Source organism: Gobio gobio (assembly GCF_949357685.1).
Source record: "Gobio gobio genome assembly, chromosome: 24".
NCBI classification, from domain to species: Eukaryota; Metazoa; Chordata; class Actinopteri; order Cypriniformes; family Gobionidae; genus Gobio; species Gobio gobio.
This window is the reverse complement of record NC_137120.1, coordinates 29,017,199-29,076,328: the sequence shown is the minus strand read 5'-3', so window position 1 is coordinate 29,076,328 and position 59,130 is coordinate 29,017,199. Positions and strand designations below refer to the sequence as shown.

The 59,130-nt window shown below is 38.1% G+C and overlaps 2 protein-coding genes across 5 annotated transcripts; both read right to left on the bottom strand.

The window, feature by feature from the left end:
- Positions 1-17,090: 17,090 nt before the first annotated feature.
- LOC307121114 (complement factor H-related protein 2-like) lies at positions 17,091-32,418 on the bottom strand. The gene is made up of 6 exons (XM_079808550.1): positions 32,278-32,418; positions 26,875-27,027; positions 22,988-23,179; positions 22,690-22,881; positions 17,823-18,008; positions 17,091-17,641 (listed from the first exon to the last, which is right to left on the bottom strand). The coding sequence occupies exons 1-6, from the start codon at positions 32,336-32,338 to the stop codon at positions 17,451-17,453; spliced, it is 975 nt and encodes a 324-aa protein (XP_079664676.1). The 5' UTR covers positions 32,339-32,418; the 3' UTR covers positions 17,091-17,450.
- Positions 32,419-42,815: 10,397 nt separating this feature from the next.
- Positions 42,816-48,805, bottom strand: LOC307121113 (complement factor H-related protein 1-like). Of its 4 annotated transcripts, none has more exons than XM_079808546.1 (8): positions 48,544-48,751; positions 47,887-48,063; positions 47,065-47,259; positions 46,815-46,985; positions 46,556-46,732; positions 44,989-45,165; positions 43,274-43,459; positions 42,816-43,095 (listed from the first exon to the last, which is right to left on the bottom strand). In XM_079808546.1, exons 1-8 carry the CDS (start codon positions 48,611-48,613, stop codon positions 42,902-42,904), a joined length of 1,347 nt encoding a protein of 448 aa, XP_079664672.1. In that variant the 5' UTR covers positions 48,614-48,751; the 3' UTR covers positions 42,816-42,901. The 4 variants fall into 4 exon arrangements, with proteins under 4 accessions (XP_079664672.1, XP_079664674.1, XP_079664673.1 ...); XM_079808547.1 differs by having other exon boundaries at positions 42,820-43,095; positions 46,556-46,717; positions 48,544-48,635; XM_079808548.1 differs by lacking the exon at positions 47,887-48,063 and having other exon boundaries at positions 48,544-48,805.
- Positions 48,806-59,130: the final 10,325 nt, after the last annotated feature.

The window sequence follows — 59,130 nt, the reverse complement described above, 5'->3', positions numbered from 1 at the left end:
TAGTGATGGCCGATTTCACAACACTGCTTCATGAAGCTTCGGAGCGTTATGAATCAGTGTGTTGAATCATGATTCGGATCGCGTGTCAAACCGCCAAACTGTTGAAGTCACATGAATTTGGCGCTTCGAACCGCTGATATGATACACTGATTCATTACGCTCCGAAGCTTCATGAGGCAGTGTTTTGAAATTGGATCACTATATAAGTCGTTATATCGTTTTTTTGGCGCATCAAAAATATTATCTTTGCTTTATAATATTAATATTGAACCACTGTACTCACATGGACTGATTTAAATATGTTTTTAGTACATTAATGGATCAACAAAAATCTTAATTTGTGTTCCAAAGATGAACGGAGGTCTTACAGGTGTGGAACGGCATGAGGGTGAGTAATAAATTATATTATTTTCATTTTTGGGTGAACTAACCCTTTAATATACATACCTACCCCTACCCTAAACCTACCCTTAAAACGATGTTAATATTTAAAAAAATAAATATTAAATATTGATGTGCGCATACACAGTAAGCCATGGTAGGAAAATCTGATGGGTAGGATAAAAATGTCATGACACCTGCAGCCAGTAGTGATGTTCGGTTCTTGAACGAATCTTCCTTTTGAGCCTGTTCTCAGCAAGTAACCGGTTGAGCCGGTTCATTAATCGAACCGAGTCGAGCGTTAGTTCTGGGTTGATGACGCAAGACGTAAAAGCTGAAGTAGCATGTCCAACTCAAAAAAAGAACCGAATGAGCCTGTACAGCTAGCTCTTGAAGTTTGCCCATAGACAGTAAAAGAAATGGACACAGCGACCCCATAGACTTCACGGAGAAAAAGTGAAGTCAAGTAGAAGCGCTCACTTCCTGATGGCTGAGCATACTGCACAGCCTCAGACTGAGCTTGACGACGTAGATGTGACGTGAGCAATCTGTCTGACAGTGGCAAGTCTTCTAGTAGTTGTGCAAAGTGAAATTTGAATCACGTTTTTGAAATATTTTGTCTCGTTGCTTTTGGCTCTCTATGGGCTTCTCCACATGCTTCTCCCTTAACTTTATTGGACTTTATGCCTCCACTTCCCCCCAATTGCCTCATAGACAGTAAAAGATTGCCTGTGAAATTCTCCTTGGGTCTATACGGTAATTTATCTGCTGTGCGCCGAGAGTCGCATGGTTATGCCGCAATCGTTAGCCAATTTTTTTTACAAAAACGGCTTCTACGGGTCGATAGTGTAAACTACAAGGAGCCTTTTAAACATTGTCTTGTTTCTTTAGAAATAAACAATGGTCAAATGGAGTCTTTAAACGCCCCAGATGCAAAGTTATTCGCTGTCAAAGTGACACCAAAATTAATGGGAGTCAATGGGATGCTAACAGCAGGTGATGGCTTGGTTAGCAATGGCTGCCCCTGTGGAAGGTACGCTTTCCGGGTGCTGGATTACCCCCTTGAGTTTGCCGAGGATTACCAAGGATTCTGAGTGAGTTGACGACGCAAGCCTGAGGCACGTACTGGATATATGCTTATTAGGACTACTGTTATTAAAGGGGCTATATGCAACTTTTCCCCCAAAATAAACGTAACAATAGCCTTTTTATTTTACCATTTATGACTCAAACATCTCCTGATGAGCATACTGACACCTTGTCCGCTCACAGTGGGTGCACCTATAAGCCTGTATCCTATTTTTCCTATTTTCTGGCGGGTCATCTTTTCCCGCGCTGTCTGCGGATGTGACGTCACCACCGCTGCGAGAGCGAGCAGAAAATGAGAGCAGTTCTGTTTTTTGGCCACAGGTGTCAGTCGCGAGTTTAAATTTCAGAAAAACGCATATAGCCCCTTTAAATAACATTTTATTACAATTTATTAAAACCTACAAAAACCTTTCTGTTGAGAGATTTAAATACATTTTCTGTAGTTTATTGTGCATACAGATTATATTTTAAGTTGTTAAGTGAAATTTATAAAAGTTTATATGACTGGTTTATTCTCTCTATAGGCTACTTTAGACATATAACGAATCCGCGTTTATGCATGTCTGCAATGTGTGCTGTATGTGCAAAACTTTCAGGAATTTTATCAGATATCTAGGCTACTTATTGGTCAAATTATTGAATCCGACATAAAAGATCCATGAAGTTGACCACACAAACACAATTAACCTAAATGAAGGAAAGGCAATAATCAGCTAAATGCACTAATGCAGCCAACTTTATTGTTTCAATATGCATTGATATAGCCTAGATGCCAGCCGAACTTAGCCCCGCCCACAACATTGGAGCTCGGGTAGTTCGGTCTGGACTTGATCCGTAGAGGAGTAATTATGTCTTAATTAAGACCAATGAAATTGTCAGGGCGGGCTTTAGACGATGATGGACAGATGATAAACAGTAATTTAATCATCAACGTCACCAAAGAGCGCTTGGGTTGAATTTGTTCTAATCCTAAATGGAGAACTTGTTCTTATATGCATTCACCTTTACTATTTCTCTCAGAAATGATGATTGTGTTGGTAAGTACTCTTTGTATCCTTAAATTCTTTTTTTACAACACCGGCAAAGATCGTTTACACTCATCTTACTTCTTCCAGCATGCATACAGGGTTGCTAAGTTTTTACAACAAAACCCGCCCAATTGCTACTCAAAACTAGCCAAAAACAAGCCCAATAGTTTTCCGGGGGGGGTTCTCCGGGAAAAAAATGGCATTTGGGGGGGGGGTAAAATATGTGTTATTTTGGCAGGGCTGCCTGCTAAAAGATTTGATAAAAGATAACATTTGCATTCCTGGGTCTGTATATCACATAATTGGGGTTGCTTCAACCCGCGGACTTGGCAACACAGTGCAGTTGTGTATTTGACAACTAACGTTATGCGTCGCTCCATTGCTCTGATTGGTTGTAGGTCTCTATCTTCTCCTTTAGTGCTTTTTATTGGCAGTTTGCAAACGAGGTGCATTACCACCATCTTCTGGACTGAGGTATGAACTCAAAATAAATAAATAAATAAATCCTATTTGCAAGCTGAGTTTCTTTCAGAAATATCATAACATCCTTAATTATAGATTCTGAGCCAGGCATACTCAATATATTTTTAATAATTCAATTCATTTTCACTCTCTAGTTCTTTCCTTTTTCAGAATACTTTTTACATGTCAAGAGTACATGTTTTACATTTTCACTTCTCCACAATGAATGCATAATCCAGTCTGATGTTTTCCTATTCAATTTAAGCAGCTATTTAATCTTGTGCCCTATTCTCAACATTGTAATCATAGTTTCCTCCTGCCGTCCCAGATTACTGTGCTTTTTAACTATATCACTTCTTTCTGAATGTTGTATAAATGTCTTCCTTTCTCCTCCTGATCCCATATATCCTGCCACATTTTATTAATAAAATCTTTAATGATAACTTTAATCTCCGATTTGCTAAGTGGAACTTGTATGTTTATATGCTCTGCCTTCAGGTCTTCTTTTGCCAACGTATCAACCTTCTCATTTCCATCAATACCCACATGTGCCGGAACCCAAATAAACTGTACATACATTTTTGGTTGATTTAATCTAAAAATCAATTGATTTATTTAATTCAAAAGATCTTGTCTACATATAGATTTTCCAGTCTGAATATTTGATAAAGAAGACATGGAATCTGAGCAGATGACTACCTTATGTGGTTTAACTTCCTCTACCCATTGCAGTGCTAAAATAATGGCCATTATTTCAACTGAAAAAACTGAGAGGTGGTCTGATGTTCTTTTTTGGATGTTAACATTATATTTTGGGATGAATACAGCTGCACCTGTTTTGCCGGTTATTGGATCTTTGGGTGCATTTGTGTATATTTGTATTGAGTCATCATACCTAATTTCTATATACTGTTGGATACTTTGATATATGCCTCTATATTTTACAATTTCTTTTGTTTCCATATTTATTATCGGAAAACAGAATAACCATGGTGGGATAGCAGTCTTACTTATTGTTCTGCAATGTGCCATAGTGTCTATTCTCATATCTTTTGCCTCTTTCCCCCCAATCCATCCAAAGCTACAAATATTAGTATGGCCATATCTCAACACTCTTAAAGTACCTTTTTTTGTAGGGTGTGTCATTTCATGCGCCTGCAGATTTGTCCAGTATGCCATTGTTAATTTGAGCCGCCTGATCTTTAATGGCATCTCTCCTACTTCTACTTGTAAAGAGGCAACAGGTGATGTTCTGAAAGCTCCACAACACAGACGTAGAGCCTTAGCCTGCACCCTATCCAAACCAGTGAGTGTGGTTTTGGCGGCAGAATTATACGCTATGCACCCATAATCAAAAATGGATCGAATTAAGGCAATATATACTCTTTTCATAGATGAACCTGACGCACCCCAACTATATCCTGATAAACACTTTAGTATCTTTATACCTCTCACATTTATCTATAATTTTTTTGAACATGGACTTTAAAAGTAAACCATATTCATAAATATCTTATTACCTTCTCTTGCTTGAGTGACTGTCCATACAGTTTAATATCTAGTCTAAGATTGACATGTTTTTTTAGAGAAACATATATATTGAGTCTTTTAAACGAAAGCCCCATTCATATGACCACTTTTCAACTTGATCTATTGCTTTCTGCATCCCTGTCTCCAGTACACCAATGTAACGACCCCTCACCCACAATGCCCCATCATCTGCATATAATGCTTTACTTATTCTCTGTTCAACTCCAGAAAAAAACACATCAATCATAATATTAAATAATATTGGGCTACATACACTCCCCTGTGGAGTATTTTCTATTGAATAAATGTTTGATGATTCCACTCCTATCCTAACTTCAATAGTCCTTTCTCTTAAAGGTCCCATGGCATGAAATTTTCATTTTATGAGGTATTTCAACATTAATATGAGTTCCCCTAGCCTGAATATTGTCCCCAAGTGGATAGAAATGTTGATCGGGGTAAAACCGAGTTCTGGCTGTCTCTCTCTGCCTTTGAGAAAATGACAGGCCCGACTAGCCAATCCTGAAGGCTCCTGGTTTGACGTCCAAGCAGGCACGGTTTCCTCCCTTTCCCCCGCCCAGAGAATCTGGCACGCCCATGCAAACACTCGAGAGATCATTAACGTTACTTGTGAACGAGTGAACACTGGCAGTTTCTCAGTGTTTGGATGTACAAATGAAAACAGAAGTCTTTCTTCAGTTCCTTCTGATCTGTGATCAGTGATTTCTGATGTGTAGCTAATTATTTATTATTTGTGGACACGCAGCGGCTTCTCTCTCTCCCGACAGAACGGTGTTTTCGTGTTTTCTATCTTGAGAGTCAGTGTTTTTGTACGTCCTCGTCGCGTCTATCTGTTCTTAAATGTGCATACAGTCTTTTCTGTTTAACATCAGCAGTCACATCTTTAGAGATAAACTTCACACACGCCGAAGCTCGGCCTCCAACATCCCCGACCCCCAGTACTGCATCTGGCCCACAGCGGAGGCACCAAACGCGGCGTGAGATTAAGCAGAAGGAGGGTAAGCGTGAGGGTATCTGGGCTAGGCTAGCCAGCTTTCCCCACAATAAACTGGATTACATTCGATTACAGCTGTTGTGTCTTTGTTTGCGCTGTGTAAGTTACTCAATGCGCGTCAATGACGCTATTCATATGTTTGGAACATATCTAGAAATAATGCTATATTCAACACTTACTAACTCGTTCATCTCGCTGTAATGATACATTGCATGTGTTACAAAGTTGGTAGAATAATGATGAAGAGGACTCGGTGTGACTGGGACTCGTGTTTATTCAGAACTCTCAGATACAAACACAATAAACTCGCGCTGACTGACAGCGCTCTCATAACTCAGTAGTTACTATAAATAACTTTGTTAGCAATCGCTTCGTCTCCGTGATGTCCGGTTCGCGAACGAATCATTCTTTTGAATCGGTTCTTTTTAGTGAACCGAACCAGTTCACCAAATCGGACTGAATCGTTCTGAACGGTTCGCGTCTCGAGTCAGCGCTGATCCATAATTTACTAAAGTTACTAACTTTCTGACATGAGTGACAGTCCCTCCGACTAGAAATAAACTAATAACCTGAAGTATATGCTAGTAACTACAACAGTTCACCCTGAACTGAGACATGCTGAGAGAACTGATGAGAAGTGAACACAGGTCCATCCGTTTCTCTGGCAGACTCGTGCCTGCCAGTGTTGCCAACTCTCGCAAGACAAATAAGCAACCGCAGCTTCAAAAACAAGCCCAAAACAAGCCCAATATTATTATATTATTTATTATCATCAATATTATTTATAATTTAAAAAAAAATGATCAATAAATGAGCCTGCAACATATTAAACTGACACCTCTCTGAGTTTGAAAAGCAAAAACAGATGTGATTTTACAAAAATCATCAAATTGCAATAAAGGACACGCAATATCCTCCGATCAGCTGTGAACAGAAGAGGTTTGGAGAAAAGAAAAAGTGACATGAAGGCCAATTATGGTAACCCATAGTCGGAGTTAGTGCACACATATTAGGGGCAGTGAGTAGTGAACACACACACTGCAAACCTTGAAAAAGATAAGCCCTACATCTCAATGTGCATATACTATCTGCCCTAAATAGTATTGAAAATGACTGTCACATAGGATAGATAGTATGCACATTGGGACACAGGCAAGCACTAAGGGAGCGCTGCAGTATAGCCTCATATTTATAATAAAATACATTCGAACCATACCTACTGTTATTATTAGTATACTTTTTTTTTTATAATAGCCTGTAATTTAAAATACATTATTAAATTAGGTGCCTCTCTTCCCTGTTCCCTCTCCATCTCTGTACATCTCTGCTGGTGGCATTGTTTGTAAAAATGTATACATAAATTTAAGTCTACTAACTATCATTACGTGCATTTATAACGTCACATATACCTGCACGTGGAACACGATTTTTCTTCAGTGAGGGGGAGAAGGAGGCGGGATATATGAGGACGGATTACTACAGCACTTGTATCGTTGCACTGAATGGCTATTAGCTGAGAGAAGACAGTGTCAGTCAATGTTTTGGACAAAACAGCGACCATAAATGTAAAGAAACGAAGTTGCTTATTATATTTTCCTAACAAGCAACCACTCTTTTTAAAATAAGCCCAAAAAACCGCAACCCGCGACTCGTGATTTTTTAACGCGACATGCCAAAAAAAGAAGCCCAAAGTCGCGTGTTATACGCGGACTTGGCAACTATGGTGCCTGCTCGTGCCTCGTTAAACCACGCCCCCTCCGCTCATTTAAAATGCAAAGATGTCAGCCAATCACAACAGTGGGCGTTTTTACTGAAGTCTCACAGCAGACACGCCTCTTGAAGCAGGGCATTCAGCCACAGGGCAAACAGCAGTATAGAAAAAATGCCTTTTATTTCTAAATTATGACATTTTATGATGTAAAAATCATACTAATAATATAAGTACACCTCAGGAAACACTATAAAATAATAGAAAAATGCCATGCCATGGGACCTTTAAAAAATCTCTAATCCAATTGAACATCTTACCACCTATTCCCATTTTATTCAATTTAATTAAAAGTCCTTCCTTCCATAACATATCATATGCCTTTTCTATGTCAAAGAATGTTGCGAAGACATATTCTTTATTTACTTGTGCTTTTCGTATTTCATTCTCCAAACTAATTTTAGGATCCATAGTTGTTCGTCCCTTACGAAAACCGCACTGATAAGGGGAGAAAAGTCCTCCTTTTTCTAACACATGTAGGCTACTAACCTTTTAATTATGAATTTCTCCATGATTTTACAAAGATTAGACGTCAAAGCTATTGGTCTATCATTTTTCACTTCTGTTTAATCCTTACCAGGCTTTCCTACAGGAACTATTATTGCTTCCAACCAATAGGTATCCTCCCTTGTTCCCATATTTTGTTATAAAGTATTAAAATCACATTTTTGATACAACAGGCAGTTGTTCAATCTCAAAATTTTATAGCATATTTCATCTTTCCCTGGTGAGGTATTTTTGACACTTATTATAGCTCTTTTAAGTTCAAACAATGTGATCTTTGCATCAAGTGGACTCTCACTTATCTCCTTTACTCCGAATATATTTTCAACTATATTTTCAATATTTGCAAACTCTTTATTTTCCCCAATTATTTTTTCTCTCCATGATACCTCCTCTTTAGATAGGTTCTGAGAACTATGCACTTTAACAAAGGCTTTTGAAAACATTTCTGATTTCTCTTCATTAGTTATTGTTTCCATACCATGATTTTTTAAGCACAGGTAAAGAAAAATCCCTTCTAATGCCTCCCATCTCCCAGGGATAGTTCACCCAAAAATGAAAATTTGACATTTATCTGCTTACCCCGAGGGCATCCAAGATGTAGGTGACTTTGTTTCTTCAGTAGAACACAAATTAAGATTTTTAACTCCAACTGTTGCAGTGTGCCAGTCGTATAATGCATGTCAATGGGGTCAAATTCTATGAGAGTTAAAAAAAAACATGCACAGACAACTCCAAATTAAACCCTGCGGCTCGTGATGATACATTGATGTCTTGAGACATGGAACAAATCGTTTTGTGTGAGAAACCAAACAGTACTTATATAATTTTTTACCTCAAATAGAACACTATGTCCAACAGCCTTGAACGTTCATCACTTCCAGTAAGGGAGGTCAATGTACACGATATGGCATAGAGATAAGCGCGTGAGAGATCACTTCCACTTCCACTTCCGAGATACGCCATATCGTGTACATTTGACGTCACTCACCGGAAGTGATGGAGCGTTCAAGACTGGTGGACATAGTGTTGTATTTGAGGTAAAAAATTATATAAATACTATTCGGTTTCTCACAAACCATTAGTTTCGGGCCTTAAGACATCAATGTGTCGTCACGAGCCGCAGGGTTTAATTTGAAGTTGTCTGTGCATGTTTTTTTTTACTCTCATAGAATTTGACCCCATTCACATGCATTATATGACTGAGAGACTGCAACGGTTGGAGTTAAAAATCTTCAAGCACCGACCCTCCACCACCATCTGTCCCCCCTAAACAAGACTTTGCAATGAATGATATTATACAGGCTTATAGGTAATGAGCTAATGAGATATAGCTGTAAGCAATCATGGATGATGAGTCCGGGCAAAGGATTATGGGAGATGAAGTCCTTGATGGAATGACAACAGTCTGTGATGGAGTGCCCCCTGGAGCCTCTCAAGGGCACTCCAGCTGGCAGTCATGGCAGCTTGGTTTGTATTGATAAACTTATTTTAATATTTAAATGATTTATATTTGATTATGTTTTATATTAAAATATTTTGTTTGATTATTTATTTCTTCATGAGCGTACTTAATGCAGTCAACAGTGGTGCAGCTGATCAAAGGATTCTTAAAGTAGATATTTAACAGTTATCCATTATTTTGCTACATTTGAATATTTTTTTAATTGTGGCATTTTTTTGACCCTTTCCACAGCTATCAGGATCAAAACAAATGATCACATTTAATTTTCTAGGCTTTCTTTTTATGCAAACCAATAGAAATATGAGGTATGAACTGAAACATCTATGCTGCGTCCCAATTCGCCTACTTATACTATGACCTAAAAGTATGTACTCTTTTGGTGAAGAAAAAGTACATACATTTGAGTGTGTTGAAGAAGAGTATGCAAGCCCCCTCACTGGGACTCTCTCGCCCCCTCAGATCACCATGAATGTTAAAGGGATTTTAATGATAAAATATTCTATTTAAAAATAACATTTGCCAATTGCCTTTTCTTCCTAGAGTGAATATTAAGCTTAAATAGCAATATTTTAGTTAAGGAAAGTCTGTTAGGCAAAGTCGAATTTTGATTTGTCCAGTCGTTTGATTAAAGGATTAGTTCACTTTTAAATAAACTTTTGCTGATAATTTACTCACCCCCATGTCATCCAAGATGTCCATGTATTTCTTTCTACAGTCAAAAAGAAATTAATGTTTTTGATGAAAACATTCCATGGACTTCAATGGGCTTCAAACGGTTCAAGGTCCAAATGACAGTTTCAGTACAGCTTCAAAGGGCTTTAAACGATACCAGACGATGAATAAGGGTCTTATCTAGCGAAACAATCAGTTTCTGCGAGAAACCGAGCAGTATTTATGCTATTATTTTACTTATTTTACTCTTATCAGATGAACGTGATCATCTCTGAGCTCCGCCATAACTTCCGCTAAGTGAGGTCAAAATATGAGCGTGGTCATAGATATATAGATCGTAGATGCCTCATTCTACTGATCCGTGCAGGCGCTAATGAGGCATCTACGTATAAATCTATGATCACGCTCGTAAAATAATAAAAATAATAAATAATAGCATAAATACTGCTTGGTTTCTCACAGAAACTGATTGCTTTGCTAGATAAGACCCTTATTCATCGTCTGGTATCGTTTAAAGCCCTTTGAAGCTGCACTGAAACTGTCATTTGGACCTTGAACCGTTTGGCGCCCATTGAAGTCCATTATATGGAGAAAAATCCTGTAATGTTTTCATCAAAAACCTTAATTTCTTTTCGACTTAAGAAAGAAAGACATGGATATCTTGGATGACATGGGGGTGAGTAAATTATCAGCAAAAGTTTACTTAAAAGTGAACTAATCCTTTAAGCGTGCTCCCACACCCCCACCCCCACCCTAACATTACATTAAATTTCTTGTGCACCGGAAAGTACACGATCAAAGCTACGGAGTACGGACATTCAATCATTAATCTCGTTTCACCATGGACATTCGAAAATGGATTAAAAAGAGCCTCTGGCTCATCTGAGCTCCGAATAAGCAGTGTGGACACTGACAATGCAGGCCCGCTTACACCACTGGCAGTCACTCAGCCCGCCAAAAGCAAAGACTCACCGTCACTGTCCAGTGTACCAGAGGACCTCGGTAAAGACAAGCCAGTCCAGGTTCGTCTCAAGCAGTTTCCAAAGAAACAGCAACATAAAAATTACTGTCAGCTGTCATTTTCGCAAAATTGGTACAATGATAAGGAATGGCTAGAATATTCGGAGCAAGCAGATTCTGCATTTTGTTTTCCCAGTCGGAAATTTGGCGGGAGTGACTGGAAGCATGCAACAAATAAAGCGAAAGGATTTTACAGACATGCTAACTGTAAAGAGCATCTGGCATGCATGGCTCTTTGGAAAGAGCAGCAATTGCGATGTTCCAAAGGAAAATAGATTTCAACCATCGTTAATTCAGATCAGCTTTCTCGAAAATGCCTTTATGTGTCTGCAATTATAGACATTATTGAATTCCTGGTCTCAAACTAACTGCCATTGAGGGGTACCACTGATTCAGTTGATGACAGAAATCACGCGGGCAGTGGACTCTTCCTGTCTCTTTTTGATTACACGCTGAGGAAAAACAGAGCTATCGCAGGCCTTCAGTACAATTCCAAAAAAATGCAACGTACACATCACACGATGTTCAAAATGATTTACTTGAAATGATGAGTACAATCGTGACAGAGCACATTGTTAAAGATATTGGGAGTCATGGTTTACAATTAAAGTGGATGGAATCAAGGACCTGATGGACAATGAGAATTTCGCTGTTGTTCTTCGATACGTTGACCAGAACTGCACAGTGAAATAGGGGTTGTTGTCAATATTGACAACAGACAAGTGTGATGCCCTGTCACTAACGTTGTGCTTGAAGAGCTGTCAAATGTTGGTCTCAATACAAATAAAATACAAAGTCAATGTTATGACGGGGCCAGCGTTATGTCTGGAAGGTAAGGAGGCATGCAGAAACATATTCAAAACAAATGAAACGGAGAAGTGCCCTACATTCATTGTTTTAATCAATTGCATTTGGTTATAGTGCATGCAGTTTCAGAGCGCTGTTGGAGATTTTTTTGCCATTTGCAATGCCCTTTACAATTTCGGAGAAAGCCCACTGTAGCAGCACAGTATAAGGGAGAGAAGCTTAAAAGGCTGCTGGATCAACGATAGACCGGACCTTGAGACTGTATCCATGGTGTTGAAATCGCACGACACGCTTGTGGATTTTCTGAATGAAATTGCAACCACAAGAAAAGGTGCTGTTGTAAAAATTTAAGCTGTTGGACTTCACAAGGCCATCACAAAACTGACTTTCAAATTTTTTGACTGTGTGATGTACAAAGTTTTGGGCCTGATGGATCCACCGAATAGGATGCTGCAAGCTGAACAAATGGATATAATGACGGCAATTCAGCTCATTCGCAGCGCTTCTTTCATTGAAAGTCTACGATCAGATGCAGAGTTTGCAAGACTGTGGGCTGAAATTATAGGTGCAGATGATGCGGTTTCTGCCCCTACAAAATGACAGCGACAGGCCAGCAAGTCTCTGCAAGACTACATTGTGAATGAAAGTGTTGGTCAGCGTGAAGTGAACATTTAGTGTGGCGTCCACAAGCAGACAGAGGAAAAGGGGTTCAAATTAGGATATTCGACTACGCCACCCAGGGAATTTCACCCAGAGAATATGACCAGTGCACAGGTTCCCTACTACAGACAAGGAGAATGGAGACACAGGTATTTGATACAAAAGTACAAAAATTTATTATGATTCATCCAAAATAAAATCTGATGCACAATCACTCAATTGCAGTGTTAAAAGGACAGAAGCTGCGGCCTCGTTCAAGGAGTAGCCGGCAAAAGACAGACACGCTCCTTCCACACGCACTGCACGCTCACATCACACGGGCCCCAGTGAAAATGATCAGTCACGGCACACGGTGTAAACACCACCAAAAGCAAGGAAGGAGGAGTCAATTGCCTACGCAAGGCAGCCGCAGCTCCTAAAAATAAACACTCACAACTCTCCACACACACACAAAAGAAAAAGACATTAATTATATAAACAGACAAGTGGATGTCAATTATTAGTTTACAACCGGCCTTTGGTCGTAATACCCTTACTGGCCCAGTTCTATGAAGAAAGCAATTACCAATAAAAATATAATAAACCGAATTTAACAAAATAGTCATTGATCCCAAAATCAAGAAAACAAATGTTTGTTATGCACATACAATAAATCAAGACAATTGACTTCAGTCAAGGAAAGCTATATCAAAATTGAAAAAACATATGCATGGTTATAAACAATTCACAAATCAACAGTTAAATCAAATAAATCAGGATTTTAACAAATGATTCATAACCACAGTCAAAAACACAAAGCAAAATTATGTAAAAAAAAAATACAAATAAACAAATTAATCCCAAATAAACAAGGAAGAACTCAGACCGTATAAAGTGATAAGTCTGTGAATATAATAACTCAAGCAGCAGCATCAAAATGACCTATGACAAAACTGCGGTGACATCTCTGCACTCAATGCGATCCTCCTGAAATTCATACAAATAATTAAAAGACAATTGATGTTTCTTTTTCTTTTAACAGGGGAAAATTTAAATACTCACGTCGCTGCGGGATTAGGTACACCAAGAGAGAGTAAAGAAACATCCTTTTAATAGTTCGCGATAATCATTCATACATCACGGACTGAAAGACAGACACCCGCACAGCAGCCAGCTGATAACAAACGGGAAAATCCAAACCAACGTCTGATGGGAACTCTGTTACAGCAGCAAACCGTTGCTCACTAAATAAACAAACAATTTAGTTACTACATACACGCTGGAGATCGCACTCCGACTACAATCAATCCACTCACCTCAAACGGTCGCAGCAACACACAAAACCGCAGCGCCATGCCAGGCACGTGAACAAACAGACGAGAACCCACCACAGGTGCGCTCCAACCTAAATACGGGCGCAACTCCATGACGTCACTGCAATTATGCCTATGCGGGCAAATGGGCTTCCAGCTCATCATGCCACATTAGCATTATTCTCGGAGAAATGTCCGTGCGTTTCAACGAACGTAATAGCAAGTATATGACAGCTTTGGATGCACTGGATCCTGGAAGTGAGAACTTTTTGAATGCGGGAAACGTGCAACTACTATTGGATTTAAAGAAAACCGAAATGGTGGAGTCTCAGTTCACCGTTGCACGTCAGTCTTGGCAAACGCTGTGCACAGGCCAGGATGAGAATAGGCTTGTTTGAGATGCGCCTCGCCTCGCCTGCAGTTCAGCCGAGACTAGGCGGCTGCAGTGAGGGGAGGAGTGAAAAAAGTGCAGGCAAGCCGGACAGTTCTCTCTTCTCGTATTGGATCCGACACCTGCGAGATCAAAGGCGGATATCGCGGGATTCACACTCGTGCGCTTTGTTGCTGATAAACTGGATGTAATTTAAGTTCTGTTACTTTTATATGAAAATAAATATTATGAACAAGACTCCCAAAGTTTTTGTTATTTATTTCCTTTCGAAAGACGTGTTTATCAATCATTTTGACTTTAATTAGGCCTACATACATGTTTATATATATATATATATATATATATATATATATATATATATATATATATATATATATATATATATATATATATTATAAATATAACAATATTATAAATATAACAATCACATAACCCACAGAGAGATTGCCTTTGTTAGAGAGTTTGGGAATATTCACACATAAAAACTTGATATCAAGAGTTTTAAAATCAAACATTTAAAAAAAGAACCATACATCACGGTTGTTTAAACCAATAAGCATTAAGCTGTGTCGTCAGCAAGTCATTTCCCATCATGCTTTTGATCAGCGCAGTCGGTGGAGAGCAACTGCGCTCAACTGCAGAATCCGACACATCCGCCTTTCGCTCGCGAGAGTTTTTTGACATACATCAGCATGACATCAGAGCAAGGCGGACCGCCCTCGGACACTTTTCTAACCGGAATGCATCTCGCGCTGATCACCGCTGATCGGTTCTGCGCAGATTTTGCTCATCTCAAACAAGCCTAATGTGACGTTGATCAAACTTCTTTCAAATTACTCACGTTTTCCAAGCCATGCCAGTGGTGCTGACTGCCTTAAAACACGCGCTAACATTTGGGGCCTCGACTGCTATGTGTGAGAACTCTTTTGAGCACAAACACAGCGCATCTGATCCAGCTGGCATTTGAAAATGACCTAAGTAGAAAGTTCAGAGATTCATGGAAAGAGCTACTGCTGAGGAGGTTTCACTCATCGAAGAGAAGATTGCAGCTCTACTGAAGTAGCCTACGATTAAATATTTTTCTTTTTTATAAATATATACTATAGTAAGATTTTTCAGTGCTCTGTCATCTGCAAGTTGCTCACTAGATGCAATTTTTGTCGTTGTAGCAGCAAGATATTTTACGGCGCGATACAATTTCAGGAGGATAATAGTATTAGAGTATAGCAATGTATTTTCTATAGAGCACCGTTAACTGTTACTGAAATGTAACGTTAAAATGTAACGTTATGTAGCCTACACTATGGGAATACAAGTCTTAATTAAAGGGGTTAAACTGATCAAAAGTGACAAAGACATTTATAGTGTTACAAAAGATTATATTTTAAATAAATGCTGTTTATGTGATCGTTATATTTTAAATAAAGGCTGTTTATGTGATCATTATATTTATAAATAAATGCTGTTTATGTGTTGATATTTAATGTTGTGTCTGCTGGCTTTATTTCTTCAACAGCTCAAAGTTAATTGTCAAAAATCTGTTTTCTGTTTTCATATCTGCGTGGTGGTGTAAATGGTAAAGCGAGTGCACTTGTGTGGCAGCGACCCGGGTTCGATTCCAGTCTGTACTGTTTCCTACAATTAATATATATATATACTGTATCTGCTGCCATTGTCTCACTGATGTTCACCGGATAAGCAAGTTAATTGTATACTGCAAGGTGACTAAGGCAAATTCATAAGCTGTGCCATTATTTATAAGATTACTCTATTGTAGCCTATTTTGAAGCGCACTAATGATGCCATTAGCACACTTAAAGTTTACTCGGAATGCCATTGCAGTGTTTGTTATTAGTATAATATTAATGTAGCCTATGTTCAACACTCTCACAGTGTAATTTAATTGCAATTGTAATGTACATTTGAAGTTTATGCTGAGTGAATTCTGCATTTAAGAGTATATTTAAATTGTACTTAAGTATACTTGGAATAGTTCCACTTTAGCACAAACAAGTATATTTAATACAACTTTAGTTGAACTTTAGCACTGCTTTTGTACAATTAAAATGCATTTATTAAAATTTTTTGTGAAATGTTGTTCCAATTTAACAGACTTTAAGTATACCAATTTATAGTGTCACAAATGCATTTAGTTATACTAAAGTACATACAAATAAATTGTGCTTAAAGGAACAAACAGACTTTTTGGGACTTTAGCTTGTTCACCGTATCACCCAGAGTTAGATAAGACCATTCTCATCTCTGTGCGTGCTATAACTCTGACGCACCCACCACTAGCTTAGCTTAGCACAAAGACTGGAGGTATATGGCTCCAGCTAGCCTACTGCTCAATAAGTGACAAAATAACGACAACATTTTCCTATTTACAAGTTGTGATGTTGTGATGAATCAAGGAACTTTGATTATTACCATGGATGCAGCAGGCGCAATTATATTATGCAGCGACTGAAAATAGTCCCCAGCACGCAAGCAGGTTGTCACGTTGGTTATGTTAGCCTATTTTCAGGCACTGCATAATATAATTGCGTCTGCTGACTGCTGCACCCATGGTACGGAAGCAAATTCCTTGATTATTACACAGGAATGAGAGAATAGTTCCTAGCCATATCGGTCTAGAAAATCGCAACTTTTCATTTTCTGTCAGTCTTAGTACACGATGTAACTATACACATCACAACATGTAAATAGGAAAATGTTGGCATTATTGTGTCACTTATTGAGCAGTAGGCTAGCTGGAGCCGTTTACCTCCAGTCTTTGTGCTAAGCTGAGCTAGTGGTGGGTGCTGTGCGTCAGACAGAGTTATCGCACGCACGGAAATGAGTATGGACTTATCTAACTCTGGGGATATGGTGAATAAGCTAAAGTACCAAAAAGTCGGCGTGTTCCTTTAAGTATAATATTTTTTCACTATGGTGTCTCCAATAAATCATGATCATAGTACATATAGACATGTCAGTGGTCAAATTTGTCACAAAAGCAGGAAACCCAGAGCAATAAGAAAGTTTAATGACACATGTATTTCTTTCCCCCCATATTTGCGTGATAGTGAAAATACTTGATTATTTGCAAATTTCTCTTTGGTCTTACAGGCTTTTTGCAGTCAATTTTTGAAAAGTTTTTCATTGTACTCAATACACATATGATCACTTAGCTGGCATTAAATTAGTTAATGTCATTTTTTATACATGCACTTTTTAAACATGTTGCTTTTATAATTTATTTAGTTTTAATTGCAAGAATTCAAAATGGAGAATCTGAAATGAGAAAAGGATTTATTTGTATTTGCTCCATTTGTTTTGGTTTATTTGTACAGCTGATGCATCAGTGATGTTTTATTCTCATTGTCACACACACTCAGGCAAAATCATCACTCCATCATTACAATATTGTATTAAGGCATTGACTTTTAAATGTTTTCCCCACTGACATACAAAGGTGATTCTATCCCCATGTGGTGAGAATATCTTTTGCCGTCCACCCTTCCGCAGCTCTATACCTCTTTTATCCATTTCCTCCACTGTTACTACACAGGGCTCTGAAACAAACACATCTCACTGTCAGTGTTACAATATACTACAATCATTGATTCATCAGAACCAGATCTACAACTTCAACTACAAGATTACATCAAACTTATAAAAAAAAATAATAATAATAATACAGTGAGAAAAGCCTTTCATGTCTTTGATGTATATGGTGTAGATGTTTATACTTACTTAAACACTTAATATTTCCTCTCCATTCGCCTTGTTCACAGGTGTAGTATTTGGAGTAGGGGTGATGCGGAACCAGTGTGTATTTATCAAAGCAGATGTATTCAACTCTCTCCCCTGAATTGTATTCATTTTTTGCCCTTTCTCTTGTATCTGCAAATTCCACGTGTGGTGGTTGCACACATTTCCCTGAGGGTAAAAACAAAGTTAGGTAACGCTTAGATTACGGCCCGGAAATAAGTAATAAGTGCATAAGTAAAGCGAATTTACATAACTTTCGGTAATTATAGTGTAACTATAAAGTAAGTACGTGTAGGTATAAGGGAACAATATGTAATATTGGGGGAATAAAGGGGTAACTATCAGGAAAATTAACAAATGATTTGTACTATAAGTATTTTTTAATCAAAGGAAAATTATCTGTGTAGTTACAGGGTAAGTATGAATCTGCGAGCTGTAAATTAAAGTGGTTCTTGTTCCCGTCTTGTTTCATGTATAGTTACAGGGTAAGTGTGAATCTGCGGGCTGTAAATTAAAGTGGTGTTTGTTACCCTCTTGTTTCATGTATAGTTACAGGGTAAGTGTGAATCTGCGGGCTGTAAATTAAAGTGGTTCTTGTTCCCCTCTTGCTTCATGTAGTTACAGGGTAAGTACAATACAAATACATACACAATCTGATATCACTCGGAAACCTTTATTTAAAAAAAAAAAAACACGTTTTTTAAAACAGATTTACAACACTTATTCGTTTCTTTTGCATGGCTTCATTCTCCTCTTGTTCCTCTTCTTTTTCATCCTTGCCACAGATGAATATTAAGAAGGAATCCTATGTCTCTAGCTATTCTGTATTATGTAACTGTTACACTGAAAATACAGTGCACGCAGAAATGTCCTCAACGATAAGTGTTTGTTAGAACTCGACCTCAGTGCTGCATTTGACACTGTTGACCACACTCTAAAAAAAAAAAGGTTCTATTTGGCACCAAAAATGGTTCTTGGCTCGTAATCATAACCTTTTTTAGTGCTATATAGCACCAATTTTGGTGCTTCACTGGTTCTTCAGCGATTCTTCAGAGGTGCTATATAGCACCTTAGTCAAAGAACAGGTGAAGAATATCTGAAGCACCGCCGAAGAACCACTGAAGAACCACTGAAGAACCATTTTTGGTGCTATATAGAACCTTTTTTTTTAGAGTGTGGTAAACAGTGTCAAATGCAGCACTGAGGTCAAGTAGTACCACAATTTATGTTTTGCCTGTATCTGTATTGAGGCGAATATCATTTATTATCTTTATGAGCGCTGTCTCTGTGCTGTGATGCGGTCGGAAACCAGATTGAAAATTGTCAAAGTATCCGTTTGAGCTCAAGAATTTGTTCAGCTGACTGAAAACAACTTTTTCAATGATCTTGCCTATGAAGGGGAGATTTGAGATTGGTCTGTACACTGTAAAATCCAACAGTTGTTCTTACTAAGACTTTTTTAGTAAACTTTACTTAATGTCCAATAATTTGTTGACCTTACTTAAAACAAGTAAGTAATCTGAACTATTTGCATGCTATGCCTTCGTTACTTAGAAAACTCAAGTAAACATTACTTGACTGGTTTGAGTACCATTTTGCCAAAGCAAAAAAACAAGCGGGTGGACGGGCGGACGGGCAAAGTGTTTTTGAGGCAGGGCAATTTTTTCTAGACTTATCACTCATTTCCTCCACTTCTTCTCACCATAATTGTGATTAGTGTTCCCTTTGGTTGGACACTTGGAACTTCATTCATATTATAGTAATTAACTTCCTATTAATGCAGCAATGCAACAAGAAATTGATTTCAAAACAAGGGCAGTAATATATATACATATATATATATATACATATATATATATATATATATACATATATATATATATATATATATATATATATATATATATATATATATATATATATATATATAGATATAGAACATAACTATTTTTCATGTCAAATAATGACCTTTTAACATTTTTTTGCTAATATTTATGGCATAACCTTTTAATTGAGTTGATATAATCCCTCTATGTTTGTCACAATATCATTTGACCATGCTCGAGTGTGTCACACACACACTTCAACATTCAGCATGCAAAACACAACAATGGTAACAAGGATTATTTTTATTTATTTTTTTATTTTTTATTATTAATACAACCTTTACTATTTTACTTGCTGTCATTATTGGGGTTATACTGACAAAAGACAAATAGTAAAATAAAGGCAAAAATAGTAAAACGAAGCAATTAATTTATTCATGCCACAATGCACTCTGGGAGTACACTTCCTCAGATCCCAGATAGAATTAAGTTGACAAAACTTAAACGGTTTAAGTAAGAACAACTTAATGCAATTAAGTAATTCTTACTTAATTAAATTAAGGCAACAAGTTTGCACAATTTAATTAAGTAAACTGAACTAATTCGTTTTTACAGTGTAGTTGCTCATTATGGAGTTATCCAGATTTCTCTTTTTCAGAAGAGGCTTAACTACTGCGGTTTTAAGGGAGTTTGGAAAGGTCCCAGAAAGAAATTAGCACAACATCCGTCTGTTGTTACCATACCATTTAATGAGTTAGTTTGATCATATAATCTTAAGATATTAGGTTCAACTTATTTGGCTTGCTGTCCACTGATGAGGGGCTCGATGAAGCAGCTTCAACTCAAGCTCTGATATACCCCCACAGTGACTAAATATAGGATATGATTATATAGGGCAAGGCACCTAAGATAAAGGTGGAGTTTGGGGAGGTGGTGGGATGTTGGAACAGCTGAGACTGAGGAGAAGTAAGCAGCTGTTTATATACTCTGGCGGTTGGCTGTTGATTGGAAGATTAGATGGGCTCCCTCCTCCCTAAATTACATTTAGGAACTTCACTTACACAATTCATGTTGTTTTCACAAAAAATATGCAGTCAATTAACATATTTCTAAAATGCTTACATTTTCTTTTCACACAACCAAAATCATGGATCTGTCTGGTCTTATTTACAAATGCTTGAACATAGCATGACAGAAATGAAGACCTAATTTTCCAAACCTTGAATATATAAAGAATCAACTGCTGCAACAACAGCGGCTCAAAAGTACTGAAAAAATATATTAAAAATACATATAAACATCTCAGTTAGAGGCATAGTTGCCAAACAACTCCAAGAAGCAGAGAGAAAAAAAAGAGGAATAGTTGCTGGAGTGAGATGAGTAGATGGTTGAGGACAAGCAAGAAGGAGAGTAAGAATGTGTATCTCTATGTTTTTTCCCCTTACACATGAGAAACCTATGAAAGCTTATTTCTGCAATGGAATAGAAAATAAACAAGGTAATTGTGACTTTTTCTCTCCAAATTCTGACTTTTTTCCTCCCAATTCCTTTTTATATCTCGCAATTGCAAAAATTGTGAGATGAAAAAGTCACAATTACCTTTTTAATCTGTGGTGGAAAAAATGCTTCCATAGTAAACAAAGGCCATGTATGTTGGATTTGTTGTTTCATCATGGCAGCAAGTTCATGTTCTGCATGGGGGACCCATTTGACCAAGTCTCGCGTAGCCAGACAGACTTTATCGCAACTCATCACAGGAACGCGCAAAGAGTGATGGCCGAACTCAGTGTTTTGGCTGAATAATACGGTTTCTTTCTTGCCAAAGCTTATAGTATTCCTCCTGAACACTTTCCATATATGGCGCGTGTCTCACTGTATCATTGCGTGATACTTTTGTTTATTTCTTGTAATGTTTTAGCCTGGTCGCTATTCACTGCCATTATATGAAGGAGCACATTCAGGACTATTTTTTTAAATTTCTGCTTTTGAGGTCCGAAAAAGATAGAAGGGCATTAGAACAACAGCAGGGTGAGTAAAAGATGGCTTTATTTTCATTTCAGGGTGAACTATCCCTTTAAACAATTACAAGAACTATATGTTAGTTTTAAGGCTGAGTACACTTTAGAAAGAGCTTTAAAATATAGACCTTCTTGAATTATTGACTAAACAACCCCCTCCATAACCACGCCCCCAACAAAGCCCCGCCCCCTCTGTTGAGTACCGCCACTTTATTTTTTCCACTTCAAGCACTGTGTAAAAAAAAAAAATGAATTATCAAACACAATGGATTTCATATTGTCTGCAGGTAGAACTGAAACATGACAAGTAATGCAGTTTTCATAATGCCATCAATTGCATTTTGACAGTGATTGCGCCATGATTGACTATATGTTCATGTTGGATAGAAAACTAGTGCTCGAGTTTTGACAGAATGATTTAATTTTGAATTAAGTTTTGCCGTGTTTTGATATAGTTAGTAAGTAGAAAAATGTTTTTAGCATTTTACAATGTAGAGTTTGTATTTATTTATCAAAGTGTGGTTTTGGCCAGAAAGTTTTGTAAATTGTGTGATAAAAGTGTTTTGCTGTGTCAAGAGTTTAGAAAAAGTACATTACGTATTGGTAAACGCTTTTTAGCAATTGTAAAAAAAAAAAAAAAAAACCTGTAATGTAATGCACATTATTAATGTGAGAATTTGTGGTTTTCTAAAATGCTTTAAAATGCTTTTTTACTTTGAAGAGATATGGTGTGCAGATGTTTAATATATTATTGTAACTAAATCTAAATTTGCATCTAAAGTTGCGTTTATCCATGTAAAACTCACTGCCATGGTGCTAGTGCATAGCTATGCTTTGCTAGGTTATTCTGGGTGGTTGCTAGGATATTGCTTCTTGGCCCAAGACAAGAGAGACTTGTGTGCCGATCAATTACGTACCAAAGTTGAGCATTTACTTTAATATGATCAATAGTGATGCTTGCAAACACTGCTAATAAAACTCGACTAGAAAACCTGTGAACCTTACCTCCTACACATTTAGGGAATGGAACGTTCCATTCTCCATTTGACCTGCATGTGATTTTGCTCTGTCCTTGTAATTCTGATCCACTCCCAACACATGAAAGAGTTATTGTGTCTCCAGGTCTGATTGAAACCTCAGGCCCCGGGTGTCTGTCTGATCTCATGTTTGCTGGCAGGTTTACGACACACATTACCTCTAAAGAACAGAAAGATCTGATCAACCAATCATCCTCCATGTGAACAACAAATCAATCTTTGAACTATCTTTGTCCAATCTGAAGCTTTACCGTCCATGGCTTTACCTTCACATTTAGGAAAAGGGCGGCTCCATTCTCCATTTGATTGACAGATGATTTCACTCTGTCCTTTTAATATCAGCCCCCGTCCTTTGCATGAAAATATTAACTTGTGTCCAGGTTTGACGGAACCCTCAATATCAGGGAATCGCTCAACTGTTAAGTCTTCCACTGTTGTGGTTAGAGGACATGTTACCTCTAGAGAAAGCAGACATTTGATCACATATTTATCCACACAGAACCCAGATAGCATGGTGACATTGACACAATGTTGAGTTTTGATCAAAACCATCATTTTGGTTGAGATTGAAATGTCAATGTTTAAAGTATGTTGGATCAGCGTTGAAACTGTGATGGAAGTCAGCAGCACACATGGGTGAAGACAATGACATTGAACTAACAGTGATTTGTAGTTGATGCCTGCAAGATCATGCAGGTGTGTATCTCTACAGAACATTAGTAGGTGTTTCCCAATCAGTGGGGCATTTTCAAACCACAATGGGCATTTTCAACCACTTTACCCGATTTGCTCTAATCCACTAGGGGGTTTAAGGGTGGGCCTTCATGGTTTTAGCAAGTATGTTGAATTTTTTTTTTAAAACATCCATTGTAGTTTGAAATTGGCCACTGATTGGTAAACGCCCATTTTAGATTTGCATGTGCACTTCTCAGTAGTTTAACTGAAGCTTCCTCATTAGAAAACACAGGTGCATCCTATACAGGGGGGGTATTCCAGAAAGCAGGTTGTTACACACATGTTTAAGTGTGTATGTTTAAAAGTAAAGGCCCTTTCACACCGGGCGCGTAACGAAAAAGCTAATATTTTGTGTGCGAATAGTTCACGTCAAAACCATTCACATCAACCGCGACACAAATTTTGCGACGTCTGTGACGTTTCAGAGCTCCAACATTCGATGACAGCTGAGAAAACATGGACACTTGATCATCCAGTGGAGACAAGCTTTTCATTTTATTTAAAAGACCGAAAAGAAGGTTTTGGGTGCACCCAGTCTTGAACAGAAAGTCTGAAGGGCAATATGCTAAACTTGTACAGGAGCTAAAACTTTATCATGGCCGGTTCTGCACTTACTTTCGAATGTCCGTGGGACAATTTGAGGAGTTCCTCGAGAAACAGTAGCACCGCATCTGATGAGACAAACCATATACGCTGTGTCCACCAAAGCATTTTTTTCACGCGGATGAACGCCCAGAGGGTAACGAGGCGCTGAGTTAGAAACAGAACGCGTTTTTCAGGTTTGAAAAGGTGAGACGCACTGCACTGCCTTTTTTGGTTGACATTTTTTAATTTAGAAAATAGCAGTGCGCTGTGGTTTTATTAATGTTCCTAGGCAACCCCCGAATCAGCTGTACTGTCAGTCTAATCAGGATAACCATCACAACAACGGAAGGCCCGCCTCTCCATTCATTGGATTGCACAATGGGGCAAAAACGTGATGACGTCGGACGCTTTTCTGCTCAGGGTTAATTTTTTTCAACTTCATGCGCTCAGAGTGCTCTTTCAAAAACGCGAGGCACCCGGGGGCGCGTAAGCAGCACGCATAACGCTCTCTGCCAACAGAAATCTATTCAAAAAAGGCGCCTCTCACTGCAAAAACGCATTCGGCCTGATCGGGGCCTTTTTTCAGTTCAGTTTTGCAGTTGGCCTGAAGATATTGTTGATATTGTTGCCCTTGACTGCTCTAGCTGCTTCTATTGCCCTCATTTGTAAGTCGCTTTGGATAAAAGCGTCTGCTAAATGACTAAATGTAAATGTAAATGTTTTTTCACGCTCAAGCATTGAACGCTCTGCGTTTTTTACTGGTCACCGAGAGTTGAAGAATGTTCAACTTTGAGTAAAACGCTGCGCTCCTCACTGTCACTTTTCAGGAGGGAGGAGCGGGACAAATACAACACCGACCAACCGCCACATTCTGCTTGTACAACGTCAACAGATGAAAGTATAATATGAAGTATAATAACGGAACAAAATAATTTAAAAGAGCCAGAGCAAATACTTTACATTGTACCGGCATTTTTATATATAATCAATACAGAAACAAACTATCTGTGAAATGAGATACACTAGTAACACTTCCGCGGATATTCCGTATCATAACAAGCAAAGCATCTCAACTGAAAAAACCCCCCGCTGCGCTGCCAAACCGCTGTGTTTTCAAGGTGTTTTCAGCAGATCTGTATAAAAACCTTTGGTGGACACGTGGCTTTAGTGGGAGACTCCCACTAAAGCCCACTGGGAGTGAAGGCAGATGAAGATGGACAATAAAAAAATTAACATAACCTGCTCCTGAGTTTGATTCAGAGGTGTTCAGTGCATGCATGACCTATTTATGAGGCTCAAATGGGCGTGAAAGATTGCGCACAAAATTATGTATAATTGCAAGTTACAGTTACAACATTATATTATGCAATATACACCAATCAGGCATAACAATATGACCAATATATTGTGTTGGTCTCCCTTTTGCTGCCAAAACAGCCCTGACCCGTCGAGACATGGACTCCTGAAGGTGTGCTGTGGTATCTGGCACCAAGATGTTAGCAGCAGATCCTTTAAGTCTTGTTTTAAGTCTTGTCGTGGATAAGTTGTGAGGTGGGCCTCCATGGATCAGACCTGTTTGTTCAGCACATCCCACAGATGCTCGATCGGATTGAGATCTGGGGAATTTGGAGGCCAAGTCAACACTTCAAACTCGTTGTTGTGCTCCTCAAACCATTCCCGAACCATTTTTGCTTTGTGGCAGGGCGCATTATCCTGCTGAAAGATGCCGCAGCCACCAGGGAATACTGTTTCCATGGGTTCATGGTCTGCAACAATGCTTAGATAGGTGGTACGTGTCGCGATGAAGAGATAATCAGTAATATTATAAAGCACTATTATAACAAGGTAATATTTAAATGTTTATTTAATTCTAATAAATTTATTATTTATTTTATTGTCAGACATATATCTGCATTCAAATGTTTTCTTTCTCCCTTTTTTCAACAGGCCGTTTTCTATGATAGGGAAGAGCGGGGCACAACCTAACGCTTTTTGACTTTCTCAGTTTGTGTAAATCCACTTGGGGTTCAGAGTATTTATTGTTTCCCACATTAATTGCACACATGTCTAGTACAATGATGTGGTTTTGTTTCATTAATACAGTGTATACTTTTTTCTTGATTTACCCTGAAAGAATGGAAGTGAAATGTGACAACATGCCCCATAGGTGGGGAACATTGTAACATGACAGCTTAAAATGTTTTCTGATATAATCAAAAAAATATCCAAGACAAACTAAAATATTTTGTCAACAAAATACAATTATTAACTTTTTAAAATAAAATAATGGCATTTTTAATCATTAAAAATATAAGCATTTTTGAGTTTGACTACAAACACATAGCTAAATACATATATACAGCATAGTTCAAAACATAATAATAATTAATAATTTCTGAACATTAACTCTCAGTCATTATTCACCCTTTTCTCATGGTTTCTCAAAAGAATTCCTAAAAGTATACAATATAATGGCATATTTGTAATAGGGGCTGATTGTAACGCAGTGTTACAACACACCCCATCTGCGCAAATGGGATTTAAATCGCGGCTCGTGTCTTCTGCTGGTTAGATCAGCATTAGGAGGCCTAATTCCGAGCTCGAAGCCCTCCCCCCAGACAGCACGCCAAATACGCATTGAATTACTCTCTATAAATGATATGCAAGTGCGAACTCGTGAAACAACTGAAGAAGGAAGTAATATGGCACGCTTTTTTTCTTAGCTTCTGTTTCCATGGTGACTCATTAAATTGGTGCTTTGAATAAAGTGCAGAAATCTGTGATCATTCGGTGACAATACAGACAAACAAAAAAATTAAACAATGGAATGAACCTTTGCACTTTGGAAGAGAGTCGCTCCTTTCGCCCGTCTCTGTGCAGTGAATGTCACTACTTCTGTCTATCTTTTTTTCAATGGATACACACTCAAAGTGAATAACATCACCATTTCCTTCCTCTGTGTTGCCTGATGCAGTCACACCTCCATCTGTGCAAGAGTGTTAAAAGGATATTATACATTTCATACATTAGAATAAAAAGCATAAATCACATTTACCCTTTCTTTCTTGCAAGTCTACAATACTGTTGTATACTCCAAAAACAAACTGCGACCCCTCTGTGTAACATTTCAGTCACATAAAATTATGTGGTCATCATATTGTCAATTCTTTCACTTGCACATGGTCAGAGATACTTTCCTTACTGTACTTAAGCAGGGTTGCCAACTCTCACGCATTTGGCGTGACACTCACGCTTTCAGGCTCAGTCTCACGCTCTCACGCTACCCAACTGAATCTCACGCCAAATTGCCAAACCTGATTTTGATATTAAACAATGTCTAAGTTTTTACATTTTTTAAAGTTTTAATGCGAAATTCAAACAATAAATAGCGTTTTGGCGCTAATATGGCATAACAGTTAAAGCCAGAGGCGTTGAAAAACGGAGTTGCGGCATGCTCTCTCGTCTCCCGGTGGCGCGCGCAGTCACGTGCTTCACGGAGCGCTCAATACTTCTAGCGCTGTGTCAATACATTTTAATGGCTTGATACACCACAGCTCCACTTAACAGGTGTTTGCAGCAAGTTTTGGTAAACAGTACAGCATAGTGTGCATTGATTATTACATCAGCATACAGGATCGTTTTATAATGGAGAGTAATGGAGATGCAACAATGTTAACATTAATGTTAATGTTTTTTATTGTATTTAGCCCTCAGGTATTCCATACTAATTGGTCACACTCATACTCATTGATGGTCAAATGTGACCATACACCTTAACTATTTTTCAATTAAATAAATATTCTATATTTTAGTTCAATAATATTTATTGAATATTTTGAGGAGATCTTTTGGTACTAAATACTATTTGTGCAATAATTATTGTCAATTAATGACCACTTAAAATATTTTTCTTCTAATATTTGTATTATTTATATTACAATTAGTATAGTAATAAGATTAAATTAGAGAATTATTATTCAAAGAGGCAAATTAGAGTCATTTTGTGGCTCGAAAAATAATAATTTCCATTTGTAATGCCATTACCCAGTAGGTGCCTTTATGGCTCTTTAATCAATTTACATGTATCTAATCTAGTTGCTCAAAAAAGTATTGCAGTTATGCATTTTGCATTTTAATAAATATTTAGATATGATGAAACACTAGATTTCTTTAAATGCGAAATTTTAAAATGTTAATAATGTACATATCCTTATTTCCTTATATGTACAGTAGGCTATGAATCTATACTGAAATCGAAATCAATATACCGTAGTATACCGTCAGCCCCCCCACCCCCTCGAGGAAGGGAAATCTCACTCCAACCTGATCTTAAAAGTTGGCAACCCTGACTTAAGTATTTATTTTTCTGACAAATTTTTACTTTCCTCACATTTTTACAGAAATATCAAATACCTTCTACTACTTATATTTTCAAACCAGGCTCGTTACTTTAGTTTTAATCTGTATTTTGGTGGCATCTCTAATATACCATGAATCGGTTAGTCTTGACTGGCAAGCGGTATGATTCGGCTTGTGCGACTCCACTCCTCCGCCAAAAGGTTTCTTTCAATCAGTAATCAATGCGAGATAGGATGGAATGGAAGCGGCCAGATGGAGCAGAGAGGCAAAACTTCAAGTGCAGGTCAGTTTCATCAGTAAATAGCAGGGGTGTACCCTCACGATTCGATACACATCACAATACTGAACTCACAATCCTCACAATATTGTTGCTATACTCCAAGATATGGTAAAATTTACTGTTGATTAAAAGGCTAAATATGGTATTATGGCAAAATACTGTATGCTAAAGGACATTATTATTATATACTGTAAAATTACAGTAGTAATTTAGCAGACAATTATTCAAGTTTAGAGGGAGCTAGGGCAGACAACAACACAACCCTTACGAAAAGTAGCCATGTTTTTCTACATATGAAACCATAGTTACTATAGTTAAACCATGGTATTGCAACACTAACCATAGTTTATACTTTAGCCAGCATACTGCCCCTCCCCCCAACCCCAACATTCATGAACAATTTTTCTGGAATAAGGATTCATGGTCAATTCTACTTGTTGATAGCTTGTCAAATGTGTTTGAAGCATTAACGTTACTGCATGTTAGGGATGGGTGATATCATATGACAATACATATTGTAGATTCGTAGTGATGATATAAATTGTGAATCGATGGAACTCTTTCTAAATCGTTTACATAGATATATCTGTGAAGCTTTTAGTGGGTAGGAATAATTGGAATGTTGGAGTGGAAAAAGAAGCAAGGGTGAATTCGTTTTTGGGTGTGATGTGATTTGTGTTATAACCGCCGTGAAAGGAAATTCAAATTCACACTTGCACGTCGGCAGGCAGTTTTTTTGTGCGCACACTCCGAGATGGAATGGAACGCTGACAAAGGCCTACATTTTTGACTTAAAGGCCTTTTTAACGCAGCAAGCGGTGGAATCAGCACAGTTGCTGCTTTCTATTTAGCTTTGTGCAGTTCAAGCCACTGTTGCCAACAAATTTTCAGGGGAAGTTGCTAAAGGCAGAACCAGTTGTTGCTAAAAGTTGCTAAATGACATTGTGTGGTCATTGTGCTATGATGTCATTATGTAATTGCAAGCCCACATATGACGTGCAAGAAAAAAAAAAGCAAATTGTGCGCAAAATTTACTAATTTGTTCCCTCGATTTATAAATCGTGTGCATGATTTAGCCAACTAGTTTATTCCTGCATGTCATATGCAGGGCTCCGTAAATATGCTACCTAAATGATCTTCCAGTTTTTACAGCGGTTTCCACATTTCCACAGCGATCTTAAGGAATTATGAATTAACTACTCTGCCTATTGAGCTAGCTTGTATGGGTGTTGTTTGGATTAGAGTCACTTTCCAGAAGTTAGCAAAAGTTGCCAAAAAAATTGGCAAACAAAAATTGGCAATACTGGTTGAAGGCTTGTTTATATTTTTTTCGCAATTGGCAAGGCTCTACGCTGCGAACCTGCTTACTGCACGCGCTCCTCAGTAAAATAATGCTTGCCGTTGTATAATTTTGTGAAACTACAGAGGGCGACTGAGTAATTTTTCTCCAAACCATCAAAAAGCAGCGATAAGAGGAAGTTGTTTGCCGAATAATTTGTCAAAGACTCGTCTTGTGAGAAGTTTGTGAATAAATGGATTTCTTCACATATAAACTGATTAGGTTGTGGGTCATTTTGAGGACACATGTGAAAGTTTTTTAGTACACTTCTTAAACCCTAACCAAATAATCAAGTTAAACCCAGTAAACTTGAAATTGTGACTTGTTGTGACATTAGAACAAAACATATTAATGAATAGGCCCAGATAGATTTCAGCCTAGGGATACCTGCACTGAATCGCCAATTTCACATGTATTTTGTGTATTTTCAAAATACAAAATATTGTATTTGTATTTAAATACATTTTTCCACAAAGTATTTAGTATTTGTATTTAAATACATTTTTCCACACAGTATTTTGTATTTGTATTTTAAATACATTTCAATGTATTTATGCCCATCTCTGTTTGTAGTGATGACAAAATGAGGCTTCCTGAACCACTGAGACCTCGCAGCCCATTGCTTCACCAAAAGCTTAATTTCATCATTACTCACTAGTGACACCTAGCTACTGTGCAAAGAAATAGCAGACAAATCCATTAATCCTGAGCCAATGACCTGAATAGACGTTTGTCCATTGCCTAAAATAAAATATGCATCTTTCTCTTTCTGACTTTACTTGCACAAAGACAACTGCCAGACACATTGTAAATTCATTATTTATAAATTGTTTGGATAGTGACAGTATGAACAACAAAAGTGATGCTGTGTTGAGTGTAGTGCATGGTGGAGGCAACGTAATAAAGGTAACTGCAACAGAGCAGTCTGGTGTTGGACAAGTGAATAATTGTTACTAGGGTTTTTTTGTGCAGTGTGCACAATTTATTGTGCAGTTTTAGTGCCGTGTAGAGCCTAAGGTTATGAGGATATAGTGGAGCAAACTGCAGCACAGCAGTTTGGGGTGGGTGAAGGGAGGATTATAATTGATTTTTAGTGTTTTGGGGTTTAGACGATTCCTCTTTTCGGAAAAAACTACTCTCTGACACACATTTCTACTACTCCTGACACTTCTCTGAAACACCACAACAACCACAAGGTGGAGCGAGTTTCGAACATGAAGCAACACTCAGACCGAACCAATGATGTATTCCACACAAACCGAGGCCTCGTTTGTCATTGGTCACATGATTTCTACGTTAACAACACAATCCTCGAATCGGGGCTTAATCTGGAATGCCCATTTATTCTCGACACAAGCTCCGACGCCTCGGTTCAAATGTCACATCACTAGTATATGTGCACTATTGGAATTTAAATAAACTGCACTTGGGTTCTGCACAAGTGACAACCTCCCCCAGTTTCTCTTGGAGCCAATATGGAAGTGACTTAAACTGCAATACATCAACTGGCCGCTAGGCACAGGCTCCAGAAGGGAGCAGACTCTCATTGAGCCCCATGTTAAAATACCCAACTTTACAAAAGAAAAAAAAAAAACATGTTTACAGCCTGGTACAAATTGTGGTTTTGGTCTATATGGCTAATTTTGCCCTTCATGACAACTGTGAGGATTAAATTTGTTTTAAAACTCATTCTTTTACATTATATAAAGCCTTAAAGTTCTGCATAATTAAGGGCGTGGCCACTTTGAGTGACAGGTGGATAGCCATTTATCTGCTGTTAGTCATCACGTCACCTCAGCTCCGCCCACGTCCCGCCACTTTACCCATTTTCTGTTAGCCGGGAGTGACGCGCGATGATGCTGCTAAGATGGCAACGGCCAGCTCGACCCTACTTTACGCTTCAAAACTGCTCTTCAGAATCCTATGGGTGACATCACGGACACTATACGTCCATAGTCTATGGCTCAGTGAACGAACTGATTAAATAATTGTAATATTAATTTTGCTACAGCCAATTAAAAAACTAATCAAAATATTTATAAGTAATTATAATTTGTTATAATTAATTATACATATTTCCCTTTTGAGCTTTGCTACACGTAACTGTCATTTATATAAAATGCTGAAGTACATGCAAAACTAGTCAACACTCTCTAAAGCTATAGTTTGGGAAGTGCTTATAATATAACATTTATATTCAAGTCAATAAAATCCTAATGAAAAAGACATTCAAATAAATACATAAAAAAATCACTTGCCTTGACAATTTAAGGAAAACAACCCAAAGACGAAGCTGAGGAGTTTTACAGGAACTCTCATTTTGAACTCAATTCACGAGTGCCTTTTTTGGTCTGTCTCTGATAAAGTCACACCAGACACACCAAAAGACAAGTTACTTTAGAGAAGTGAAACTTCTTGAGTCATATTTATGCAGCATATGAACAGGAAGCAGAGGGAAGGTTCCAAAATAATTGCATTTGTTTACCTCTAAACTTTGTAGCTTAATCCAGTTAATGTTTTTCATAGGTTCATGTTTAAATTAAAAAAAATAAAGTGCATTGATGTGGTGAATGATTCTGTCCCATAGAGCAGTGGTTTTTAAAGCCTGGGTCGTGACCCTTGGGTGGGTTGTGAGGCTTAAAAAAAACGGTTGTCATGATTTCAGGAAAATTGAGTTACATTAAAAATACAATTATTTTCAGAAAAATATGTCTATAGGTCTATATAAAAGTAATACATATGCAACATATTTTTTGCTTTCTATTAACAGATTAAACAAACTAAAGAAAAGCGGTGTGACCGTGTGCTGCTGGGTTTGGTTCATTTTTGTGAGGTGCGAAAATAAAGAAAATCTTGTTTTCTTTATTTTACAAAAGCACAATGTTCTTTTTTATTGTAAGTGTACACATATAAAAGTAAAGACTTTGCAGGTTTGAATTATGTCCTATACTCTTTGAATTACACCCCACAAGGGCTGCAGTTTTGGAGATGGCTAGACGACTGGGTCAGAGCATCACAATTCGGCCCTTGTCAAACTTGCTTAAATCCTTTTGCTTGCCCATTTTTCCTTTGAGGACAAAATTATCACTTGCTACCTAATATATCTCACCCACTAACTGGTGCCATGATGAAGTGATGAATAATCAGTGTTATTCACTTCACCTCTCATAATGTTATGCCTGATCGGTGTATTATATAGTATATGTAATATATAGAATAGTAATAGGCCAATATATTTCCTACAATAGAAAAGAGAATAAAAAGCATAATTTACCCTTTCTTGCAAGTATACAACTCTTTGGGCTCAGTGCAGGGGCTAGCCACGGCAGGGCAATGCACCTCGGCAGCTCTGGAAACTCCTCCAGGATGACCGCGGGCTGCTCAGGAATAACCTCCGAAGTTCAGAAGGAAGCCCGGTGCTCCTCCCAAACACGCAAGACCACCACCACATAAAACCCCAGCACAGCCCTCCTGGCCATGTTAGGACTCGGGACCACCGGACCTTGGACCACCAGACTTGAAACACGAAATGTCACTGGGGTCTGGATGGATCCAGGACGGGACTAGACTCTGGAATGGCGGCTATGACGGGACGAGGCTCTGGAATGGCGGCCATGATGGGCCGAGGCTCTGGAATGGCAGCCATGACGGGACTGCAACGTTCATCCTCTACGACTCCCACAGTGAATGCAGAGCCGCTTACCTGAAGGGCATAATCAAGCAACTCACTCAGGGACCCTCGAGTTTGGTTTGTAACGGTTTATTGAGTCCATGGCAAAAAAAGTCAATCTACATAAAGTCCAGGAGGTTGGTGATGTTTAAAATGTTCAGAAAGTCTCTGATGTGGTCCTCGAGTGAGTGAGTTCCTTGACGTAGACGGATGAGACATACTGTTGGATCCATGCTTGGCGAAGTCTTCTGTTACGTACTGCTCTGAGACACGAAGGTTGGGAATCCAAACGCAGCTTTATTAAAGGGTAATCCACAATCGTAGTCAAAAACAGGCAAAAGGTTATACACAGGCAATCAGTCCAAACAAGGCTGGAGAGACCGGCAAAAGGGTAATCCACAGAACAGGCAAGAAATCCAAAACCAAGGGACAAGAAATCAGGGAAAACGCTCAGAAATGCAGTGTGAACAAAACAAGACTTCACAGTGAATGACAGAGTAAACATGGTATATATAGGCAGATGTAATGAGGTAACGAGACACCGGTGTAAACAGTGAGTGCTAATGAGTCCAGGCAAAGGATTATGGGTAATGTAGTCTATGATGATATGGCAATAGTCTGACGTGGAGTGCCCTCTGGTAGACTACACGGGCACTCTCACTGGTGATTGTGACAACAACACTGTTGCTCCAAAAACAAACTCCCACCCCTCTGTAAGTTTAAAACATCATTTGCTGTGTCCCCTGGGTGACTGCATTTTCTCTCTACAGAAATCTAACAAGTTTTACTCTGCATAATGACAATGATTTTATAATAAAAAAACTAATTATGTGGTCATCATATTGACAACTTTCTGGTCATCTTCCATCTTCCTTTTTCACACTTGAATCTATAAATGCCACTAAACCTGTCGTGCAGTTAACTTGCACTTTTTCACCATCATCGTATGACACTTTCACAACTGGTTCTGTGGTTTCATGTGTAAGTTCCTCTCGAAGACATTCTCAGAAGCACAAACAAACAAAGATGTAACGGTCATGTTCAATAAATGCTGAAGTACAAGCGTTACTAGTCAGCAAAAAAATCTCTAAAACTACAGTCAAATGTTTTGGAAGTGCATATAACAAATATTCAAGTCAATAAAATCTAAATGAAAACACTTTCAGATAAATAAGAACTATGAAAAAGACTTGCCTTGACATTGCCCACAATTTAGCTCTCATTTTGAGCTCAATTCACAAGTGCCTTTTTTAGTCTGTCTCTGATACTCTTGCCTGCTGGGGTTCAACAAGTCAAAAAGAGGTCTTTTTTTATACCAGACCACTCTGTGCACAATCATATTTTTCCCCTGTAAAATCTATTATGTTTGTAATTTGGATACACCAGAAGAAAAAGTTACTTTAGAGAAGTCAAACTTATTGAGTCATATTTATGCAACATATGACAGGAAGCAAAGGGCAGGTTCCAAAACAATGTTCACCTCTGAACTCTGTAGCTTAATCCTGTTAATGTTTTTCACTGGCTCATGTTCTTTTTGAATAAAATTATAAAGTATGATTATGTATATGAATGAATCTGTCCCATAGAACATTAGAAATGAGTGAAATTGCAATAGTACAGTCATTGCAAAATATATTTGTAACTGCCATTGAAAAATGTGTCCATTAAAATTGAACATGAATCTACTGAACTGATAAAAAAAAGATGCAGAAGAAAAACTGTCCCTTATGACCTCTTATAAGATCCTCCTTATCTCACAAAAAAAATGTGTAAATGTAAAAGCTAGCTATAAATGCTTTTGGTAAATTGTTAAACGCAAATGGTTGTCATTTGATAACAGATTCTTGGCAAATAATGAATATGTTCAAAACAGGGCCTGAAACTCCTTATTTTTTTTCAAGCAATATTGAAGAAAAGAGTGTTCTCCAGTCCCCAGTCCCCGAGTTCAACCCAAAAATGGCTGCCGCCACACCAGAGCTCTCTGCCAAGAGGACCGCACCTGGAAATCAGGCCTAACCAGAACCAGCGGGGTAACACGGGCTTATAGACTTTTGGTCAGCACTAATGACATCTCCAGTCCCTGTCCTGAGTCCCGTGATGTCTCCAGCCTCCAACCAGAGTTGAGTGAGGTCTCCAGCCCCTGACTAGCATCCAGTGATGGCTCAGTCTCCTGTCCTGAGTTCAGAGAGGGCTCCATCTCCTCTCCCGAGTCCAGAGAGGACTCCGTCTTCTGTCCCAAGTTCAGAGAAGACTCCAGCCTATGAGCTCGTTTCTGAGTCTGTAACTCCTCCTAAGAAAATTTTGGGGGAGGGCTACCCGTCCATGGATTCTGTCCCAGACCTGCCGGTGTCGCCCTGGCTCCCTGACCTGCCGGCTTCGCTCTGGCCTCCTGAACTGCCTGCTCTGCCCCGGCCTCCTGAACTGCCGGTGCTACCCTGGTTTCATGAAGGTTCGGTACCGTCCAGGAGACTTCCTAACCTACCAAAGCCACCCTTGCCACCCCCTTCTCCAGGCCCTCGTCAGCCTCCTGGGTCCCCACCCTCCCACCCCTGTAGATGTATTACGGCGCGAGGACGTGCCTTCCAGGAGGGGGAGGGTACTGTCATGTTTTGACGTTTTTGGGGAATAAAGGGGTAACTACCGGGAAAATTAACAAATTATTTATACTGTAAGTATTTTTTTAATTAAAGGGTAATTATCCGTGTAGGTACAGGGTAAGTGGTGCTTGTTATTCCATGTAGTTACAGGGTAAGTGTGAATCTGTGGGCTGTAAATTAAAGTGGTGTTTGTTATCCTCTTGTTTCAAGTAGTTACAGGATAAGTGGGAATCTGTGGGCTGTAAATTAAAGTGGTGTTTGTTATCCTCTTAAGACCTGCAGTTCGCACTACGGGAGCCATTATGTAAAGGGAATTTCAGAGGCTCGTTTTAAGCTTATTGAAGAAGTTTTTGATCTATGATCTTTTTGCTTGCTATTTCTTCCCTTGAGAGAATAGGAGACATTCAAGCTCTGTCAGTGGCACCCTCGTGCTTGGAATTTGTGCCTTGTATGGTTAAGGCTTTCTTATATCCTAGACTGGGTTACATTCTTTAGGTTCCTACTAATGTTTTAGGATTAGTGATACTGCAGGCCTTTTGTCCTCCTCCCTTTCGGACGTCAGACAAGGAAACACTCAATCTGCTCTGCCCGGTTCGGGCTCTAGATGCTTATGTCCACAGAGCTGCCCTCTGGAGGAGAACTGAACAGCTGTTCGTGTGTTTTGCATCCAAGCAGAGAATGAACAAGTGGGTGGTCACTGAGGTGGCCGGTCAGCCTTCACCTTCACCTTTTGCACTCTACTAGGAGTATGTTGGCTTCTAAAACTTTGTCTGGTGGTCTTGGCCGCAATCGTTTGTGAGGTTCTATGAGCTTGACCTCTACTCCACCCCAAGAGCACAGGTGCTTGTTCCGTAAGACAATGACAGACGGGAACGAGATGCTGCCTCACCTGGCCACACTCCCTGCATGCCCATGAGCGCCTACTTCAGGCTTTTTCAGAAGCTAGTACTTGTTTGTGTTCACGGGTGCTTTATAGTTTCCGTGTCTATGACGTCAACCGCCTATGACGTTCTGTCACTCTATTGGACTGGTTACATACGTGCTTCAGGACGCAATCACGTAGAGGCGTTCCCACAGCGGTGATGCCGCGTTTCATTCCCTATTCAGAGAACTAAGGTTACATATGTAACCGAGACGTTCTCGCATGAGTTTCAGATAAAACTCGCGCAAGAACATCATGAAAGCTTCACACTTGACGTTGCTCTTTACTCATGCACGCGCTGGTGACAGCTAGTTGGAAGCGAAAAGATTAGTAAATGATGAGAGCATTTATGTGTGTAATTTTTTATTTATTTTACAGAATAGCAAAAGACATGGGATTCCTTCTTAAAATCCATCAGTGGGAATAATGAAAAAGAAGAGGAGAATAGAAGAGGAGAAGCAAAGACAAAACAAGCTTCTTTCCCACAGGACTTTAGTATTTGAAATGAAAAGTTTTTCAAAAAATGAATAAATTAATAAGAAGTGTTGTAAATCTTTTTTGAATTAAGTTTCCAAGTGATATCAGATTGTGTACGTGTGTACTTACCATGTGACTACATGAAAAGAGAGGGTAACAAACACCACTTTAATTTACAGCTCGCAGATTCACACTTACCCTGTAACTACATGAAACAAGAGGGTAACAACCTACACAGTAACCTACACAGGTGTCAGTCCTTCTATTTCATTACCATCTACATAAAAGGGGAAAACAAAGGAATAATTTTGTATTGTAATGTAAACATGGACCATGTAACAAATACTGCAGTGAATTTTGAAGAATAATATTTGCATTAAAATATGTGATTATTTGCAACTTTCTCTTTGGTCTTACAGGTTTTTGCAATACATTTTTGAAAAGTTTTTCATTGTACTCTGTACAATACACGTATGCTCACTTAGCTTTTATCATGTATTTAGTTTTAATTGCAAGACTTCAAAAACAGAGAAACTGATTTGGATTAGTTATTTTTATTTGCTTCATTTGTTTTGGCTTATTCATACAGCTGGTGCATCAGTGATGTTTTATTCTCGTTGTCAGTATTACATTTATAGTGTATTATTGAATTGATCTTGTTTGGTCTCTGATCTCCCACAATCTCTGCATTTGGGATGTTTGGTGCTGAACACATTTTTTCTGTAAACAAATATCCATCATTAATTAGAATTCATATTATATGTTAAATCATTTGCACAAACTGTAACATTATTATCAGCACATACCCCACAGTGTCCATCCGTCTCATGTGCATGTGGCCTCTGCTGCCATTTGATCATATCCGGGCTTACAATAGTACGATTTTTTTACTGCCAATTTCAATATTATGTATAACATTTACATTCAAGCTAAATTCATTTATCTATTATCATTCCGCCACCTTGACTTTGGAATCCACAACAAGAGCATGAAGGTGCTGTGCTCCCATCTTCCCTTCATCTCAATCCAACATTGAGGGAGAAGTTGTGATGGAAGGTATTAAAGTCTGTGCATTCTCTTTGGACTTTCATATGCACTGCATCTCAACTACCCCAAATCAATTAAGAACACGTTCTAATTCATCCAACAAGTACTTTTCACGTTGGGCCACAGTTAACTTAAACCCAGGTTACGAACATTAAAAAATATACTTACAATTTGATTTTCACAAAGGAATTGTGAGAAGCTACTATATCAGAATCCACGGCTTTTCCAGCTTAAATGCTTCTCCAGTTTTAATGTGTGTCTACTCATTCAGAAGGATATAGTAATACTCTGTGTTTATATTCCAATTGTTACCAAGCAAAAAGGTTTGCTAATGAAGTGACATTGAAGTCTTACCTGTTTTTTTGCCTAAAAAACAAAAAACAAAACATACAAAAAACATTGAAATGTTGTTGTTTCATTTCTTCAAATAAATACAAAAAAATCTCAATCTTATAGCATCGTTTTTTTTTTTAAATTATAATACTTTACAAAAATATAACATTTATCACTACTTAAATAATTTCGTAATATTGTTTTTTGTATGTTTAACGTAATAGTACTTATATAAAACGTACTCAAAAACAATAATGTGAACTAATGATTTTCAGTAAAGACTACTAATGTAAACTTGATTTGTACTGCATCCACTTAAGATTCAATGTTAATACAACTTAACCGGTTTAGTTTCACCCTGTGCAAAAACTAAAATGGTTTAGTTCAATGGGTTTCCACGCAAATTTACAGTAAAGTCAACTAATTCGGGTTAATGTTTTCATATGTAATATCCTCTCAAAGACATTTATAATTTCATTGTTCTTCTTGAATTCATTTAAATTCACATCAGATTCATTTATCACATAAACATCTTTATAATTTCGTTAAAAAAATGTATGTGGTAAATGAATCATAGAGCATTAGAAATGAGTGGGATTGAAGAAGATTTACAACACTTTCAAACTTTTAAACATTGCAAAATAAGACCAAGTTGTTCAAAATAGGACCAAAATCATTGTTCAAAATAGGACCAGAAAAAAAAAACTTTTATTTTTTATTTCAAGAAATGTTGAAAAAAAGTGCTTAACCTTCAGAAAATGCTGACTGTGAACATAGATGTTAAACTAAATATGATAAGAAGTTGTTTTTTCGGAGGTTTATGATTTTTGCAACCCTGTTCCCAGAATTTGAGAAATGTCTAAATACTAAAAACCCTGAATTAAATAGATTATTTTATTACCATAAGGTGTGCATAAGACTGACATGACACCTTCATAATCATGACATGACACGTCATGAATATGAAGGAATTTTTATGCATGTTTATGACAACTGTAATTAAGTGTCTTTTGCTCAGTTATGTGATTTTAAATGCAAAAATGACATTATTTGAGATGTCTTTGTCATGACAACTTGACATTACCTAGACAACATAACCGGTCGTAAACATGACATAGCAGATTAATTATCAAACTTAAGAAACGACTTAGCTTTATGGGTTAACATTACATTAAACTGTTATGTGGTTGGTTTTGACATTGGCTGTCATGAGGGCATTATAATGTCATACATTTTTTTATGACCACTTTTTTTCAGTGGTACAAGTTGAATTTGTCATTAAAAGGTCATTAAGTGTCAATACTCTGTCAAATTATTTTATAACAATGTCATGAATATTTTTCTTGACCAAAACTGCAGTGGTACAAGTTGAATTTGTCATTAAAATGTCATTAAGAGTTAATACTCTGTCAAATAATTTCATAACAGTGTCATTGATATTCTTCTTGACCTAGACGTCATAGAGGAAATCGTGTCATTGAAAACTCACCTCAAAATGATGCAGTGGCACCACTGGTTAGGTGTACGCCATTATGATGGTGTCTTAGCTAGACTTATCCATGATGTAAAAAATCATTTCAAGAAAATATAAATGTGTGGGATGCTGTAATGAACTGTTTTTGCAGTGACATGGACCAAACGCTGCATGGCTTAATCCACCATTGTACTGTTTTCATTTAATTTTGGGTGAATCAGTCTCCAAATGCAATGAAATAATAATTCTATCCATTTTAATTATTATTATTACTGGATGATTGATTTTATTTCTCGAACACCTATTCATATTTTAAAGACATTTGAAAGTGTCTATTATCTGACCTTCTGTTGGAGCTGGTGGAGGAAACTTAAAAAAAAACATTATCAGCTGAAAAATATTCATGACGCTGTTATGCAATAATTTGACAGAGTATTAACACTTAATGGGCCCTATCTTGCACCCAGCGCAATTGACTTTGTACACCGACGCATGTGTCATTCCTATTTTGCACCCGCGCAAAGCGCGCTTTTCCCTCCACAGAAGCACGTCGCTAAACTAGTGAATGAACTTGCGCTACCTGGGCGGTTCAGCGCAAAAAAAGGAGGCGTGTTCCGGCGCAAACAATCCCTGGTGCTATTTTGCTGTTCCATTAAACAATTGCGCCACTGACCAGAAAAAACCTAGTCTAAAGTCAGTGGCGCGTTGCGCGTTGTTCATTATGCTATTTTAAGGGCGCATGCTTGACCATAATGTATAGCGTGCACAACGCGCATACACTTTGCTCATGTAATCTACACAGATGCAACAGTTATTTTTGCAAATCATAAATTGTTACACTAAAAAATATTAACACATGAGATGACGGAAATCATTGTGGTGTGCCACGAAGATGTGGAAAAAATAGGCATAAATCTAGCTTACAAATTATTCAGGCTTGTAGTCTAATAATTAAGGATAAGACCTGTTTGCCCAATAGTGGCAACTTCTGGCAAGACATATATGTAGGCTATATAAGGACATCTAACAAATTGGTTTGTCCGTCAAGAACCAGGAAAAAAAATCGGTGAGTGTGGACGCAGCGATGTCCTCTGCTGGCGTCAGGTCCTGAGTAGAGGCAGATCCACCTCCCGTTACACGGCGTGCCTGATTGATGCTGGCAAGCTTGGACTTTCCACGTCTTCTGATGTCATTAGCGCTTGCGGCACCGGTGCGACGTGCTGGGGATGCCAGCTGATGAAACAATTGTGGCTATTTCCTCCCACGCCTGTTTAACCGACGCTATTTTGGGTGGGTTTCTCCCATCCCCATACAACACAACTTCTCTGTCTTTCACTGCTCTTACAAGCACATCAGTCTCCTCGGCTGTGAACCGCTCCTGGCGTGCGCCTGGTAAATACGCCATAATAATAGCAATCCATAATGGAACTTGCGCACCTGCTTTTACAGGGAATGTTGGATGACGCTCTGATTGGTTTATTCACGTTACGCCCAAACCACACCTATGAATAATGAAGCTACTTCAGACCAACCCATTTTAGATTTGCGCCGGACGCAAGAGCCATTTATCCCGCCGGGAAAATAGCAACAGCGCCGAGACCCGCCCACAAAGCTACTTGCGCTTCCCGCTTTGACACTTGCGTTTCAGATCGTTAAAATAGGGCCCAATGACCTTTTAATGACAAATTCAACTTGTACCACTGAAAAAAAAATCCATGACAGTACAAAGGCTGATTATGAAGGTGTCATGTCAGTCTTATCCACACCTCTTCAAGTATAGTGTTACTCTCCCATCAAAACAATAGATAGCTGCTAAATATCTACTTTCAGAATCTGTTGATCAATTGCACCACCAAGTGGTCCCTGTGTGAAGTTTAAATGTATGATTGAATTTATCATACCCAGTTATTAACCAACCAAACCTTGAACCCTTGGTTAATATGTAAGAAGAGTTGGATACAAGTGAGCAATAGTCATATATTCTCTGTCACATGCACTTTGTAATGTCACATTTATTAACCAATTATGTATGAGATTAATTTACATGAGACCGTATTATATGATTTTGTAATCAAGTGTCCCAGCTCTTAAGCACTATTTTTAATATAATAAATGGATTATACATTATCTCACTGATTGCACGGCTCCTTACCAGGTTAAAAAACCCTGTAGACATTATTTGTTTTTAAGTTATTTAATTTTTCTAAAGCTTCTGCTAAGAAAATACTAGTCCAGTGTACAAAACAACTAACCTTACAACACAATGATGAGAAACTGAATTGGGAAAAAGGGTTTATTTCAATTTGCTTCATTTGTTTTGGCTTTCTAGTACAGCTGGTGCATCAGTGTTTTATTCTCTTTGTCACACACACTCAGGCAAAATCATCACTCCATCATTACAATATTGTATTAGGGCATTGACATTTAAAGGTTTTTTTTCCCTCTGACATGCAAAGGTGATTATATCCTCATGCAGTGGGAATATCTTTTGCCGTCCACCCTTCCGCAGCTCTATACCTCTTTCATCCATTTCCTCCACCGTCACTGTACAGGGCTCTGAAACAAACACATCTCACTGTCAGTGTTACAATATACATTCATTGATTCATCAGAACCAGATCTACAACTTCATCTACAATATTACATCAAACTTACAAAAATAAAATAAAATAAAATAAAATACAGTGAGAAAAGCCTCATGTCTTTGATGTATGGTGTAGATGTTAATACTTACTTAAACACTTAATATTTCCTCTCCATTCGCCTTGTTCACAGGTGTAGTATTTGGAGTAGGGGTGACGCTGAAGCAGTGTGTATTTATTAAAGCATCTGTATTCAACTCTCTCCTCTGAATTGTATTCATTTTTTGTCAATTCTGTTGTATCTGCAAATTCCACATTTGGTGGAGGCCCACATTTTTCTGAAGGCAAAGCACAGTTATTTTTTATTTTTAGATCACCAAAAAATATGGCATTAATAAATATCTGTATCAGCCACATAACCCTTTTCTTAAACCATAGAACATGTTATTAAGGTTCTATTGTCAACTGAACACATCAAAATACAGTGATATAACCTACTGTATCATGCAGTTCACAGAGTATATTTCGTAAATGGATTTACGTTTGGGGCGTGCATTATAATGTGTATATATTATATGTATGTGTAACATGTAAATTCAATCAAATCTAATTGAAAAGGATATTAAGAGGAAAAAATAATAACTTGCTTCACTTTGTGCACACATAAAAGAAAACAACCAAAAACACAAAGCCAAGAATGTTTACAGAAATTCTCTTAAGTTACCTAAGGCTAGTCAAGCTTCTTAAAGGGATAGTTCACCAGAAAATGAAAATTAGCCCATGATTTCCTCAACCTCAAGTCATCCGAGGTGTATATGACATTCTTCTTTCAGACAAATAAAATCTGAGTTACATTATAATAGCAGTAATAGTTGCTCTGTTTCTGAAGTCCATTAAAATGCATCTGTCCGTCAAATAACGTGCTCCACACGGCTTCGGGGTGTTAATAAAGGCCTTCTGAAGCGAATCGATGCGTTTGTGTAAGAAAAATATCCATATTTAAAATTGTATTACATTTTTTTCTATGGCTCTGCATCAGCTGTTCCCCGCGCCATCACTTCCGGCGAATAAGGTCAAAATACATGCAAAATACCGGCCTGATCATAGATATATACATAGATTCCTCATTAGTGCCTGCGTGGATGGGTCGAATGAGGCATCTACGTATATATATCTTTGCTCACGCAAGTATTTTGACCTTATTCGCCGGAAGTTATGGCGCTGGGAATACTAGATGACATTTGTCTGATAAGAGGTAAAAAATAACATAAATACTGTTCGGTTTCTCGTTTCGTGTCTTAAGACATCAATGTCTACCGCATGGTTTAATAAGGATTCGTATGTCTATGTGTTTATACTCTCATTGCTCTCATACTCTAAAATATCCCCATTGACATGCATTACACGACTATCACACTGCAACGGTTGGAAAAATCTTCATTTGTGTTCTACTGAAGAAACAAAGACACCTACATCTTGGATGCCCTGGGGGTAAGCAGATAAACATACAAATTTCGTTTTTGGGTGAACTATCCCTTTACGTCATATTTATGTAACATAAACAGGAAGCAAAAGGACACAAAGTAAATACCTCTTGTATTGTGTGTAAATAGCCAAAATATTGTGTGTCCACAGATGTGCTTTACAGGTTAAACCTGTTATATTTTTAACTGTCTAGTGTTCTTTAAATAAGAACATTATTAGATTAATCAATCTGTCCGTTAGGACATTGTCAAAAAAAAACTAAGATTAATATTCAAACATACTTTAATCTTTCAAACATTGCAAAATATACTTGGAATTCAGTTATAAATCTAAAATATGATTATGATTAAAGAAAATAATAACAACAATAATAAAATCATACCAGTGCATTGCCGTATTCCTGTCCATTCAGTCTGGGGATTACAGGTGATTTGTATAGGCTGATCTGGTTCAAACCCAGTATTACATTTATAGTGTATTTCTGAAGAGATTGTGTAGTTTGGTCTCTGATCTCCCACAATCTCTGCATTTGTGATGTTTGGTGCTGCACACATTTTTTCTGTAAACAAATATCCATCATTAATTAGAATTTAACGAGCGACAGAAACCAAACAGGAAGAGAACACGGAAACAATGAGAACAGAGAATGCACTTCGACATAGAAGTCACAAAACAAAAGACACAGAACCGGGATCATGACACATTTGGACAAACCAAAGGTCAAGTTCCCAAACTTCTTAAGTCATATATATGTAACATGTAAACAGGAAGGACAGTTCCTGATGAATATCTGATGAGTTCAAGGCTGTGCTTTACAGGTTAAACCTGTTGGATTTTTCCCTCTCTTTATATTTGAAGAAGAACATTATTATATGAATTAATCTGATATTCATAATATTTAAACATACATAGGTAGAAAAAGTAACATATCTGAATGTGCTTAAAACTAAAACGGTTGTCGTCTTCTATCTAGTTGACCTAGATGATCCTTCTTATCTCACACTGGAAAAAATAAAGTTAGTCTTTTATAAAATGTAAAAGCTGGATGTCGTTTACGGGATATTACTCTGGGGACTTTTGGTAAACATTGACATTAAACTCAAAGGTCTTTAACTTTAGAAGTAAACAGTTGTCATGTGGTAGCTGAGTTGACACATTCAATGAACAGGGTCAATATTTTTTTTAATAGTTTTGTTTGTTTTATTTACATTTAACCTAAATGTCGAATTAAATATTATAAGAGCCATTTCATTTTCTGTTGATTTTCAATGAGGTTTGCAATTTTTGCGATGCAGTTTCCGAATTGTGACAAATAATAAAAACCTTGATTTGTATGATTTCATTATTTATTAATCAAAATCAGCAGGGGATTACATTTAGCATACAATTAAGCCTCAGTAGGTGCTACATAGCTTTCTATTAAAGGTTGATTTGTAATGAATGAAAAAATGTCTATGATCTGAAAATGTTTTGTTTTTCTTATAACTTGGATAACAGGGCTGAAGGCCGAACATAAGGAATACAGCCAGTGCTACAATATTTGTAAAAATTAAGAATTGTACTTGTTTTATTGTCTTGCTGCACCTCAGAGCATTCAAGGCAATTTCATTCTCAATGAGAGTAAATCTCAAAAGCATCAATGGAGATTGTTTGTCTTAAGAGAAAAATAGCTGGTTGACATTTGATATTAATTCATTTTGTGAATTATTTTTGTTTTATTGATAACATTTTCCAACTTATCAATTAGACTGATTCAATTAGAATACACAGCTACTGTTGTTTGGCTGTCAGTGGAGGAAGATGCCACATTAATGCTGCCTTCACATGCTATCAGTGTTCAAACATACTTCAATCTTTGAAACATTGCAAATACTTGGAATTCAGTAAAATCAAAATTATGATTTTTTTTAATTATTATAGTAAAATAATCAATAATAATAAAATCATACCAGTGCATTGCTGTATTCCTGTCCATTTACTCTGGGAATTACAGGTGATTTGTACATGCTGATCTGGTTCAAACCCAGGATTACATTTATAGTGTAGTATTGAAGAGATTCTGTAGTTTGGTCTCTGATCTCCCACAATCTGCGCATTTGTGATGTTTGGTGCTGCACACATTTTTTCTGTTAACAAATATCCATTATTAATTAGAATTCATATTATATGTTAAATAATATGCACAAATTGTAACATATCAGCACATACTACACTGTGGTTTTGGTGTCCATCCGTCTCGTGTGCATGTGGTCACTGCTTCCACTTGATCATATCCACGCTCACATCTGTAATATTTTTTTACTCCCAAATTCATATCTCCCCTGAAGTAATAGTACGGCCAAACCACATGCTGGTCACGTGGAACTTCACATCTAATTTCTGAAACAAGATTCACATTACTTTAATAACATACAGTAAGTTCAGCTCCTAATGCAGAAGTGTTTCTCTATAATCTTACCCTCACAACCAGGGTTATAATCCCACTGCCCATCATCTTGACATATAAATGATTTGATGGATTCTTTTGTTGGACGGAACCAGTATTTTTCAGTGCAGGTGATCTCCACTCTTTCTCCAACTCTAAAAATAGTTTTACCCGCTGGGTTGATCTTTTCTACTCCGATTGTGGTTGACATCAGCACACAAGTTATTACTGTATCAGAAGCAAAACAAAATTTGAATTCTGTTTTTTCCTAAAGTGAATAGATACAATTTCATATGCAGGCTACATATAATATGTTGGTTAGAATGCACTTTTTAAGTTGTTTTTTTATTTTCTATTTTTTTTATACAATATTTCAGTTCATGTATGACACCACTGATGTTTTGGCATTACATTTACATTTACATTTAGTCATTTAGCAGACGCTTTTATCCAAAGCGACTTACAAATGAGGGCAATAGAAGCAGCTAGAGCAGTCAAGGGCAACAATATCAACAATATGCAAGTGCTGTAACAGGTCTCAGTTAATCTAGCATAGAACAGAATTTATTTTATTTATTTATTTATTTATTTTTTTTAAATTAGACAGACAGACAGACAATGAATAGAATGATAAGTACTATTCTAGATTCATCATGTGTTGCTGGAAAAGATGTGTCTTTAGACGTTTTTTGAAAATGGCCGCACAAATTGAGATAGGCAGGTAATTCCACCAGGTGGGAACGGTCCAGGAAAAGGTCCGTGACACCATCCCCATTATAAATGGCTATACAGACAGTACAATTTTTTATATTATTTCCCATATGAATGTTTTATTATGTAACAGTGCTGCATTACCTTCACATTTTGGGTTTAGAGTCCAGCCAAATTTAGCACATCTGGGGCTTCCCTCTCTAGGCTTGAACCCTTCTAAACATATGTATTTTAATATGGCATCTTTCTGATACACTTGCACTTGCTCATCAACATAACCATTCGGTATGTCAGGTGCTGTGCAGGTTATCTCTGTGAAAACTGAGAGAAACAAGAATAATTAAAGTGGTGCTTTGAATCAAAGTGTTTCTGGTAATCCAGTTTGAAAAGTTCTCTTTTCGGTCGCAGCATTCTCTCCATATTTATGATTCTTTGCAGCCTTTAGCCACTGACTACGCGCTTGATCCTTCACTGGAAACCGGAGGTATCTCACTCATGCTCAACCTTTACACTTTGAATTCTTCCAGGGTACAAACAAGTTAACACCCTTATGACTAAAAATAAGAAGCATTTCCTACTAAAGCAAGGAATAATTTGACTCTGATGGTAACATAGCCAGTGTATAGGTGATTCTATGTTTTCATATGTAATATCCTCTCAAAGACATTCTGAGAAGCTCAAACAAAACACACACAAAGATGTAGTTAACACACTTTAAAACCATTTAAGGTTATTTAAAAAGTGTTAAGTTAGATGTCTCTATTATATGTATACCATTCTACTAAAAATGAATAAACTCACCTTGACCTTGCACACCAGTAACAAAACACAGAAAACAGGAAAAGCAGATGAATTGTACAGGAACTCCCATTTTGAACTCTCATGTCACAAATGGCTTGAACTTTAGTTTTCTGTCTCTATTTGTATGATGGGTGATCAATAATTGAATCATTTACAAAGTCAAAAGGAGGACTCTTTCATACCAGACCACTTTGTGGATGTGCAGAAGAACATTTTGTTAAAAAAGAGAAAGTTTTATTGTGAACTGAACACATCCAAATGCAGTGATGTAACATAATGTATCATGTTCACTTTCACTGTCTTGTGAGTATATTTCGCAAACTTAAGTTTGGGACATGCATTATAATATGTATAACATTTAAATTCAAGTAAATAAAATCTAACTGAAAAGAACATTATGATGAATAACAATAACTTTAATAATAATAATAACTTGACTTGACTTTGTGCACAACTAAAGGAAAACAACCAAAAGACAAAGCCAAGAATGTTTACAGAAATTCTCTTTTTGAGTAAGTACACTCTAAAAAATGCTGAGTTAAAAATAACCCAAGTTGGGTTGAAAATGGACTAACCCAGCATTTTTTGTCATTTTGTAACAGTTGCCGAGAGACCACAGAAAGAGAATTCACTTGCATGCACACTTTAACAAAAATATTCAACATGGAGAAAAAAAGCGCAGGAACATCCAGGAAGTCATGATCCAAGACGAGCACGATCCACCACAAACAACGACTAGCAAAGACCAACTAAAAGGCACAAGCTTAAATAAACAGAGAAACCAATGATAATTAAAGACAGGTAACTAACGACGGTAACTATAACAACTAATACGACAACAAGGAGCGACAGAAACCAAACAGGAAGAGAACACGGAAACAATGAGAACAGAAGGTGTTTCTCAATTGTGGTGAACATCAGGTAGGATGGCATTCCAGAGACCAGTTTATGGCAAGGCCCCTCTCTAACTACCGGTGTGGTGGAAGATACCAGTGTGGTGCCACACTGTGATTGGACCCTTGGTGAATGAACATAAACAAATGTTCAGTAACATCAGATAAGATGCCAAGACAACTGCCAGACACCTCTTACTGGGCAGGAAGAGGGACCTTCTGCACCCACCACCACCAAGGAGAGGACTCTCATTGGTCTAAAAGTTGACTTTAACCACCAAACTCATTCCTAAGGTTTAGGCAAGAGCTGCCATAAAAAATTCCTTCAGGACCTCCTGGATGCAGCAGCAAAAGAGAGGCCACAGAGATCTATCTAAATCCATTCATACACATGTTTGGAGGCCTTAAATGTATATAAACTGCAACTCATCAACTTCATCTTCACACCAAGCACTGTTTATGTTAATGGTCATTGACTGTAAACACAACAGTCCAAGGGACAGATCCATTAACAGACAAACAAATGTGTGGACGATGACTGAACCGTTTCTTATCATGTTTGGTCTCTATCTGCTCCATACGATGCCTTTTATATTTTAAAAGAGGTTTGGTAAAGAAATAATGCATGGGTAAAACATTAAAGACATTGTCTTGACATGTCACTTTATGCTATGCAAATGAGTTCCACACTAGGGTGGGCAACATCTGGGCTACTTCGGACATCAGTGGCCAATCACACTCCAGGATCGGAAAGGCGCCGGATTTCAATCTCCTCCTCATCGGAAAGGGATAAATATGTCCCCCGGGTAGACACACCCTTGTTCTGCGTTTCTAACCCGACGGGGAAGGAGACACTAACAGACACATCACGTCCTGAGTTTCTGACCTGACGAGGAAAGAGACTACAAGACTGTTGAGGTTAAGCTTTTGCGAGCGAAACCTTTTATATTGCTTTTGGCTGCACTCTAGCTGCAAGAAGGATTCTCTCACTGAGAGATCTTATCTGACCCTTTCGACGACTCCAGCAGCACAGCCCGGTCCACCAAGGACCTCTGCATCGGCAGACATTGCCTGTCCCACACGGCTCCTCAGTGACGCAGCCAGCCTGCAACGGACCCTGTGAAGATTCGACTGACCCAGCTGCCTGGTCCATTTCCTAAGGACCCTCTCGGCGCAACCAAAGTTCTGCATCCTTCAGCCCAGCGTGGCAACGACTACTGGATCGCAGCTCTGCGCCTCCCCACTGCACGCTACCCGCATAACCAGTGGAAGACGTCTCTACTGCTGGACCGATCCCCCGACTGTCTGGAACGTAAATATAAACTTACCAAACCTCTGTCTAGAGACCTTGGCATTAGTTTATACATGCAGCATATGTTTTCCAAATAGGTTTATTATTTGTTTAATGATAAGTAAGCATTTATTTATCACCATTCGCTAGAACCATTAGGTGGTTTCCATAAGAAGCATTCCCATACAATTCTCTTCCATTGCTACATTCTGTTCAACAGCATTGCATTTATCCATTCTGTGTTCATATCATTTATCAGTTTATTGTTTCATTCATTACTTTTATTTTTGGTTATTAGTTTACTATCCTTTAGAAGTGTATATTAATTACTAGCATTATTAATCATTGAAGTATTTACTCTTGCATATCTATTGTTAATAAACTTCATTCATTTTATAGGGCTCGGGCGCTGCGTTGCATTCTGGGACGTGGCGGCCATGTTGATGGCCTCGCGAATGTAAACATACAGCAAATCGAACAAGGAGAAGCGGAGTTGGGAGAAAGAAAAACTATGTTAAAATCCCGAAAAGGATGTGGAATTTACCGGGATACGTTAAATAGGGAAGCCAGGGACCGGTATATGGACAAAATTAGAACTATTAACGGTTTGGATTCATATGAAATTTGCAGTTCACAAATGGATGGGTTCAGAAGCTGCAGATCATGAAGCCTATGTAACGTTAACCTTTTACCTTGAAGCATTCTGCACCGTTCTGTGTTCTCAGGTTGCACCACTTGCAAATAAACACTGAAAAATATCTGATTGTGTGACACTTCTTGCTTTTGCACATTATATTGATTTAAGTATATTTATTTTGAAGATTGTGGGTATGGATGCAACAGACACTTATGGCTGTATTTAATGCACATTTATTTTATTTCAACGCTAGGGCTCATGTTTGTCAGAGCACAACATACATACACAATCTTATAGAGGAATGTCATGTCTTCGTCCTTGCTTGGCAACACCATGTGAATCGGTACTTTATCTGACAAAATAGTGTACTTGTTGCGGACGGTTACAATCACCCTTTCCACGTGAATTCGGAGGTGGGCATTTTTTCTTGTGCTCCCCACATCTCTTGCATCCAGCTGACAGCGTTCTTTTGTGAAAGCAGGGATCTTTACCTCGGCACACATAAGTCCCACACTGTCCTTTATGTCAAAGCCGCGATCAGCCAACACCATATCCCCATGTAACAGTTTGTCTTACAAGCGCGATCCAAATCCAAATCGAACTTTTTCCCATGGCGATTATGTGATCTAGTGTTACACCCCACAATGCAGCAACGGTTTACCATGGTTTCCAATAATAACGCCAAATTAAGACACACGACTGAGAGGGAGCACGTCTATAAACAGTGCGCAGTAGTCCGAGTAGCAGCAAATGAGGCCATCAACATGGCCGCCACGCAAAGTAATGACGTCATACGCCCGAGCCCTATTACACTGTGTCTTCATTGTGTTGATGATCAAAGACTCTACTAGTTATCCAGACTCACAAATCCTTCAGATAAATCAGCTGACCAACTCCCTCTAATTTACATTCATTCTGAATTATTGAACAGCTCCTTTGAGAGTGTTCTTATATTGTTAAGATAGTATTCTTAGCTGGTGCCCCGTATCAAAAAGGGGGGGGGGGTCATCTGATACACTCATAACCACACCTTAAGTGACACGTGATCTAAAAATCACTGACGTCATCGGTGAATTGAGTAATAATCACTACACAATGTTAAGGATCCTTCCTCTGCAGGACTGATCCTTCCAAGTCACTTCCTTCAGAGGCTAGGCGAGGCTCCTCTTAAGCATTCGGAGAACAAGTAAATGGAACAGGCTGATGTCACAGTGTGACTTTTCCTGGGGCGGAACCATAGTGGCAGAGATTTGTTCCGCCCGGATCAAACACCACTACTTCCGGGTTCCCGTCCCCGCGCCAAAAATAGGGACTTTAAAGCTACACTGTGTGATATTTTCCCCCATCTAGTGGTGAACTGGTATATGACCATCCAGTGAATTTTAGTTTCTGTTCTGTTCAATTCCGATTTCGTTTTAACTCCTACGGTGGCCGATTTAGTCCAAGATTAATATGGCTTCCTGTTCGACCTCGTCCACATTCGACACGGTGCCTGTGGGATATTCTGTGCGCAGTGGGATGGTTGGAACTCAACTGGCCTAATTATTCGGCTAGAAAGAACTGCAGCTAATCCAGAGTGAACTTTGATGATAGTAATGTTTATTCAGTCATCCAATTGCAAGGCATAAACAGGTTTGCATGGATATGTACATAAATGTGGTTTCTGTGAGAGAACAAATTAGGATGGTAAATATACATGATAATGACATGACAGAATATACACAGTTAAGAACTGTATAACTACACTTATAAGTTACATTTGTATAATGTAACCGTAAACCAGAGCTTATTGTACCATATATAGGCGCTAAATGCAGCTGCATTAAAAGGAGCGGAGCTGCCGCTGCTAACAAGCGGTGTCCGGTTACAAAAGTGTGTGCGCAGGTTTAGCTCTGTATAACAAGTGTTAATATGCTGATCAGACCTGATACATATTTCCATCAACATACATTACAAGCAAATATTTTCTATAAACGAATAAACATTGTTAATAACTGAATGATTATTCAAATAGGTGAGCATTACGCTATTGTATGTTGACACAAAAATACTTCTGAGGTGACATCAACTGAATTACGCGATGACACACTCTGAAACACATCCACAATGACAATAACTATTATTACTTACGGAGTTATTAACGCACAGAAATACCACACAAGGAAAAACAGACTTTTGAGGAATAAACAAGCCAGGAAAACTCCGTATAACTCTGTTACTGGAGCTGCTGAGATGAAAACTCTCTGTGCATGCACCAGACAAGTCTGAACAAGTTGACGCGCACAGTGTTAAAACCGGTTAAAACGCGAATGGCGAAGCTTGAATTTACGGGTATGTCCCTCGTTGGCTAATGTACTTTCAAGATGGAGGAGCAACATGGCGACCACCGTTAGATCCCATTACCTTATGTATTTTCAATGGCATATTATAAACTTACGAGAATACTTTATTACTTGAAAGAAGTAAATATACATTAATGAGCACATATATTTTTGAAAGAACTAAGTGTTTTTAGCTAAGAATAGACTAAAAAAGTTACACAGTGTAGCTTTAAGCAACAGCTGCGAATGGAACGGCAACGGTGTTCTGACGTTGTATTGCGCATGCGCGACTTTAACTGCTACTCGCCGAAGCCGAGAACGTAAAAATCACTAAGCAACCCTAAACAAGACAGCGCAACGCGGATTTCATTCATTTATTGAACTACAAAAAATGTCATTCAAAAAAGCAAGAGAAGGGTTGCTTTTGGCATTAAATAATAATCTATTGTCAGAAGAAGAGTTTTTACTCTTGTATGATGTGAATAAGTCTAAAAACCTAGATTTACCTTGTAAGCAATACTTGCCTTTTAACCTTGATAACATGGAAGAAGACGAATGCCTAAATGAATTTCGCGTCAGAAAATGTGACCTACCAATTCTGGCTGATGTTCTCGGGATTCCCAACGAGATCGCTTGTGATCAGAGAAGTGTTGTGGGAGGAGTTGAGGCGCTGTGTATGCTGCTTAAAAGGCTGACATACCAACCATGCCGGTATAGTGATATGATGCAAAGATTTGGTCAACGACAAGTTCCAGTCCTGTGCATGGCCACAAACGCTGTGCTGGACTACATATATTCTGCACATCACCAGAGGATAACTCAGTGGAATGACACCAGGGCCGTGCAGAGAGTTCGTCAGGGGCAGGGGCTCAAATGTAAAAAAGGGGCAATATATAAATTATATATATATATCCTTATGTTCATCAAGCCTGCATTTATTTAATCAAAAATACAGAAAAAACAGTAGCCTAATATTGTGAAAAATTATTATATATACTTTTAAACTTTTTATTAATCAAAGAATCTTGAAAAGAGTATCGCAGTTTCCATCATTGACATTAAATCCTCATATTAGAATGATTTCGGAATGATCATGTGACACTGAAGAGTGGAGTAATGATGCTGAAAATACAGCTGTGATCACAGGAATAAACTATATTTTAAATTATTTTAAAATTGAAAACCATTTTTTTAATATATTTCGCAATATTGCTGTTTTTTTATCAAATAAATGCAGGCTTGATGAACATAAGAGACTTCTTTCATAATGCTACATAATATTAAAAAATGGTAATAAGTCCTTTCCTTTCATGTAACCATTTCGCCAGCCTACACTTCGCTTAATAGGCCTGTAGGAGCCGGTGGCACTTGGGTTTTGTTAACTTTGATAGTTTCATGAAATAGTAAACGGTGTATCAATATACATAAATACAAGTGAATTTAACACTACTTACCATTAATGCGACTTTTGCTGCTGTGGTTTTGTGCAGGGATTTGTTTGTTAAAATTCATTTTGTCAGTGATGCAATTTATAAAATGAGACAAACCGCAGGAAATCATTCCACAAACGTTAGTTCGTCTGTCCATGTAATTTTCAACCGATTTATGAATAAGAACAGAAAATTACCGTTTCACATCGCCCACTGGAATTTGAACTTGCTTTGCCAGATCACGATTGTTTGGTGTATATACATGACAAACGGGCATTGGTGAATTGTGTAATACTTTAAAATATATAGCTAATATATAGATTTGTAATTAAATCAACACATTAGCTCTGATTATGGATGAAAAAAAAAACATTGGCTTACTTTTTTCCCGCGAGGCCACACACTCTCTGAAAGGACCATATTTGGCTCGAGAGCCGCTTCCGAACCGTGGAAAATCAGCTGTCAATCAAAACGCACGCGACCCATAGCAACGCGTTACGGCAACGCCTCAACAGAAATTGTCCGACTTTTGAGCCGTTCGTTACTATTGTATACATTGTCATGTTATAATAATTACATTTATTTAGTTTTATTGACCACGATATTATCATTGATATTTGTCTGAGAGGGGCACTTTTGATTCATTTTGAAAAAGGGCAGGGGCTCGAGCACCCAAAGCCCCCCCCTCTGCACGTGCCTGAATGACACCATACTGAACCCTGCAGCACTGGAAACATATGCTGACTGCATCCACCAAATAGGAGCCCCTCTTGACAATTGCTTTGGATTCATAGATGGCACTGTACGACCCATTGCCAGACCAGGTGTAACACAGAGGATCCTATATAATGGTCACAAACGAATTCACAGTTTAAAATATCAGGCAGTAGCCATTCCTAATGGTTTGATTGCCCATCTGTACGGCCCTGTAGGTCAGTCTGAATGCTTTACCATCTTTAGAAACATTATCATTAACTTTAATATATATATATATATATATATATATATATATATATATATATATATATATATATATATATATATATATATATATATATATATATATATATATATATATATATATTAATGTTTTTTTTATATATATATATATATATATATATATATATATATATTTTTTTTAAATTACATTTTAACAGAGGGAAAGAAGCATGACTCAGGAATGCTGGCAGAATCTGGTCTATTGACACTGCTGGAACATCATGCCATGTCTGTAGATGGTCATCCAATGTGTGTGTACGGTGACCCAGCATACCCACTGCGTGTGCATCTGCAAGCTCCATTTCGTCATGTTCACCTCACCCCTCAGATGATCGAGTTCAACAAAAGAATGAGTGAAGTCAGAGTGTCTGTGGAATGGATGTTTGGGGACATAGCAAACTACTTCAAGTTCATGGACTTCAAAAAGAATTTAAAAATTGGTTTGAGTAGTGTTGGAAAAATGTATGTTGTATCTGCATTGTTCAGAAATGCACTTACTTGTCTGTATGGTAATCAGACATCGCAGTTTTTTAACTTGGATCCTCCACACATTCGTGACTATTTTTCATGAGGTAACACATGCACAGCTATACTGTGCTACGTATGCATGTATAAATAAATAAATTAACAAATAATCAATAAATAAGTAAATATATTGTAAACACAATATAAACAGAATTTAAAAAGATTGAGACATTTTATAATAACATATTTTATTATTTTGATATGAACAAAAAAATATTTGTTTATATATAGTTAGTTTAGTACACAAACACACAATATACATAGCACAAAATTGTATTAAACATTTTATATTTTATGTTACCAAATTGTATATCTTATTAACAAGCATTTATATGTCAATGTTTTATGAATGAAATCACAAATACTTTTTTTTTAAATTGCAAAAGACAGAACTTGCCCTTGCTGTTGCTGTTGCTGAAGTAGCATAGTCTGCATTGCCTGCATTTGCTGTTGCTGTTGTTGCATTAGTTGCATCATTTCACTCATCTGCCTTTGTGCCTGTTGTGTTGCTTTTGCTTGCTCTTCAACTTGCATTTTTTTAAATTCCAATTCCTTTTCCCTTAGAACCCTCTCAGTCTGGCTTCTCTCCCTCAAAAACTCAATAGTGTCATTCCCACTCCTTCTCCTACGTTTGTCGTTTCTCCAGTCCTCTCCCTCTTCACTAAGCCTCCTGTTGGTCTGGCTCACCCTCTCCATGGCCCTCTTCCTCGCCTCTTCTGCTTTGGCCCTGTCTGTCTCTATCTTCCTCGTATTCTCATCACTCCATTTGTTTTCCTCGGCTGCTCTTTCTTTTTCTGTTATTTCTTCTATTAGATCATCAAGCTCTGTTGTTTCTGTTGATGTGCCACTGCTCTTCTCATCTTTGTTATTTCTGGCCTTGTATTTAGCCTGTATCAAGGTGAATCTCTCCCTCACTGACCTCTGCATAACCTTAAATTTAGGATCTTGAGAGCAATTCAGTGTGTCTGCTATTGTTGACCAGGCCTTGCCCTTGTCAACACTGCCCTTCTTGTACCTGTATGGTTCTGTGACTAGGATTTCTCTACAGAGAAGTACATCATGCTTCTCTGTCCACTCCATAGGGGCTCTAATCAACAAGAAACATGAAGTAGCTATAGCTCACTTTTGAAATGTAAGTATAATTAACTGTCATTTAAGATAAGTAATAATAATAACTAATAATTAATGTATTAATCTATTTCTGATTTGTTAATCTTCTTTACCCAACATTAAAAAATATTTGTATAGCATAGTAAAACATTGAACATGTTTTTTAAGAGGATGTTTAGGCAATACTTACATTGTTCTCTTCACATCAGCTCTAACCTCAATGCTGCCTGAGGTGTTGTTGCCAACAGCAGACATATCTTTGTTCAAACGGAAAAAAACGTTCAAATTAGCTTAAGTTTAAAACATATCAACACAGATTAAATAAAAGACTAGTGGTACAATCATATACTGATGCAATTACAATGTCATATACCATAAAACATAACATTTACTTACCTAATCTTTCACGTTGTAACGACTACGGCAAATCAGCTGTTCTCCCGTAGTAGACGGTTACAGTAGAACGTCACGAAGTGGCAGTTTAAGTCGCGCATGCGCAATACAACGTCAGAACACCGTTGCCGTTCCATTCGCAGCTGTTGCTTAAAGTCCCTAATCATAGAGAATCGGCGGCAGGTGCTCCAATAAACAGCGCGATCTCCGGATTGGGTGAAGGGGAGGTAGGAGGAGTACAAAGAGGGCCTCCAGAAGTCAGTCGGGGTCTGTCGTTGCAGCGGTCACACACAGCCGCAGCTGTTAGTTCCGGGTCGGGCTCAAGCTGAGCGTGGTGGTAGGCGCTTCCAGCCGTTGCGGCGAGAGGATCTGGGCATCTGGGCAAACAAAGGATAACACGAGGTGGATATTGTGGACTGAGCGATCAAAGATCCGGAGAGCTATAAAGAGAAGAAAAGAGACGAGGCTGAGTATAATACAGACCGAGTTTTGCATTGTGATTCAAGTGTCAAGTGTGTGTCAGATTCTGAGAAGTTACATGCAGGACAGTTGCCGGAAGTGCTAATGAGCAAATCCCTTCGGGAGAGAGAGCACAGCGGTCAGGACGCGAGCCAGACACTGGAAGAGAGAACAAGACGAGCACACGGGTTGATCAATGTGTGAGTACCCTGAGAAACGTATACAGTAACAACTTCATCGGAAGTTTATCATCTGTGAGCCTTGTGACGTTGAAACTAGGAAAACGAGTGGCCCCACCGCGGAGAGCCAGAGACGGCGGACAGTGAAAGCCGCCGGGGTGGTGTAGCAGCAACGTCCTTTTCGTTGGTTCTTTGCTCTACCAGCGCTTCAGCGACCCCCCCCCCCCCCCCCCCCCGAGATAAACAACGCGGGAAAAGTGGTCTCTGGACCTTAAGTACACCTGGTTAGTGTGTAGAGTGCCGTGGGTGAGTCAGCATCTTGACTTTGAGAGTGTACACTTGGAATCTGC

What these genes read in the sequence shown, in the direction of transcription:
- LOC307121114 (XM_079808550.1), bottom strand. Translation starts at nt 32,338, where the DNA reads ATGAGAGTTCCTGTAAAACTCCTCAGCTTCGTCTTTGGGTTGTTTTCC. An exon ending in CCCTTTTCCTAAATGTGAAG is followed by an intron (nt 22,882 to 22,987) that starts GTAAAGCCATGG and finishes TCTGTTCTTTAG; the next exon opens with AGGTAATGTGTGTCGTAAAC. An exon ending in ATTCCCTAAATGTGTAGGAG is followed by an intron (nt 18,009 to 22,689) that starts GTAAGGTTCACA and finishes TTTTACCCTCAG; the next exon opens with GGAAATGTGTGCAACCACCA.
- LOC307121113 (XM_079808546.1), bottom strand. Translation starts at nt 48,613, where the DNA reads ATGGGAGTTCCTGTACAATTCATCTGCTTTTCCTGTTTTCTGTGTTTT. An exon ending in GACACCAAAACCACAGTGTA is followed by an intron (nt 46,733 to 46,814) that starts GTATGTGCTGAT and finishes ATTTGTTAACAG; the next exon opens with AAAAAATGTGTGCAGCACCA. An exon ending in AGGAATACGGCAATGCACTG is followed by an intron (nt 43,460 to 44,988) that starts GTATGATTTTAT and finishes CTTTGCCTTCAG; the next exon opens with AAAAATGTGGGCCTCCACCA.